The sequence below is a fragment of the Oryx dammah genome, unplaced genomic scaffold (assembly GCF_014754425.2).
Source record: "Oryx dammah isolate SB20612 unplaced genomic scaffold, SCBI_Odam_1.1 HiC_scaffold_26, whole genome shotgun sequence".
Taxonomy (NCBI): Eukaryota; Metazoa; Chordata; class Mammalia; order Artiodactyla; family Bovidae; genus Oryx; species Oryx dammah.
The window spans coordinates 96295332-96367420 of NW_024070210.1; the positions used below are offsets into that span (position 1 = coordinate 96295332).

At 40.4% G+C, this 72089-nt stretch overlaps 1 protein-coding gene, 1 non-coding gene and 2 pseudogenes across 2 annotated transcripts; 3 read left to right on the plus strand and 1 right to left on the minus strand.

Moving 5' to 3' along the window:
* Positions 1-1410: 1410 nt before the first annotated feature.
* Positions 1411-2370, minus strand: LOC120853754 (annotated as a pseudogene).
* A 10315-nt stretch (positions 2371-12685) lies between these two features.
* On the plus strand, positions 12686-13954 carry LOC120852636 (annotated as a pseudogene).
* A 13979-nt stretch (positions 13955-27933) lies between these two features.
* Positions 27934-55932, plus strand: LOC120852637 (protein fem-1 homolog C). The gene is made up of 3 exons (XM_040225975.1): positions 27934-28049; positions 28909-29641; positions 52892-55932. Exons 2-3 carry the CDS (start codon positions 29098-29100, stop codon positions 54199-54201), a joined length of 1854 nt encoding a protein of 617 aa, XP_040081909.1. The 5' UTR covers positions 27934-28049; positions 28909-29097; the 3' UTR covers positions 54202-55932.
* On the plus strand, positions 37413-37484 carry TRNAC-ACA. Its single transcript has one exon. It is a non-coding gene; the product is annotated as a tRNA-Cys (tRNA).
* Positions 55933-72089: the final 16157 nt, after the last annotated feature.

Here is a 72089-nt window from a genome sequence, read left to right on the forward strand (position 1 = left end):
CTAGCTCAGCTTCTGGGGAGAATGCTGGGGTTCCATGGGAAACAAGTACTGGCAGTTCAATAACCCTGTGACCAAGCTGGGGAGGGCAGCAACACCTCTTGCCCCTAAGCCCCATTCAACAGCTCAAAGTGCTTAAGAGAAGTCAGACTGGTTTGTTCATGTGTTTCTACTTTGTGGCAGCACTAAATAGCATAGGGGTGGGAGGAGGGAGAATGGAAGTGTCATGCGAGTGTACGCGCCTCGGTTTTTGTCTCGTCACAACAAAGATTTGGAATGATGGACATTAAAGCCCCCTCGGCATGTCACAGCTCTCAGGTCTTGGATAGACCATGTTATAGCTCTCAGGTCTCGAATGGACCGTGTTATAGCTCTTAGACAAATCAGTGTTGCAGCTCAGTGTTACAGCTCTATTTTATTTAGAAGATAGCAGGAAAATCCATCTTCGAGGCGTGAGGGCACGTCTCTCCAAAGATGTGAAGAGACGAGCGCCCCAGCACACAGGAGAGAGAGAGAGAGAGAGAGAGCTAGCTTTGGCTCTTCTTTTTATATGTTTTTCTCTCCCTGGGCCTGTCCTATGTAAATTGGGCCAGCCAGGAGTGTTGTTTGTTTTACCTGAGATCCTCACTCCGGTCCTTGGACCTTCCTTTGTTCTATTTTCACAGGTTTTTCCCTTCCTTGTCTTTTAGCCACTGCCACTTTGGACTCCTTTTCCCTATTCTACCTACCTAACAGAAGGAAGAGAGTGGTGATGTTCTTCCCTACCACTGGGAGGTACCTAGAAAATGATCCACTCCCACACTTCAAGGAGTTAATCTGGCAGTGGTGAGTTTCTCCCAGCCTTTAAGCCACCAAACGTGCAAAGCTAACCCGTAAAAGTAGCAAGGGCTTGGGGAGTGAGAGCTGCTGGCACAGCCCATACTGACTCACCTGCTGGTGAGCAAGACACAGGCAGCCAGAGTGGGGAGCCACAAAGGAGAGGCTAGCCAACAGGATCTCCTCGACTTCCCTGTGGCTTTCTTCTGATTCTGAAGCAGCCATGATGATGGGCTCAAAAAACCCACACACCTTGCTGCATACAACAGACTGCTTAGACTCTAGAATTACTGCTATGAAAAGTAACAAGGGAGAGAGTATAGCAAAAGAATCTCTTGAGAAAACTGGGGAAAGGCCTAGAGAAAATGAGAGCTTCAGGGGTCTCTTCCACCTTCCCCAAAGGAAAAAGTTCATGCAGGTAGGAAAGGCAGGGTCTTTCCCTGCTCATCATTCCTGGTTAAACCTAAGAGTAAGAAAATGCCCCTGGACTTGCAGCATCAATATGTATCCAATGCCCCACCAGCACAAGACTCCCCCACCCCCCACCCTCAGGTTAGCCTTCTGGTATGGGTAAATGCCCAAGAAATTGCCTTCCAGTCCAATACCCCCATCCACTCCCCAACTCCAAGCAGAGGGCATCTGCCTGTGGTTTCCCACGTCTCCTCAGAGAAGAGGATCCTAGTAGAGTGCCCACGGTATAGTCAGGTACCAAGGGACACAACGCCAGACAGTCTATCAGGCCTGGGGATGGGCAGACAACTTCAGATCAGAGAGAGAGAGAGGCTTCGTGCAAAAACCAATGTCAGTTCAGCAGGAAAGTAGAGGGCAAGTGGTGAGAGGGGCTCCTACTGGCGCACCTTCCCGGGGACATAGTTCCTGTCAGTTGCCTCCTCCTGCAGGAACATGTGTAGGCAGCGTTCGTTCCGAGCCAGTGGGTGCCCAGCAGTTTTGTTAATAAACTATTGCAGGCCCTGCCTCCTTTCTTCAATAAGGGTCTCCTCAAAGATCCCTTCATCTCCTCGGATAGGGAGCTGCTGCTTCAGGGCTTTCCCAGGGAGTGGTGGCACTACAACCTTGCTGTCTCGCTGCAGCTCATTTTTTAGCCACTCAGAGTCACTGTAGCGTGGTTGTACACGATATTGCTTCAGTTGGAAGGAGGCCTGCAATTGGTGCGCATGCGAACCTCACAGGCGGTGAGGCGCACGCAGCCCAGGCCCTCCGTCCTGGACTAAATACGGCGGTCTCCAGGAAGTTACTCCGAGGCCCGTAAGCGTCGCTCAGGTCCTGTGGCTTCGAGTAAAGGCGCGGAGGGTCAGCTACTGCCATGTTGACATCTTTCCGAAGGACAGACCGGGACCGGGGAAGGGGGCGGGGGACAGAGGTCGAAGGCAGGAGCCTGCTCTGGATCTCTTGAAGAACCCGCTTGAGCTCTGCCCCCTTAGCCAGCTCCGCAGACGTCCCCTCCTGCTCCGCTCGGCTTTCACTCTCTCAGTCTCCTCTCTCGCTCCAGGGTTCAGAGGCTCCTCAGCCTCCGGCCGCCTGCAGGACGACCTTCATGCGGTTTTAATTATTGTCACCTTATAATATGCTTTAATATCTGAACAGGCTAGTCACCGTTTTCACTCTTCGTATTAAGAATTTTCTTTTCCTATACTGTCATATTTCATATGAATATGAAATACTAATTTTAACATATTGTTATTAAAATATGTGTATATTACTTCAAAAATCCTTTCATTACTTTTATTAGGACTGCCTTACAGTATGGCTTAGTTTACAAAGATTTGATATCTTTTTTTTGCAGTATTGCTGGTTTACAATGGTTGCTGCTGCTGCTGCTGCTGCTGCTGCTAAGTCGCGTCAGTCGTGTCCGACTCTGTGATCCCATAGACGACAGCCCACCAGGCTCCCCCGTCCCTGGGATTCTCCAGGCAAGAACACTGGAGTGGGGTGCCATTTTCTTCTCCAGTGCATGAAAGTGAAAAGTGAAAGTGAAGTCGCTCAGTCGTCCGACTCTTCGAGACCCCATGGACTGCAGCCTACCAGGCTTCTCCGTCCATGGGATTTTCCAGGCAAGAGTACTGGAGTGGGGTGCCACTGCCTTCTCCAATACATACTACTACTTTATATAAAATAGATAAGCAACAGGACTACTGTATAGCGTGGGATATTATATTTAATATCTTATAATACCCTACAAGATAGTATATTTAATATCTTAATATAGTATATAGTTATACAATAAACATAATTACTATAATTACTAATTAATTATAGTATAATTATGTTATAGTATATATAGTATAAATAGTAGTACATATAGTATATATACTATATATAGTATGTAAGAATTACATAATTACTATATAATTATAATTTAAAATATATTATTAAATTATATAATGACATATAAATGAATTGTAGTAAATAGAATTATATATGAGTATATATAATTAATGATTTTTAATAATTGCATGTAATAACAATTATCTAGTGCTTATATATTGATATTAAATATATTATCTTATAGGTTATTATAAGATATTAAATGTAATTTCCCATGCTATACAGTAGTCCTTGTGGCTTATCTATTTTATATATAGCAGTGTGTACCTATTAACCCCAAACTCTCAATTTGTGCTTCCATTCCCCCTCCTTTGGCAACAACCATAAGTTTGTTTTCTTTGTGCATCTGTTTCTATTTTGAAAATAAGTTTATTTATATCATTATTTTAGATCCCACATACAAGCGATAACACATGATACTTGTCTTTCTCTAATTTATTTCACTTACTATGATAAAAAGATATGGTATCTTGATGATAAAGATCTCTGACGTGTGTCTTCCTGTCTAGCACTATCTTATGCCAAGAAAAAGTTGGCTTAAAGCTCAACATTCAGAAAACGATCATGGCATCCGGTCCCATCATTTCATGGGAAATAGATGGGGAAACAGTGGAAACAGTGTCAGACTTTATATTTTTGGGCTCCAAAATCACTGCAGATGGTGACTGCAGCCATGAAATTAAAAGATGCTTACTCCTTGGAAGAAAAGTTATGATCAACCTAGATAGCATATTCAAAAGCAGAGACATTACTTTGCCGACTAAGGTCCATCTAGCCAAGGCTATGGTTTTTCCTGTGGTCATGTATGGATGTGAGAGTTGGACTGTGAAGAAAGCTGAGCGCCAAAGAATTGATGCTTTTGAAGTGTGGTGTTGGAGAAGACTCTTGAGAGTCCCTTGGACTGCAAGGAGATCCAACCAGTCCATTCTGAAGGAGATCAACCCTGGGATTTCTTTGGAGGGAATGATGCTAAAGCTGAAACTCCAGTACTTTGGCCACCTCATGCGAAGAGTTGACTCATTGGAAAAGACTCTGATGCTGGGAGGGATTGGGGGCAGGAGGAGAAGGGGAAACTGAGGATGAGATGCTGGATGGCATCACCGACTCCATGGACATGAGTCTGAGTGAACTCTGGGAGTTGGTGATGAACAGGGAGGCCTGGCGTGCTGTGATTCATGGGGTCGCAAAGAGTCGGACACAACTGAGTGACTGAACTGAACTGAACTGAACATGGGTACCATTCTGGAAGCTTTTAACAAAAAATACCAAGCTTTTGAATGCATTATGTGCCAAGGATTTAAAGTGGGCCTTGTATAAGTGCACCAAAAATTTCTATTTTAGGACTTGGACAGACATCTTGATTCGCTGTGTTATAGTTATGTCTCTAAAATTAATAGTAAGGATTTTAAATTTAGATATATATAAAGAACCTTAAAAATTCATATTCTAGTAATGTTTGAAAACAAGAATATAATTAGAGATATGTAGAAATATGTATAAGAATGCTTAGTATAGTATTTTTCATAACAAAAATTGGAAATAATATAAATGCATACCAGTAGAGGCTTGATTAACTTAGGGTAATATTTATCTTAAAATACCATTCAGTTAGTCAAATTTTTTCTTTTCATAAATATTTGTTACCATAAATATTCTAGTTGCAATTTTAAATGTAAAAGCAAAGGTTTAATTAGTATGTTTCTAATTTGTTTTTAAAAGTTGAATGTTTATGTATTATTTATGTATTCTTTGAAAAAAGACAAGAAGTCAGTAAACAAAAATGTTAGCATTAGCCATCTATAGAGGTGGATTGTGCTTAATTTTATTTTTGCTTTGTGTTTTGTTGTGTTTCCCCCTTTTCTATAAGGAGCAGGATTGTTTTATAATAATTAATTCTTAATGAAATCCTTGACAATGAGGTTTCATAACAAGATTGCAGTGAAGAGGAGGCATAGGAGGTGTATCAGTAGGTGAAAAATATTTACTGAAATCAGAACAGCGTATAAATACTAAGTGATCCTCCACTTTATTTATGTTATATTTGCCTTTCTGAAGGGCACTGCGAGTTTGCAAAGTCCTGGAATCATGTTCCATTATTCAATAGCTGATATATAAAAACATAGCTTCAAAAATGGTGGCTCATAGGAAAAAAACATGAAAGAAACACAATAGTAAAATTAGATGTGCAAAATTAGAAAAAAAGGAATCACTGGATAATTTTGTTATTTGCTTGACTGTACACATTTTGTAAAACATAACAACAGTGATAGAGAAATCAACCATTGTTACAGTTTTCCTGTCCAAAAAAAAAAAAAAAAGGTCTTAACCATCTGTAAATTAGCAAAAAGAAAAAGAGGCTAATTACATGATTGTGATATGGATCAAGAGCAGATGAGGATGCCAATGTGTCTGCTCTGTTTTTACTGCCGCTGAAATGCCTGCTTCCCATTGTGTGTTTATGTGCTCTCAGGATGAATGTTGTCAACTATCTGTTGCTATTCCTGTGCTGTGTTTACTGCTCTCAGACACAAGGGAACAACTGAAAACTTACTTGAACTCAATCTTAAGAAGTGAGCATTTCTCTTTTGTTAGGTTCTATTTGAAATATTTATGGAAATGCACTTTCCTTTTATCCCAAAATTCTTTTAGTGCTGAGTTTTGAAATGTTTTTTTTCCTGAATTTTTTAAGAAATTAAATTTATAAGACACATGGATTTTTTTCTGGAGACTTCAATAACTAACCACTGTGGGCTGAAATTTTGTTGACACATGAGTGCACCTTTTAATCAATGAAAGAGCATCAGGGTTTAAAATGAAAGATTTACAATGGCAGCCCTTTGTTTGCAGGGGTGGGGGGACAGATGGGGAGAATAAAATTTGAAAATGTGTGGGTTTTATTCACTGCTGACCCTTGACCTTCCAACATGAGTTATTTATAATCAAATGTTTTTCTAGGAAATGGTGATTTTTCTCAGGTTGAGAAATAGGACTCAGAGTTCTCAAACTGTTGCAGTATAGAATTAGTTCTACCCTCACCTACAGCTTCATTCAAAATCTGTTATTGAACACATACTATGTGCAAGAGCCTGAAGATGTAAAGATAAATAAGACATGGTTGATGCTCCCAAGAAGGGTTCAGTTCAGTTCAGCTCAGTTCAGTCGCTCAGTCGTGTCCAACTCTTTGCGACCCCATGAATTGCAGCACGCCAGGCCTCCCTATCCATCACCAATTCCCAGAGTTCACTCAGACTCACGTCCATCGAGTCAGTGATGCCATCCAGCCATCTCATCCTCTGTCGTCCCCTTCTCCTCCTGCCCCCAATCCCTCCCAGGATCAGAGTCTTTTCTGAGTCAACTCTTCACATGAGGTGCCCAAAGTACTGGAGTTTCAGCTTTAGCATCATTCCTTCCAAAGAAATCCCAAGGTTGATCTCCTTTGAATGGGCTGGTTGGCTCTCCTTGCAGTCCAAGGGACTCTCAAGAGTCTTCTCCAACACCACAGTTCAAAAGCATCAATTCTTTGGCGCTCAGCCTTCTTCACAGTCTAACTCTCACATCCATACATGACTACTGGAAAAACCATAGCCTTGACTAGATGGACCTTAGTCGGCAAAGTAATGTCTCTGCTTTTGAATATGCTATCTAGGTTGGTCACAACTTTTCTTCCAAGGAGTAAGCATCTTTTAATTTCATGGCTGCAATCAACATCTGCAGTGATTTTGGAGCCCAGAAAAATAAAGTCTGACACTGTTTCCACTGTTTCCCCATCTATTTCCCATGAAGTGATGGGACCAGATGCCGTGATCTTCGTTTTCTGAAAGTCGAGCTGTAAGCCAACTTTTTCACTCTCCTCTTTCACTTTAATCAAGAGGCTTTTTAGTTCCTCTTCACTTTCTGCCATAAGGGTGGTGTCATCTGCATATCTGAGGTTATTGATATTTCTCCTGGCAATCTTGATTCCAGCTTGTGTTTCTTCCAGTCCAGTGTTTCTCATGATGTACTCTGCATATAAGTTAAATAAGCAGGGTGAAGGTCCATCTAGTCAAGGCTATGGTTTTTCCTGTGGTTAGGTATGGATGTGAGAGTTGGACTGCGAAGAAGGCTGAGCGCTGAAGAATTGATGCTTTTGAACTGTGGTGTTAGAGAAGACTCTTGAGAGTCCCCTGGATTGCAAGGAGATCCAACCAGTCCATTCTGAAGGAGATCAACCCTGGGATTTCTTTGGAGGGAATGATGCTAAAGCTGAAACTCCAGTACTTTGGCCACCTCATGCGAAGAGTTGACTCATTGTAAAAGACTCTGATCCTGGGAGGGATTGGGGGCAGGAGGAGAAGGGGACGACTGAGGATGAGATGGCTGGATGGCATCACGGACTCGATGGACGTGAGTCTGAGTGAACTCCGGGAGATGGTGATGGACAGGGAGGCCTGGCGTGCTGCGATTCATGGGGTCGCAAAGAGTCGGACACGACTGAGCAACTGAACTGAACTGACAATATACACCTTGACGTACTCCTTTTCCTATTTGGAACCAGTCTGCTGTTCCATATCCAGTTCTAACTGTTGCTTCCTGACCTGCATACAGATTTCTCAAGAGGCAGGTCAGGTGGTCTGGTATTCCCATCTCTTTCAGAATTTTCCACAGTTTATTGTGATCCACACAGTCAAAGGCTTTGGCATAGTCAATAAAGCAGAAATAGATGTTTTTCTGGAACTCTCTTGTTTTTTCCAAGATCCAGCGGATGTTGGCAATCTGATCTCTGGTTCCTCTGCCTTTTCTAAAACCAGCTTGAACATCAGGAAGTTCACGGTTCACAAGAAGGGTTAAGATGAATGAAAGGCAGAAACCAGGTAAGAATATAGTCGTAGTATAAACTCCACTTACCTGGTATTGTGAAAAACGAAAGAGGAGCACGTGGACTCTGACCCTATATAGAAATTTCATCCAGTGGGTGGCATCCTCAGTGGAATGGAGTAATAATGCTAATAATGATTGACGGCGAAGACAACAGTGATAACAGGGCCAGACATTGTGGTCAATACTTTACACATATTAATACATTACCTGTTTAGGCTTTGCCATAGTTCAGTGAAGTAGGTGGTACAGTAATTTCTTTTTACAAATGATGAAACAAGAGGCACAGCTAAGATGCAAACCTGGGTCCATTTTATTTGGAGTCCAAACCCTTATAAAGTTCGTGCTTTGAAGTTCCACGTACTAAATCTTCTTGCTGAACACCTACTGGTAAGTTATTTCACCTCTTTAAGCTTTGATTTCCTGCTTTGTAAAATGGTGATAATAACACCCGAGAATGCGGTCCGCTTCCTACCTGATAGCTACCTCTCCTTCCTTCTTCCATGCCAACAGAACTCACCTCCAGTCACTAAAGCTGAACACTCCAGATGCTCATGTTCTCAGCTGCCCTTATAGCAAGGGCCTGGACGCATGACCAAGTCCTGGCCCATGGAACCTGAGAGGGGAATCAAGGGGAGGAACAGTTCATCTCTAATAAAAATTAATGCTAGGAATCTACTTTCACTTCCTGCGATGAAGCCCGATACTACTGTAGCCAACCTGCGATCCTAAAGAGCCGCCATGGACATGCTGAGGAGAGCTCCCAGAAGGTGGTGAGCAGAGGAGTCCGCGTTAACATCATGGAGCGATGTGGACAGTACATTTTCTTCCTTATTTAAACCACTTTTAATTGGATATTCTGTGACTCAAAGGTATTCCAAATTTGTTGAGTTTTAGATGAGCTAAAGAGTGTACAAAGCACTTCGTATAATACTTGCATACAGTAAGTGCTCAAGAATAGAGGGTCTTATCATCTGCTTGGTCAAAGTTATCTAAGTGTGATTTTTGTTTTGTAGCTTTTGATCATTAGTAAGATACAGAGTTTTCTTTTCTCTTTTTAAATAACCATTTCTAAATTGACCAAATCTAGACATAAATAATATGTAAACCAAATCAGTGATACTCTTTGACTTCTTAAGGGATTAAGCATAGTGCAAAGTAACAGCTGGGGCTTCACAGGTGGTGCAGTGGTAAAGAATCTGCCTACCAACACAGGAGACTCAGGAGACTTGTGTTCCACCCCTGGGTTGGGAAGGTCTTCTGGAGTAGGAAATGGCAACCGGTTCTAGTGTTCTTGCCTGGAAAATCCCATGGACAGAGGAACCTGGCGGGCTATAGTCCTTGGGGTCACAAAGAATCGGACACAACTGAGCACCCAGGCAGAAATTAACAACTGAGTTGGCCCAGAGCATGGAGCTATCAGATATGCTGCTGGATCAATCATTAAATCCAGATCCATTCCAGAACTTGTATGAAAGGATTATAGGTATCCTCGTGCATGCATGCTAAGTCACTTGAGTCATGTCTGACTCTGTGTGACTCTATGGACTGTAGTCTGCCAGGCTCCCCTATCCATGGGGGTTCTCCAGGCAAGAATACTGGAGTGGGCTGCCATGACCTCCTCCAGGGGATCTTCCCGACCCAGGGATCGAACCTGAGTCTCTAATGTCTCCTGCGCTGGCAAGTGTGTTCTTTACCACTAGTGCCACGTGGGAAGCCCAGGCTACTCATAAAGAGGCTTCTGTCTTTTTAAATTAACATACAACTGACCATCAAGAATGCACCTGGAACTCCACTTTCCACCAGGTGAGCACTGTGGAAGTCATCAGTCTGCAACCTGGAAGAGGGCCCTCATCTGAACTCGACCATGCTGGCACCGAGGTCTCAGACTTCCGGCCTCCAAAATGGTGAGAAATACATTTCTGTTGTTTGTGAACTGAAATAAGGATGCGCCTACAGTTAGAAAAGGTGGTTTTATTACTCGGTGCAGAGAGGGAGGACACACATCATGGGCAATGATGGAGCACCTCAGTGAATGGGTATTGGGATAGCGCTGTAGGATGGGGACTTGGGGTAAGTAATTTGGAGACTCTAAGGAGATGGGGGTTTGTTCCAGATCAGATGATGTAAGAAAGCAAGACCAATTCTATGACTGGGCATCAACCAATCTTATCTATAGAAAGGGGAGATTAGACTGAGGATAGAGTTATCACTGGCTGCTGCTGCTGCTGCTAAGTCACTTCAGTCGTGTCCAACTCTGTGCGACCCCATAGATGGCAGCCTACCAGGCTCCCCTGTCCCTGGGATTCTCCAAGCAAGAACACTGGAGTGGGTTGCCATTTCCTTCTCCAGTGCATGAAAGTGAAAAGTGAAAGTGAAGTCACTCAGTTGTGTCTGACCCTTGGCGACCCCATGGACTGCAGCCTACCAGGCTCCTCCATCCATGGGATTTTCCAGGCAAGAGTACTGGAGTGGGGTGCCATTGCTAATAAGTAGCAATCAATCATCTTGGCCAAGCAAGGAGATGTTTGGCATTTTCAGGTAAAACAGTGCCTTTATTTCTGCTTGTGCTTAGACAAAATTATGTAGGGACCTTATTTGGTCTCATTTTATTACGATCTTGGCGTAACCTTGCTTGAGGTTGATGTTCTGTGAGAGTGATTAACATCTAATAGAATGACATGGCCTCACTCTGAGTATAAGGCAAACTTTTGGATGTGAGGGACTGTCATTTTTGTTTTTATCTCAGTGCAAAATGCAGTAATATTAGATGCACATGTGCTTCTCTCTATGTAATGCTGTATTTTGAAATCCAGAATTAAAATCAGTATGGGGATGGTGTGTGTGTGTGCTCAGCGTGTCTGACTCTTTGCAGACATGGACTGTAGCCCTTCAGGCTCCTCTGCCTATGGAATTTTCCAGGCAAGAATACTGGAGTGGGTTACCATTTCCTTCTCCAGGGGATCTTCCCAACCCAGGGATCAAACCCAAGTCTCTTGCATCGCCTGCACTGGAGAATTCTTTACCACTGAGCCACCTGGGAAGATTCCACCTGGGATGGTACTTTAATGTAAAGGGAACAAGAGCAAAATCCTGCTGTTTCTATTAATGGTCCATGTTGGGAAGATTCTGTAATTCTTTTTGGATGATGTAAGGAAGTTAGAGTAGGAGTACTCCCCACAATAGCAGGAAAATCGTTCCTCAGAAAGGGTGTAATCTCCAGTTAGCCACATCTTCCTTCATCCTTGGACAAAAGATAAAGGAGGAATACTCTACTTTATGTTTTGTTCATTCACAATTATTTTTTGACAATCAAATCCCAGCTATCATTCTAAGTTGTTGTTTTTTTTTTTAATCAGGTGTTTATTTTTAAAAAGATCTTCAACTGTCCTTGGTGTCTCCCTTTCTATCTGTTCTTGTTCATATATTTAACAAGTGATTATGAAAGACCATGATAATGAGAATAACAAGCATTGTTCAGGAAATGATATTATAAGTTAAGATGAGCTGTAGTTGATGTGTTTCAGTTCTAGAAAAATGTTCATAACATGTGGCCAGTTGCAAAATAAAAATAAACCATGAAGATTTAGGGGTAGGGATAATGACAAAAGCTTCTGGATTATAAGTTGGAAAATACATTTTCCCAGGGAAGAGTCAAGGAGACACTTAATGAAAGCATATTAGTAACTGTCATTTCTGAAAGAAATAAAAATAAATAGTGCTTGGATGATAAAGGGAATAGATGTTCAGTTACTGCCCCTAAAGAAGCACAGAACTCTGTCACACTCCCTCTCACTCCTAATATGTGATTTTTAACTCAAGATTTTCTTACTTCATCTATGTTTCAAAAACAATTTTCCTCATTCAGAAGAACTATTGAAACACTTTTATTTTAAAATCTTTTTCATGTGAGATATCCCATCCTCAAGGGTGAGGATTACCCAAAGTCGTTCTCATTGCTTTCCATTTTTTGTGCCTGGCTACATTAAGTTACTGATTATTTCTCCCTTCTCTTCTGTGACATATTTAACTTAGATTTATTCCCACAATAATAATTTCTAATCTATTACAAACTTGAATTAATAGGTATATATGCAGCTCAACAATAATCTGCTTTATGATATATCCAAGTTGCAAAGTGAAATGAACAGCACTTGACTGTTGCTGCCTTTCCACATGTCCTGACAGAGAGGATCTAGTGTGAGGATAGAGGAAGCTAGGCTAGGGGCCTGGTTCTGTGGCTTTCAAGATGCTTGTTGGTAAGGGTGAGGGCACTACTGCTGGTTCTCACACTTCATTGTGCATCGAAATGGCCGGAGGCTGTGTTAAAACCTCAGATGCTGAGCCTTACCTCCAAGGGTTTCTGTTTCCTTAGGTCTCAGGCTGGAGAATTTGTAATCCCAATGAATTCGCAGGTGATGCTGTTACTACTAATCCAGGAACCACATTTTATTTTTAAAATTTGTTTTATCAACGTTTAGTTGATTTGCAATATTGTATGTTTCTCTTGCACAGCAAAGAAATTCAGATATACATATATCTATTTCTTTTCAAATTCTTGTCCCATAGAAGTTATTACAGAATACTGAATATAGTTCCCTATGCTATATAGTAGGACTTTATTGTTTAATCCATCCTATATATAATAGTTTGCATCTGCTAATATGGAGAGCGGCTGTGCGCCTGCGCGGCGCCGAGTGCGGGAGTACCAGCGAGCAGTTTGAGTTTCGCTCCCGGAGCCAGGTCTGGAGACCCTACGCTTCCGACCGAGATTGGGTGGGGGAGGGGGCGGTTCTCGGCGCCTCGCGACCCCGCTGAGTGGGCCCTTTGCTCCCGGACCCACACAAGAGGCTTAAAGGATGGCCTCAGATCTGGAACAGTTATGCTCTCATATTACTGAAAAGATTGGTAATATTAAAAAAACTCTGTCATTGAGAAATTGTGGGAAAGAACCTACCTCGAAGACCATTTTAAATAAAATAGGAGATGAGATCATTGTAGTAAATGAACTTCTAACTAAATTGGAATTGGAAATTCAGTATCAAGAACAAACCAACAGTTCCCTCAAGGAACTCTTTGAATCTCTTGAAGAAGATTATAAAGAAGTGGAGCATCTCAAAGAAAACATCCCTCCCCATTTGCCTCAAGTAACAGTTACCCAGAACTTTGTTAACAGATCAGATCTTGACCCTGAAGAACCAGTCAAAGCTGAGGAACCTGCACCCACAAAGAAGCCTCCCAAAGAACAAAGAAGTATTAAAGAAATGCCATTTATAACTTCTGATGAGTTTAATGGCATTCCTGCCTACATGAAATCCCGCTTAACCTATTGTCACATTAATGATGTTATTAAAGAAATCAACAAGGCAGTTGTTAGTAAATATAAGATCCTACATCCACCAAAAAAGTCTGTGAGTTCTGTGGCCAGAAATCTCTATCACAGATTTATTGACGGAAGAAACGAACGAAACCAAAGGTCATTATTTTGTAGTGGAAGCTGACATAAAGGAGTTCACAGCTTTGAAAGTCGACAAGCGGTTTCATGCGATACTGAATATTTTACGACACTGCCGGGGGCTATCAGAGGTCCGAGGGAAAGGGCTTACCTGATATGTTATAATATAACGTCCTTGTGAGCTTTTGAACCAGCTAACAGGGTTTAGAGGCTGTTCCTATAGTTTCCTTACATGTAATTTTTTAATACATAATTTTTTTAGCTTTTTCATTCTTTTTTTGTTTCTTCTAAAAAGAAAGCATGTATATTTAAAAATCTGCTACCTTACAGTAAGTCCTTAATCACCTACCATGTGAGCCTCTGTTCTAGGCATACAGTGGAACTAAGAAATGTTCCTATTTAGTTTTCGTGTTCAGTGACAGTGCTGCCAGTCCCAGTAAGAGGGATGCAGATAAAAGCCAAAGTTCAAGAAGACAAGATCAAGGAAGGCCAGGCTCTTTGGAATGAAAGGTTATTAGTGTCTATATTCCATCCTATAGATTGATGATATTTCAGACTATAGTCAGAAGTTGGATATGAGGGCAGCACATTGATCCCTGGGTCGGGAAGATCCCGTGGAGAAGGGAAAGGCTGCCCACTCCAGTATCCTGGCCTGGAGAATTCCATGGACTGTGTCGTTGATGGAGTCGCAAAGAGTCGGACACGACTGAGCGACTTTCACTTTCACTTCACTAATCCCAAACAAACTTCCAATTTATCACTCCCTTATCCTTTGGCAACCCCAAATTTATTCTCTATGTCTGTGAGTCTCTTTCTGTTTCATAGATAAGTTAATTTGTGTCATATTTTGAATTCCACGTGTGATATCATATAGTACTTGTCCTTCTCTTTCTGACTTAGTACAGTCATCTCCAGGTCCATCCCTGTTGCTGCGAATGGCATTATTTCATTCTTTTTTATGACTGAGTAGTATTCTATTGTGTGTATATATATATATATATATATATATATATATATATACCACATCTTCTTTTTTCATCTGTTGATGGATGTTTGTTTCCATGGCTTGGTTATTGTAAATAGTGCTTCTATGAACATGGGGTGCATGTATGTTTCTAAATTGCAGTTTTGTCTGGATATATGCCCAGGAGTGGGATTGCTGGATCATATGGCAATTCTATTTTTAGTTGTTTGAGGAACCTCCATACTGTTTTCCGTAGTGGCTGCACCAATTTACTTTCCCACCAACAGTGTAGGAGGGAAGAACCACATTTTAAAAACCTTTACCCTTGTTGATAAATGTCTGTTGATCCCCCAGCTATGTGGGTTACAGGTTCCTCCTTTCCTGTATAACTTCTTACCATGCTGAGATAAGTTGGGGGTGGCCTAATCTCATGTCTTCTCTGCTAGTTTGTTATCTAGACCTCTGGTCTAGAGCCTGAAGCTTGGTGTCTTCTTAGGCTGGGTCCTAGTTTTTCAGGCTCTTTGCTCATGAACCTGAGCCTTCATTTCTCTAATATCTTAGACTGGATGCTGAATCACTGAAACATCTTCTCTTGTCCTAACCTCTAGGCTGTCTCCCATACCCATGTGACTTACAGTGCCTGTCAACCCTTCTGTCTGTCTCCATCAATCATTCTTGGCCTTCATGTAAATGGCAACACACTCCAATATTCTTGCCTGGAAATTTTCATGGATAGGGAAGCCTGGCTGGCTACAGTCCATGGGTGGCAAAGAGTCAGACACAACTGAGCATGTGCACACATGTTCTGTTATCATCTAAGTCTCTTGTGAAACTTACCACCTACAGAATTCTGATTTCATTCAGTTCCATTACCATGATAAATATAATGAATTAGAGTTCCTTGGGAACTCAAAGGACACAGAAACATGTGATCTGATTGAGTCTGAAAGAAGCAATATGTGGTTGTTAGTTGTCATCAGAGCTAATAAGACAATGAGAAATTCAGTTCAGTTCAGTCGCTCAGTCGTGTCCTACTCTTTGTGACCCCATGAATTGCAGCACGCCAGGCCTCCCTGTCCATCACCAACTCCCGGAGTCCACCCAAACCCATGTCCATCGAGTAGGTGATGCCATCCAACCATCTCATCCTCTGTCGTCCCCTTTTCCTCCTGCCCTCAATCTTTCCCAGCATCAGGGCCTTTTCCAATAGGTCAGCTCTTTGCATCAGGTGGCCAAAGTATTGGTCAACATCAGTCCTTCCAATGAACACCCAGGACTGATCCCCTTTAGGATGGACTGGTTGGATCTCCTTGCAGTCCAAGGGACTCTCAAGAGTCTTCTCCAACACCACAGTTCAAAAGCATCAATTCTTCGTTGCTCAGCTTTCTTCACAGTCCCACTCTCACATCCATACATGACTACTGGAAAAACCATAGCCTTGACTAGACGGACCTTTGTCGGCAAAGTAATGTCTCTGCTTTTGAATATGCTGTCTAGGTTGGTCGTATCTTTCCTTCCAAGGAGTAAGCGTCTTTTAATTTCATGGCTGCAATCACCATCTCCAGTGATTTTGGAGCCCAGAAAAATAAAGTCAGCCACTGTTTCCACTGTTTCCCCATCTATTTCCCATGAAGTGATGGGACTAGATGCCATGATTTTAGTTTTCTGAATGAGAAATTAATATGAATAATAATTGACTTCAGTTACAGAAAGGGATAGTTAACATTGTACATGGTCAACACATACTTAGAAACTGTATTAGTTTTCTCATGCTCTGTGATCAGTTCAGTTCAGTCACTCAGTCTGTCCGACTCTTTGTGACCCCATGGACTGCAGCAGCCAGGCTTCCCTGTCCATCACCAACTCCTGGAGCCTACTCAAACTCATGTCCATCGGGTCAGTGATGCCATCCAACCATCTCATCCTCTGTCGTCCCCTTCTCCTCCTGCCTTCAATCTTTCCCAGCATCAGGGTCTTTTCTAATGAGTCAGCTCTTCACGTTAGGTGGCCAAAGTACTGGAGCTTCAGCATCAGTTCTTCCAATGAATATTCAGGACTGATTTCCTTTAGGATGGACTGGTTGGATCTCCTTGCAATCCAAGGGACTCTCAAGAGTCTTCTCCAACTGCTCTGTGATAAATCACCATAAACTTTGTGTCTTCAAGTAACACCCACTTATTAGCTCACAGTTTTGTCTGGCAGAAGTCTGGAAAGCAGAGCTGGTCCACTCCTGGGAATCACACAGGGTGAAATCAAAATGTCGACTGGTGGCATGCTTTTATGGAGGCCCGACCAAGGAAGAACCTGCTTCCAAGCTCATTTGTGTTATTAGCAGAAAGCAGTTCCTTCTGGTTATAGGACAGAGGTCTTCCTTTTCATGCTGACTCTCAGCCAGGGACCACTCTCTGCTTGTACACAGCTCATGTAATTCCTTGATTAGGCCCAGCTGAACAATCTCCATTTTGACATTTAACATAATCATAGGGATATAATCACATTCTTAGTTTCCACCAGCACTTAAAGGGGCAGATGATTTGATTATACAGGATTGAAAGACACTGGGGTAGAATTCTGACTACTGCCTGTCTACCCTCTCCTCCACAACAATCCACATCTGTTTCACACGCAAAATACCTGTACCTGCTCCAAAGTTTCCCAGGGGAAACTATCCCTTTTCAGTATCAACTCAAAAGTCAAAAAAAAAAAAAAAATCATCTAAATCAGGTTCTGATGAAGCTCCTAGGGCACATTCCCTCTCTAATTCCACACTCCCTGTGGAACTATAGAGACAAGTAGTTTGCCCCCACACTCTCAAGATACAATGGTGGGATAGGCACAAGATAACAGTTCAGGCATTCCAGCTCAAATGGGGTGAAAATGGAAAACACAAGGAGTTATCAGTCCGAAGCAGTTTTGACATCCAGCTCGGCTAACTCATTGAGGCCTGAAAGCAGGAGAATAATTCTCCTTGACTTTTTGTTTTACTCTCTTGGCTCTTGGTTCCGCCCTCTGAGTAAGGGTTACTAGGGGTCATTCTTAGACTAATGTTACTGTAGTAATGATTTGATTTTTGGTGTAGACTGCATTTCAGATATCTTGAGGAATTCATGGCAGATACATGGGAATGCATGGTATTTATATTAGTAAGCATAATTCAAACATTTATAAAGCTGACAAAATGGCACCCCAATTTTTAAGCACAATGATATTAACCACCTATGTTAGTCATTCCCCAAGCCATGAGTTCATAAGATGACTTCTAGGAGTAAAGAGCATCCATTAGGAATAGTCATCTGATGGATGACTATCTCAGTGAAGAAACAGAAGGAAACCAAAGAACTGAGAAAACAAGTTTACAGTAAGGCTTTAAATAAAGCCTATAGCATGTCCTTAAGCCAGCTTTTCTCTAACATAGTCAAATGTCGTCAGGAAGAAAAAAACAACCAAAGGTCATGTATTTGGGTACTTGTTAACATCAAAAGAGACACCTAAGACCTAATCAAGGACCAGTGTCCAGTACATGGGCGACTCTTTGAAGTTATTTTGGCAGTGACTTCTAAAGCATACAACCTTGGAGACCTCTTCTACATGAGGCTGTCCTGAATGTGACCCTTAGACAAAGCCACAAGAAAGCTGCTACAGACAAAAGAGAGAGAAGATCTTTAGTCCAATGATTTGCAGCAGACAGGGGAAAGTCAAGGGCAAAGTTACAGCGATAATGTAGACATTTCACACTTCACATATTAAACAGTGGCCCAGGCCCACTGTGAGCACAAAATGTTCTTTGAGGTGTTTTTCAAGTTGCAATTGTGGATTCGTGCTAATATAGTCATCATTTCTTGTCCAGTCGTTCCTGTGAACAAGGGCAAGTATTACAGTGGGTTGTTGTTAAAATTACTACAGTGATAGGGTCGTGTGAAAATTCAGTTTGCAGTGGGAGAATGAGACACAGTCAGCCAAACACAGATAGAACGAGAACTCTGGGTTCTGGCCTTGTTCCATATCCTAATGGACACCATTTATGGCATGCCCTCTGTGTGTAAAACGCTGTTACGTGTTTTACAAATGTTATCACATTTAGTTCTCAGAGCAATCCTTAGGCAGTGGGAACTTTGATTCTGTTTCATATCTGTAGACATTGGGGCTCTGAGAGAGGTTGCCATTTGCCCAAGGACACACAGTTGGTAGGCGATGGCTGCCTCTAGAGCACTCTGCGTAGTTTCCTCATAGCTTGCCCATCAGGTTGAAATTATCTGTTCAAGTGTTGCCCACACCAGACTATAAGGTCACAACAAGAGGGATTCTGTCTTATTTGGAACCTAGTGCAGGCAACATATGTGTGTTGAACTGAACTGTTAGCCCTTAAAGCCCATGCTCTTATCATCTGTCAGGATGTGCTAACTTCCTAACATGATAAAAATGTGGCAGAGAGATAACCAGGGCTTGGAGACAAGGAGACTGCAGAGTTCTGGGGTTAGAAGACCTTCTAGAAGACCTACATCTGTCTCTTCAGAAAAATTCATTCTTGGAAGTCTTCATTCATGCAAATTCCTGTTGATGAAAAACTATCTCCATGAACAAAACATAGAGAACGTTTGTAGAAGTTCTATCTTCCTCTAATTTCCTCCCTAACCCAGAGCACACGGAAAACAATAGAAACTGGACAAGCTATTTTTTACATTTTTCCTACATTCCTGTCAATGCTGCTCAAGAGAGTTTTGCTAAATGGGTAACAAGGCACAGAATAGGTCAGGTATCTCTACCACGTGTCTGCCATCTGGACCCTGGGGCTATAGCCACGCCTAGGCCTTTTTACCTTGAGAGTGAAGTGACTTGGGCACAAAAATGTTCTGGATATACACTGACCACTGTCTGAGGCTTGACGTCCAGGCCGTAAGCTAGTATGGATGCCCGTGGAAGCTTATAACAGGGGGTGTGTTTCAGAGAGTGGAATTTCCTGGGTGTGGTGGTATTTACTCAAAGAAGCCAGAAACAGCAAAATGAAAGGGGTCAGCGCAAACCATAATTCATATGAGCCATCCACTTGTGTTGCAGTGAGACACGGTCACATGTCAGGTCTGAAGGCAAATCTATCTGCAAGTGGATAGTAAGTCCAGTTCTGGGGCCAGGCCTGAAAAGGCAGGTGGGAAGCAATTAAGGGACACAAACCATGAGCAGGATCCAGGTGGAGGCCTGTTCTCACGGGTGTTTCTGCAGTGGTAGAGGGACAGGCCTGCTAGCTAAAGGCTGTGGGGCAGGTCCAGAGAGGCAGAGTCCTTGAAGGAACCAACTCTGTGTAGAAACAGCCCCAGGACCCAGAGATCAGGGGGCTGCGCAAGTGGCAACTTGAAAAGGAGACATGCATTGCTGAGAACGTACCTGGGGGAGGCATGTATTGAGCTGGCCAAAAGTTCACTGGAGTTTTTCCATAAGATTGATTTTTTTTAAAGTCTTTATTGAATTTGTTACAACATTGCTTCTATTTTTTTTAAATTGGAGGATAATTGCTTTACAACGTTGTGTTGGTTTCTGCCGTACAACATGAATCAGCCATAGGTCTGTCTATGTCCCCTCCCTCTGGAACCCCCTTGCCACCCTCCTTCCCATCACACCCCTCTCAGTGGTCACAGAGCGTGGGTTGAGCTCCCTGTTATGCAGCAGCTCCCCACTAGCTGGCTTGCTCACGGTAACATATGCATTTCAGCATACTCTCTGCATTCTTCTGCACCCTCTCCTCCCCTGGTTGTGTCCACAAAGAGGTTGTGTCCTCTTTGTCTGCGTCTCTGTTCTTACCCTGCAAATAGGTTCATCAGTACCATTTTTCTAGATTCTCTGTATATGTGTTAATGTTCAATAGTAATGTATAATATGTTTTTCTCTTTCTGACTTACTTAACTCTGTACAACAAGCTCTAGTTTCATCCACCTCACTGGAAGTGACTGCTTCTATTTTTTACGTTTTGTTTTTTTTGGCCCCGAGACATGTGGGATCTTATTTCCTTGACCAGGGATGGAACACACACTCCCTGCATTGGAAGCCAAAGTCTTAACCACTGGACCACCAGGGAAGTTCTGGGTGTTTCCATAATATCTTAACAAATGAACATTTTGGCTAACCCAGTAGTATCATGATTCAGAACTTGAGTTCTGGAGTCAGATTATCTGGATACCAAATCCACCTGCCACAACTGATCATGTGATTTTTCTTGAGTTATTCAATCTCCCAATCCCTCTGTTTCTCCACCTGTATAATAGTACTCACAGTGTTCATTATATAAAAAAATAAAGCAGCAATCCTCAAGCCTTTTTGCCCAACCCCTTGCATACTAAAGTACTAAATACATGCTTAGTATATTGTCTACACTACATGTACAGCTATCAGGGAAGTTTTTATAGTGTATTTTCAGTAGCAGCAAATTTCAGTACTAATTAGCAACAAAAAATATCCCATGGACAGAGGATCTTAGTGGGCTACAGCCCATAGGGTTGCAGAGTTGGACACAAATGAGCAACTGAGCACACAGCACACACGCACACACACACACACACACACACACGCACGCACGCACAATTAGCAACAAAGGAAACTTACAAACAAATTAGAAGAAATTTAGGAACAAATTAGAAACCCATGGTCAGCCCTGGAGCCCTCAGTGCTCTCTCAATGGCCACGCTTCGCATTCAATGCTCTGGGTGCCTTCCCCAGGTCAGAGGCTCCTGAGTCGTGAAGGTGGGCTTGAGAGAAGGCAGCTTTGAAGTAATAGTCTGGAACTGATGCAGGATGTGAAAACACCAAAGGAGTGGAGGCTGTGAAAGTAAACTTCATCTCCTGGGCCCTGTGAGAGCGTATGGGTGTTCAGGGGGTGGCAGGCAGGAGCGGAGTGGATCCTAGGAGTGGATCCGGGGCTCTGTCCCCAGGGCTGGGACAGAGGGCAGGAGCCCCGACCCAGGCTGTGAGGCGGTAGGGGACCTAGATGGACTGCTGCTTAGAAGCCATCCGATTCCCCCCTCTTCAGTAAAGTGTGGCTCCTAAGACTTGAGTGGGGTGTCGTATGCTTGTACCTGATAAGAACCTGGCCTGTCTGATATCAGAATGGGTGGTGACAGGGTTCTTCGCTTAGGGTGGGACTCATCAGGTTAATTCTTCAGTAAGCCATTCTTGAGACATTGCTGGGGAGACATCAGCCATAAAGATGTATGCTCGGGCCTAAGCTAAAGAATTCTATAGTGGTTTTAGGTTTTCTGCCCAGTGAGTCCTACTGAGAAGACACCGATGTGATTAGAGGAAGCATGGTTGGGACCCACACTTGTGATGTCATCTCTTTAGAAAGCTGGAACACAAGGACTTATAAGACCGTGGTTCTCAATCTTTGTGAGCATAAGAATGGTTTCTAAGAGGTGTTTACAATGCAGACTCTTGTGCTTCACTTTAACTCTTACTGAATCTGAATTTCTGAGAGTGTGGCCCAGGAAGCCTCATTTTAAACAACTTTCCTTGGTGATTCTTATTCCTGAGGTTTGTGGGTCTAGGAAACAATGATGTAGAGGCTCATTCTACTACAGCAAGTGGAGACGGATTTTCCATTTTATGAAGACTGGATGAAATCTGGCCCGATTCTGTTCCTCTGAAGTGAAGCGAAGTCGCTCAGTCGTGTCCGACTCTGCGACCCCATGGACTGTAGCCTACCAGGCTCCTCTGTCCATGGGATTCTCCAGGCAATAGTACTGGAGTGGACTGCTGCCATAACTGATAAAGATGAGATAAAATGGATAGATGTTGATGTTAAAATTTCTGGACTCATCAGGCCAACTTGGAATGAGGTCAAGGAATTACTGGCGAGGTGGAGCTACTTCTGGTTAAATGAACAGACATCCACACAGGCATGGGCAGCCAGTCAGGGGAATGGACTCAGGAAGGACTCAGACTGAAGCTGCAGCCAAGGCCATCAACACATGGGGCTCTTTCCCAGCTGCTCTTAATGTGCTGACAGGAGTGTACAGCTGACATGGGCCTCGTATCTGGGATGACTCTGGCTTCCTTCATCTGTCCGACACCTGGGAGTCTCTTTTAAGCTATTAAAAAAAAAAACAAAAAACCCAAATCCTCAGAACAGATTCCCAGCTCTGAGTTATCAACTGCATCTCATCTTTTCAAGAAACTTGAGCTTCTATGCCAGAACTACTAAACAATACTCAAGTGGGATGGGTTGGGATGTGAGTGGGGAGGCTACCAGGGGCTGGAAGCTGAATCTTAAGAATCTTTGGAATCTTTCTCATCCATTGCTCCTGGAAAGTTAGAGCCCTGACAACTTCAGGAAGCGAAATGACAAAGAAACAGACACTTTTACAACAACACAAGATTTCTAGCTTGTGATAATGCGACCCAGAGAAAACTGTCAGACTATGGTGACCTGGTTGCTGCCTTCTCTTCTCACATTGTTCAAGGAAGTAAAGAGAGGCTCGACTGAAACACACTATGGGGTGGGGGGTGGGGTCTGGAAATTTCTCAGCTAAAAGAATTCTGCCCTGCACACTTCTACAATTTTAAGATTCATTTGAGCTTACAAGTTTTCTTTTTAAAATGCTAGTACCCCAAAGATGTCTTCTTGCTTGGAGTAGGTTACTTTCACCAGGCTGCACATCTCCTAAAACCTCTAGGACAACTGCAGTGAGAGAAAGTAAATTCTAGTTGAGCTGCAGAAACAGGAAATTGTGGATTATAATGCACTTCAAGGTGGGGAGTGGAGACTTTGTACATTCAGAAGGTCGCTTAGTTTTCCACTCTCTACCTGGGCAGGAAGTGGGAAGAAAGAAAGAAAGAAAGGGCCATCTCTTGTGTTTTTTCAGCTCCTTGTTTCTCAGTGGGGTTTCTGGTCTTCCCCATTGCCTTTCGACTGGGCTTCCTCCCACTAATCCTTGAAGATCCTGTTTAACCATCACCTCCTTTCAGATTTGCCCAAGGAGAATTAGTGGCTCTGTCCTTTGTGCTCTCACAGTTGTATACATATCTTTCACTCTGGTCTGTTTATTGCCACATTTCTCCCACCATGAATTCCTTGAAAGCAGGGATCATACTCATTAGCATCTAACACACTAAACAATAAGATTCAGTAACAAATGACACGATGAACTTACCACAAAATACTCTGGTAAAACAAATTATCAGTGTTAATAGATTTCTTTTATAAGACAGGCATTTCTAAATAGTTTGGGGAGCTTATACATTACTATACTATTCTTGTGTAACTTTTATATTTGCTTAAGTAGGTTCCTTTCATACTTTTCTGAATTAAACTGATGTTCAGTTAGTTACTAAAAATAAGAAGTATTTTGTCATTCATTCTATCTTTCCCTAAATTAGACCAAATTAACAAAGTTTACCAAAACTGTGCAAGCTGACTCTTTCGTTGAGGCTTCTGGTTTAGGCAGAGAGCAGCAAGATTTAAATATCTGAAAAATCTTCAAAGGAAAACTTTGGAAGGAATACTTCACTAAAATCACAAGGTGTCTAGGCAAATTTGGGAAATTTTGATGTACTATTTTACACATACCAAGCTAGCAAGAACTTTAAGAATTTAGCACACTCTCCTGCCACTAATATAGCATATTGGCCCCATTCTTTGGGAAAATGATACAATATGTATGAGAAGCCAGAAAGATGTTCCATAATCCAACTCCTGGAAATTTATCCCAAAGCGATATATGAAAAGAAGAACACAGCTTAGACAACTTGAGCATGTTGTTCTAGTAGTAAGAACACCCCTTCTCTTTTAGTCCAGTTCCTTTCCATCACCCTTTCAGGATGGGGTGGTGTCCCCTCTGGGCTTACAGTGTCTTGGGGGCTTTGCAAGGAGTTGCCTTCAGAGGCACTTGTAATGTCTTGGGTCTCAGGCAAGACTAGTGAGTCAGAGCTGTGGATGCAAGGACACAAGGCTTCCCCTCAGAGACAAACTGGGTGTTTGACTCTGCTTCTCCAAGCGCTTCCTCTTTTGTCTGTCATCTCCTGGGTACTTATCAGAATGGGTTTACTCAGATGCTTCATCTGGTCCTTTCCCTCCTTCTACCTCTCTAGTTCTCACGTGTACCAGCTGCAGGCTCCTTGATCACGAGTCCATGGTTCTCCTTGTTAAATCCCTAAAAGCATTCTGCAGTATTCAGGAAGACAGTAATTGCTGATTAAACTAGAGTCCAAAACCTTAGTGACCAAAGCAGTCCAAATCAAACCAAACAAACCAAACAAAGCAGTTTTTCTTTCCAGTCATAAAAGTCGCCCTAGGAAATAGGTGTTTAGGAAACAACGTAAGATCTTTCCACAAAAAAGAAAAAGGAATTTTAGTTATCTCTATTTAAGGAAACAAAAAACTGAAAACAAAATTTGGAAGAACAAATACAGCCAAAATCTTTAGAGAGGGAGACAACCTCCAATAGGAGGTTGGTAAGTAAATCAGATGTTTTTATTCACACATATGAAATATTATTTAGGTGCTTCCCTGGTGGCTCAGAGGTTAAAGCGTCTGCCTCCAATGCGGGAGACCTGGGTTCGATCCCTGGGTCAGGAAGATCCCCTGGAGAAGGAAATGGTAACCTACTCCAGTATTCTTGCCTGGAGAATCCCATGGACGGAGGAGCCTGGTGGGCTACAGTCCACAGGGTCACAAAGAGTCGGACACGACTGAGCAACTTCACCACCACCATATATTTCTAGGTTAACATTTAAATTTTTTTGTCTTATGTTTAAGCAGTTCCAAAGGATGAAATTTCCTGCATATTATAAAAATGACATTCTAAAGTTGTACTTTAAAATGTCATTCATTTTTCCTATATGGAGGAAATTGCGGGCTTCCCTGGTGGCTCACTGGTAAAGAATCCGCCCACTGATGCAGGCCTCATGGTTCGATCTCTGTGTCAGGAAGATCCCTTGGATTTTGGCAACCCACTCCTGTATTCTTCCCTGGAAAGTCCCATGGACAGAGGACCCTGGCAGGCTACAGTCCACAGAGTTGAAAACAAGTAGACACAACTTAGTGACTAAACAACACAGCAAGTAACTCTTTCAAATGAATTCAATGAAATCTAGTATCATAGCAATTATGCCTGTTATCAGCCATTTACAAAATATATGAACAAACTCTTCTTTATCTTCAGTACATTTTATTTTTCACACTTATAACTCCATTCCACATCCCCATCCCTCAAGAGTTTATCCTGATTTAATGTATTTTTGTTTGTATTTTATTGATCATCTTATTATATTTCTCTGCATTGAAAATATATTTTAATTTTAAATGTCCATTTTCTTCTACATTGAGAATTATTATATTTACTAGTAATGATGAGGTATTCCAATAATACAAAATATAAATGTTTATGATTACTAAACATGTAACTTTTTACAATTAGTACACACAAATGTTGTTAAATACTGCATCTTACAAGAATGAGATAGAATTTAGCATCAAATGTTTTTCTCAATTTTTAATTTTTACAAATCCTAAGAAAATGTTTTTACATTAATATATACAGTTGTGAGAAGTGTTGATATGTTGTCATATCAATGTCACTTAATCCTTTGAACTACTTCTAATTTATAAACTCGCTTAGTGATCTTAAAGTCATACTTTGCTGTAAGCAATTACTTGCTGTGCAAATCAATCACCTGGCTTGCAGAAGAATTTGTTATTCAGTCATTAGAAGTATACTCTTAGTACAGTCCAATATTTTAAACTGATTAAGAACTGACAGAGGTTGCCTGAGATTTTTATATTTTGGAACAATGCACCATTTTAAGATTCTAAGTGAGTGAAAGTTATGTCCTTTCTTTTTGACATTTGGGAAATAAAGGGCTATTGTGAAAGAGTTGGGAAATGAAACAGGGAGACACCTTACTACATTTCTTTACCAGCAGATCCGTTTTAGGAAATCCTATAGATGCAAGTTGAAGATTTCAGAATCCGGTGGCCTTAAAACTGAGTGTACACCTATGTCTTGAACATCTCCTGGGGGATGCACATGTGAGATTGAAGACCACTGATGTCAATTTTTACATCACCTTATTGAATTTGATAAGAGAGATAGGTCAGCTCAGGTTAGGCCTTGACTGGGAAACTGTACTCTGGTGTTTACTCTTTGGGAGTATAGAACTGTGGCCTGTAACTCTAGGGATAAAACAACCAATCCCTCTTGGTTGTTTGAATTTTTTATTGATAGCTGCTCTCATCCTTTCTACTCTGTCCTTCTGTATTTTTTTCTCAGTGGTAATAACTTTTAACTGCAATTGTTGGGTAGTGATGTTGAGTTTACATACTGACTGCCTGAGGCAAATGTAATGCCCCACTTAAAAATGATTATTAAGATCATAAAAACTATTAATCTTTAGAGTGTATTAAAAGGGAAAAAGCAAAGTTTGTAGTTGTATGAAAATTACTATTTCAGTTCTACAAAGCTAAACTTCTGAATAATAAGTAAATGTGCAAAAATGAAGTTGTGATTTTTTAAAATAAAATGTCTATAATATTGCATTACTTTTAAAGTGATAATGCTGATAACATTTATGATACTGAGGGGTCAGATAATCTAATACTCTCTTTTTCTCAGTGGTACCAAGAAACTGTGAGTTTAAGTTAACAGGAGATTGAAGACTATTGTTTTTCAAAACTATTTTCTCATCATGATTCATTATGGATGTTATTCTCCAAACATATTTAAACTCAACCGAGTTTAATACATCCCACGTGTTAACGTCACGAATTCCACAAGCTTACTTCCTGCTGTACGAAGTAGTAATTCTTTTCTTTCACATTAACTTTTTAGCCTCCTCTCATTTCCTGGTTTTATTGCTTAGTCAAGAACTCGACCATGTTGACTTACACTGGTCTCAAGTTTTATCACTCTTTGAATCTTCATAGTTAAGAGTTTGTATTTTTAAAAAATAAAGTTTGACACCCGCTAAAAGGAATCTTTTTCTCAAGTTTGTATCCTGCGTTGTTTGGCTTTTTCGAACCCTCCCAACGAGCTCGGTATATTCCAGGGCCCACCAAAGGAATAAGCCGTAGAAGAGGCTAGTTTGAGACAGTTTATGTCTGTGAAAAGACAGTATAACGGCTACGACCACTCCGGAGGTTGTGGCCGTGGGATCGAGGCCCCCGAAACTACCACCCAGAAAGGCGAGGCGCGGAGAAGCCCGCGAGATCTCAGCGGCTGGTCCGCCAACCCCCGCCCGCCGCCGCCGTGGCCACGCCCCCTCCCGCCCCGCCCCGCCCCGCCCCTAGGCAGTTGCTCGCGGCGGCCGCCGCCGTCCCTCGGCCCAATGGCTAGGCTGCCGCGTCAGTGATGTGAAGCCGTGCTCTGGCTTGTCCGGCCCCCGGCCCTCAGCCCATTACACCATCCGCGCCGCGGCAGCCGCTGCAGCCGCTGCCACCCGCGCAGCCTGGGAGGGCGGGAGGCGGCTCGGCGTGGGGGGGCGGGGCGAGCGGCGCGGCCGGATTCATTCCTGTGGGGCGCGGGGCATGGCGGAGCGGGGCGGCCGCAGGCGGAGCGGGGCGGCCCGGACGGCGGCGCGGACAACGGTTTCACTTTGAAGGGACGGCCGGCGGCGGCGGGGAGGACTGGCCCCCGGCAGGTAGTGGCGGCGGCGGCGGCGGCCCGGCGGAGCCCAGGCTGCGGCCTGAGGGGCCTGAGGGGAGGCCTGGGCGGGAAGGGGAAGGAGGGCGCCCCCAGGCGCGGAATGCGGGAAGCGGGCTGGAGGCCACGGGCTGCGCGGGCCGCCGGGAGCGGGTCGCGGCCGGTCGAGGAGCTTGAGGGGTGGGGGGAGACTGCCTGTATCTGGAAATGGTACAGGTGAAGGTTGTGTAGGGGCGATCGTGGTTTGGGGAACTTACGGATCCCTTGGCGGGGAGGATCAAAACGGGGCGGATGAAGTTAGCTAAAAGGCAGCCGGATTTCCTGAGTCTCGAGTAGTTTTAAAGGGAAGAGAACCTTTCGGGTGAGGGTTTTGGCGTTAGCTGGCCGCAGTTTGTTGAGTCCGACTTTTTTTTTTTTTTTTTGTTCCTTCTGGAAAGCCATCCAGGCGACAACAGGGCCTTCCAGCCTCGCGCCCTGGGCCGGCTCTCCTCTGCAGATGTGAGAAAGGGAAACATTTCTGCACCCGCGCCTCCTGCCTCTGTCGGTTGTACTCTCCCTGGGCGTGTGCAGAGCAAAAACTAGAACAAAGCTCGGCTGCTTAGGAGGCGAGAAAACCGGTTGCCTGTCGTGTTCAAATTTACCGTATATAGAGAAGAGACTGCCTCCCACGAAAACATTTGGTCTCTGTGTATATCTTTTTGTATTCTCCTTTCCCACATTTTCGGGGCCGGGGGCGGGGGGTGCGGAGTAGTCCCTAAAGTATGGCTCCCTTCCCCAGAAGTAGAAATTAAAAGCTAGTGTTTCCTCCTTTACCTGTGGAAAATTCAAAACTGCTACTTTTTTTTTTTTTTTTCTAGTTTGGTGCTCTGGTTGTCAGATGTTGGAAGTCAGTAGACAGAACATACTCTCCATGGTTTTATATCCGTTCTGGGGTGCAGTGATTAACACTGAACTTTGGTTCCTCTAACTCTTGCCTGGGTCGATAGAGTTAAGCTGGAGCTTTGCTTCGAAGGATAAATAAGGCACAGCCTCTCGACTGGACATAAATGGATCTGAAGACAGCAGTATTTAACGCAGCTCGAGATGGCAAGCTCCGGCTTCTCACCAAACTGTTGGCAAGCAAATCCAAAGAGGAGGTTTCCTCCTTGATCTCTGAAAAAACAAATGGGGCCACGCCACTCTTGATGGCCGCCAGGTATGGGCATCTTGACATGGTGGAATTCCTCCTAGAGCAGTGCAGTGCCTCCATAGAAGTAGGGGGCTCTGTCAATTTTGATGGGGAAACCATTGAGGGGGCTCCACCTTTGTGGGCCGCTTCTGCAGCAGGACATCTGAAGGTGGTTCAGTCTTTGTTAAATCACGGAGCGTCTGTCAACAACACGACTTTAACCAATTCCACGCCCCTTCGAGCTGCCTGTTTCGATGGCCATTTGGAAATAGTCAAGTACCTGGTAGAACACAAAGCTGATTTGGAAGTGTCAAACCGCCATGGGCATACGTGCTTGATGATCTCATGTTACAAAGGACACAAAGAGATTGCTCAGTATTTACTTGAAAAGGGGGCAGATGTCAATAGGAAAAGTGTTAAAGGTGAGTTCATCTTCTTCATTTTAATTTTTTTAAGTGTTTGCCATTTATTTTCAGGAAGTGTGATGCATAATTTTAAGCAGTGGTGTTAAGTAAGCCAGCATTGACAGGCCTCTTTTGATTAGGTGTCCCTTCCTAAAAAAGAGCTCTATCACTGTGTTAAGCAGCATTTTCTCTTTTTATTTGGAGTGACTTCCAATTCTTAGAAAGTGGGTTCCCCAAAGTTTAGAGCATGTTAGTGGCAGTTGATCTGAATGATTAGACTTGTGTTTACTTAATATACTTTGATGTGATACATTATTCTAGGTTTTATTTTTTTAGAACACCCTTGTAGTAGAAACTACTATATTTAGTGAGTCATCATTTTGTTTATTTTAGGTAGGCATTTCATTTGTTATTCCATCAGGGAAGACCAGGCCATACTGACTTGGAAGGATTAATATCACTGAAAAGAAGAAAATCTGTTTCCTTATTCCCTACTTATTGTGTGGCCAGTAGAAAATCCTTTTATTAAATATAGCAAGAGGGAAGGCAGATTTTTTTAAACTGCTGCAGTGCCGAGAGCAAAACAAGGACTAGGTTGAGCAGATGTGGATTTGTTGACTAGCAACAGTGTAAATATCTTTGTCCAAAAGAGGAGCTCAGGTTTATGGTTGTATATACTTTTTTAGGATATTTTTTTAACTGTTAAAAACAACTGCTATGATAGTATAATATTGATGCTTAATGTTATTTTCCTTACATATGTTTGTTTATACAAAGGAAAGTTTCACTGTCTGATATTAAAAAGCTATAAAATTTAAAGGAGCATACATACATGATAAAAAAGAATCATACAATACAAATTGATTTATAGTGTTTGCTATGAAAAATCAGTCTTACTACCTTTCATTTCTAGATCTCCAACCACTATTTACAGTGTTTTGTGTGTCCTCAAGATAGTCTGTGCAAATGAAAGTATATTTGTCTGTATATCTCTCCCTCTTCCTTCTTTGTTACTTGATATATACTGTTCTTTTCTTTTTTTAATTTATCTTGGATATCATTCAACTCCAACACACATAACTGCCTCATTCTGTTTCGTGGCTACACAGTATTTCATTGTATGCGTGTGCATAATTTATCTAGTCCCTGTTGATAGGCAGTTAGGTCACATCCAGAATAAATAGTGCTGCTGTGAATGTTCTTGAACAAATGTATGTGTCTTTGCACACTTCTGTGAAAACAGCTCTATTGTAAATACCTATAAGTGGATTTGCCGAATTAAAATGAATGCTTATTTGTTATTATGTTAGGGACTGCCTCTCAGAGCAGCTAAACCTCAAAATTACGGGTCCCTACAAAGTTACTGGATATATTTACTGAAGTTAGTATAATCTTTTAAAAAAAGATTTGTCATAAAAATGATACAGTCTCATTGTGATTTTTTTAATAAATTTTTTTTCCCAACCAAGTATAAAAATCTCATAAAATTCCAGCACTTAGAGATAATCCTCCTAAAGATACTGAATTTTGCATTTAGATATATGTATGCAATTTTATTTTATATGCTCTTCTGTACCTATTTTTTAGCTTAATAAATGTTATCCTTAATGGCATTAATTATAGCTGTTTAATTTCAATAGCTGCTTACTCTTCTGCTAAAGAAGTTTTACATTGCTTTGCTTCTGGCTTCTCACTATAAGAAATGTTTCTTTAAACATTCTTGTAGATTCATTGTTTCTGATTATCTTTGAGGTAGGTATTGAGTCAAAGGACAGCATGACTTTTTTTTCCCTGAAACAGTCACCATTCTTTTAAAGAATGATTGTTTTGAAAGAACAAATTACTGCTTAATTGGCCATGTTAGTATTGGGAATGCTTTGAAATCATACCTAGAAGAGAAAGGGTTAAAAGAAATGGCTGCATGTTAGGCTTGTTGAATTTTTAGTTTGTTTCAGCTTTTTATTCATCAACCTAATGATGTACAGATTGTTGGTAAACTCATGTATTTAAATCAATTTGGAGCATGTTTTAAACTCATGTCATTGGAGGGATGAGTACTGGTACTATTTCCCTTCTGTTTTTCGAAATTTTTTATGCTTCTAAAGGTATAATATTTGGGAGAACTGTACCATAAATAGCCCATATTTTAGTGAGCATTTTTCCTTAGTAAACTGAACAATATTTAACTTGATTACCTTGGTATTTAAGAAGACTGTTCCTTTAAACACAATCATCATACAGTTTTGTACTTGAGGAGGTATATGCTCTCTCTTGGCTAATTCTAGAGTTTGTTATTTTTTTAAATATACTTTTTTTTTAAGGTACATGTAATTTTTTAATACCAAAAATTGTTTTATGTAGCTTCAATTTTATATACATATATATACAAACAAACATATGTATTATTACACGTACATATAATATATCACTTTGTGAGCAGTATTTGAATTTTTGTATGGTGCCTTTATTTGACAGTGAGTCTTATTTAATGAATGTTGGGAGCAGATTAAAGTACATTTGTACCTCCCCCACTCTGATCCTGAAGCTTCCATTCTTTGATAATTACTCTCTCATCTACTATTCAGATTTTTTCATTTTTTAATTTTATGGGTTTGGGGTAATAAAAAAACAGGAACCAATTGAAACTGAGGCAGGAGCACTGTAGAAGGATCTGGTAGAGCATCAAGAAAGGATTTTTTCCCCCCACATTTTTTATCCTCATCCAAAACATGGGAAAAACTCATAAGACTAGGGGTAAAATGGAATGATTTCTTAGGAAATTTTATTTTATATGTCAGCTGTTGGAAATGGTTCTGAAGAAAGAAAATGCCAGTAGATTATGCTTGATCTGCTAAAATGTAAAATTCATGTGACTTCTACCTTCCATTACTTTTTAACAGGCAGTTAGCATTTGAATATATTAGTTAACCTCTTTCCATTACTTTTTAACAGGCTGTTGGCATTTTGAACATGTTTTAACCTAAAGGTGGAATTCATTCATTAATTGAGAGTATTTATTGAATTCCTTGAGTGTGCCAGGCTGTTAGGAAGGAAATGACAACACACTCCAGTATTCTTACCTGAAAAATCCCATGGACAGAGGAGCCTGATGGGCTACAGTCTGTGGGGTCACAAGAGTCGGACATGACTTAGCGAAACCACCAGCTTACAAGATGAGTAAGACAAGATTCAGTCCTTGATTCCCTGCTCTTGAGGAGCTCATGGTTTGATTGGAGAGACAGTTCATAAGCAGATACTTAAACCACAATATGGTAAGTGCAGCAGTAGTGTTTTCTTGTCTTAGATTTTTGGAAATACTTTATCCCCAACTAACTCATTATCTGAGGGGGCAGTGGGTTCCCATGGCATTTAGAAAGAGGAGAAAAACAGATATTTTATGTGCTTTTCCATTTAACATAGCAGTTGATTTTTGAGACAGGAAAGTTGGTTGCTATTTAAACAGAGTCCCTAAATGAGAAGTGATTAGACAAGCCCATCTTAGAGCCATCCACATTTATCTCAGTATTTCATAGTTATAGTCATTTTTGACTTTTTGACTTTAATTGGTCCTTTTTAATTTGAGTTTTTTGTTTTTGTTTTTTTGTTCTGTTCTTATTTGAGGTTTTTTTTTTGTTTGTTTTCAAATGCCAAAAATAAACAAAAGGCTTAGAGTAGGACTTTGCAGATCTATGAAAAACTTAAGTCCTTAATTCAGCTGGAAATTGAGCAGCTGAAAGTGATTGAGTGCTAGAGATCCATAGAATGGCTCTGAGTTGGAATTGGGGAGACTGGCCCCAGAGGACACACTATCCTTAGGCATGGGTCGATCACTTTTAATTATCCAGGATAATTAAACAAATTGGTAATCAGATAATTCCTGTACATTTTCTGTCGGCAAGGTATTGTGTCAAGATGTTGTGGAAGCTTTGAAAAGATAGAGCACATCACATGTGTTCGCTGTTAAAGGAATAGTATAAATTCATTCTATAGAATTTTGGAAGAGTAACTGGAAAGGCTTCATGGAGAAGTTAAACTGGGCTGGAGGATTGCTGGAGTTCAGATCTGCAGCAGGGATCTGATACAGTTTTTAAGCCTTAAGGAATGATGTAAGGAAAGGCACATTGAGAAATATGCTTGGCGGGTACAGAAACTGGAAAGTAGGCATATTTGGACCAGTGGGCACTCAGGGCTAAATTTTATAGGACATTGATTTCCAGGTAAAGGACTTTGATTTTATTCTTTATGCAGTGGTAAGCCGGTGAATGTGTTCAGTAAGGAATGACTGAGTTTTTTTTTTTTTTTTTTAAGAGAACCCTATCTTACAACATTCTAATTCTATTACATTGTGAGCTCTTTGAGGTTAGAGACCTGGTGTTTGTATGCATGTGTTAGAGAAATCCCGACCACAATGGACGTTTGATCAATAAGCTTGTTGAATGAATGTGTTGCATTTAAGAGAGGAAAGAGTATGAGCTCTTTGATGGCAAGGACTGTTTTCTAGTCATTTTAGTACAGAAATACATACATGAAGACATTGGGACGGTGATTGTGAAAAATAAGTGGTACAGGTGGAGCTCTAGAGCAGTTCAGAAAACAAACTCATGTAGGCTCGTAAGTATAGACACTAGGTTGGTGAAAAAGTAACTTTGGCTTCAGACCATGAATTTTAAATCATTATAACTAGGCTCAAACACATCATTATTAATGAAAATAGGAACCATTACAGTCAACACATTTTTGCCAACGAGTTTGTTTATTCCTGTAGCATAAAAATTTGTGCTTCAGGATTCAGTGAACTCTTGGAAAGCACTTTCTGCCTCCTGTTTGTTGTGGAAGTATTTTTCATGCAAAAAGTTGTGGAGATGCTTGAAGACATGGTAGTCAGTTGGTGAGAGGTCAGGTGAATATGGCAGATGAGGCAAAACTTCGTAGCCCAGTTTGTTCAACTTTTGAAGCATGGTTGTGTGACGTGCTGTTGGGTGTTGCTGTGGAGAGGGATTGGGCCCATTCTGTTGACCAATGCCAGCTGCAGGCATCACAGTTTTCTGTGCATCTCCTCGATTTGCTGAACATACTTCTCAGATGTAACGGTGTCGCTAGGATTCAAAAAGCTGTACGGATCAGACAGGCAGCAAGCCAGCAAACAGTGACCGTGACTCTTTTGGGTGCAAGTTTGGATTTGGGAAGTGCTTTGGAGCTTCTTGGTCCAGCCACGAGTCTGGCCGTCACTAGTTTCTTACAATATCCACTTTTCACTGCATGTCACAGTCCAGTCGAGAAATGGTTCATTGTTGTTGCATAGATTAAGAGAAGACGACACTTGAAAATACAGCGTTTGTGATTTTTGGTCAGCTCATAAGGTATCTACTTATCGAGCTTTTTCTTCTTTCCAATTTGCTTCTAATGCCAAATAGACCATAGAAGGGCCAGCGTTGACTTCAGTAATTTCTCGTGTAGTTTTAAGAGGATCAGCTTTGATGAGCCTCTCAGTTAGTCATTGTCAACTTCCAGTGGCCAGCCACTGTGCTCCTCATCCTCAGGGCTCTAATCTCCTTTGCAGAATTTCTTGAACCACCACTGCACTGTACGTTCAGTAGCAGTTCCTGGGCCAAATGCGTTGTTGGATGTTGCGAGTTGTCTCCATGGCTTTATGACCCATATTGAACTCAAATCAGAAGATTTCTTGAAATTGCTTTTTCTCTAACGTCACTTCCCTAACTCTAAAATACTTCCCTGGTGGCTCAGATGGTAAAAGCGTCTGCCTACAAAGCTAGATACCCAGGTTCGATCCCTGGGTGGGGAAGATCCTCTGGAGAAGGATATGGCAACCCACTCCAGTATTCTTGCCTGGAAAATCCCATGGATGGAGGAGCCTGGCAGGCTACAGTCCATGGGGTTGCAAAGAATCAGACATGACTGAGCAACTTTACAATAAGTCATTAGCAAAAAACATAAAGTGAGAAATGCACATGAAAATGATGTGTAACAGAACCGCATTTATTTAAGAATGTATTCCAGTATCAAATGGCAAAGTTCAACTGCAGTTATTTTTGCACCAACCTTAATAGCTTTAAAAGGATTTGAGAGAGCTAGTTCAGGCAGTTTATTTGCCTGTTGATTATGGACATTTTCTAACTTAGGTGCAAGTGGAGAAAGTAGAGAGAAGAATACTTTAAACTGCTATGTACTTACCATCTTGCTTCAACATTTATCCACATTTGCCAGTGTACGTTAAAAAATACATTTCCTTCATCCACTTATTTTGTTATCTACAGTAGTTTAAAGCAAACTCCAGGCATTCTTTCTCTCCCACAGTATAGGCAGTTTTATGTATAGATGTATTTCAATCAAGATGATTTTTTTTTTTAAAGATCCTTTTTTTTTTTTTTTGTTACCCACTGTAAATCCAAAAAGAATACATAAAATCTCCACTGTAATTAAGAATGGTTTGAAATAAGGTAATGGACAAAGATAATGACTTGCCATGTAAATAGGTTATTTGTATACTTCAGGACTTAAACCCTGATGGATCAGTTGGTAAAGATGCCAGAGACCCCAGTTCGATTCCTGGGTTGGGAAGATCCCCTGGAGAAGCGATAGGCTACCCAGTCCACTATTCTGGCCTGGAGAATTCCATAGACTGTATAGTCCATGGGGTCCCAAAGAGTTGGACATGACTAAGTGACTTTCACTCTACTCCACTTAGGACTTAAAGAGTGTTGGAAACTGCAATTCTCTTTCTCTTTGAGAACTCTAGCTTAGCTCTTGGTTACCTCAAAAAACACCTACTAGCAGAGAAGAGTAAAAGAGAGGGATTTAAAAATTTCTACTTGTAACATTCTGCATTTATTTTGATTTAATAATAATATTTAATAGTTGAGTTCGTTAATTTTTTTTTTTTGGCCACACCACACGGCACGTGAGATCTTAGTTCCCGACCAAGGATTGTACCCAAGGAGTCTTAACCGCTGGACCACCAGGGAAATCCCAAATTCAGTAACATTTCAATCACAGACCAGGTTGCTCCGCAAGCTGTTTCTTGTTCATTCCTTCCCGGATCCCCTGGCACACTTCCTCTGTGTCCTCAGGGAGATGTGGCATCCCACTGGGGAAGCTAAGCTGTAGATGGTGTCAGTTGAGTGCAGTAGGAGGCTTTCCATTGTGTTCCTCTATCCCTGGAGATGAGGCTGGGAGCTGTGCTCCTTTAATATCCTAAAGGGTTCCGCTCTACCCCTTCCCACCTCTCCCTTAACACACGTTGCTGTTGTTGATTAGTTGCTAAGTCATATCTGACTGTTTCGTGACCCCATGAAATGCAGCCCGCCAGGCTCCTCTGTCCACGGAATTTCCCAGGCAAGAGTACTGAAGTGGGTTGCCATTTTCTCCTCCAGGGTATTTTCCCAAACCAGGGATCAAATTCATATCTCCTTACCAATAAGCTATTGGTTTAAGTAGCTAATACCAGGAATAAATACAGGAATAAAATGCTTGAAATCAGTGTTTTTATGCAGTTGAACTGCACACCTCCCTCCCAGTCTTCATCGGTAGACCTCTCTTAAAGACTCAGCTTAGCCCCAGCTGCAGGGTTGAAAAATGGATGCCAAGCACAGCAGGCTAAAGAGGAGGGATGAGAACTGTTTTTGTGCATTTCCAGAGGAATCTATTACAATAAAAGAGCTTTTAATTGCTGCTTTTATCAGTCGAAACTTACACTTTACTAAAAACACACTTTGGTTTTAAAAGAGCTTTGACACATAACTCACATACCGTTCACCCATTTAAAGGGTTTTCCCTGGTGGCTCAATGGGTAAAGCATCTGCCTACAATGCGGGAGACCCAGGTTCGATCCCTGGGTTGGGAAGATCCCCTGGAGAAGGAAATGGCACCCCACTCCAGTACTCTTGCCTGGAAAATCCCATGGACTGAAAAGCCTGGTAGGCTACAGTCCGTGGGGTCGCAAAGTCGGACACGACTGAGTGACTTTCCCTTCCCTTCCATCACTGATTTTTAGGATGGTCATAGATTTGTGTAACCATCACCACAATTAGTTTCTCATCCCCCCTCCCCCCCAAGACCCCTTACCCGTTAATAATCACTGCCATTCTCCGCTTCAGTCCATCTTCACCCCCAGGTGCACTCGTCTTCGGAATTCACTCAGACTCAAGTCCATCGAGTCAGTGATGCCATCCAGCCATCTCCTCCTCTGTCTTAGGCAACCACTGATATTTCTGTCTTGGTAAATTTGTCTGCTCTGCACATTTCTGGTAAATGGAATCATACTATGTAGTCTTTTGCAACTTTGACTTAGCATAGTGTTTTCAAGACATCCATTTTGCAGCATCAGTGCTTTTTATCGCTGAATAACCCATTCTGTACGTACACTGCATTTATCCTTTCATCACTTAATGGGCATTTGGGTTGTTTCTACTTGTTTGCTATTACCAATAATGCTGCTATGAATATTTGTGCCCGAATTCTTCTGTGGATATATATTTTTCATTTCCCTCAGGCATATATGTAGGAATAGAATTTTGGGGTCATATGGTAACTATATTTTTAAGGAACTGCCAAACTGGGTCTTTCAAAGTCACTGCGTTCCTATCAGCATTAAGAAGGGTTCTAATTTTTCCACACCTTTACAAACATGTTATTACTCTTTTTTAAAAAAAATGATGAGCTTTTATTTATTTTTGGTTGCACTGGGTCTTTGTTGTTGCTTCTGAGCTTGCTTTCGTCTCGGCGAGGAGGAGCTGCTCTGTAGCTGCAGTGTGAGGCCTCTTCATCGCAGCAGCTTCTCATTGCGGAGCTCAGGCTCTAGGCTGCGCAGGCTTCAGTGGGTGCAGCGCGTGAGATCAGTTGCTCTGCTGCATGTGCAGTCTTCCTGAAGCAGGGCTTGCGCCCATGTCCCCTGCACTGGCAGGCAGAGTCTTAACCACTGCACCACCAGGGAAGTCCCCCTCCTTTTTTAACATAGTTTTCTTAGTGGCTGGGAAATGGTGTCTCATTGCGGTTCTGATTTCTTGTTCTCCAGTGGTTAATGATGTTGAGCATCTTCTCATGTGCTTACTGGTCATTTGTATATCTTCTTTAGAGAAATGTCTTCTTATCCTTTGCATGTTTTAAAATTGGGTAATTTATCTTTTTATTACTGAGTTGTAAGAGTAATTTACAACTCTTGTTGGAGTTGTAACATCACTGACTCGATGGACGTGAGTTGGCATCATTGATTGGAGTTGGCATCACCAACTTGATGGACATGAATTTGAGTAAGCTCAGGAAGTTGGTGATGGACAGGGAAGCCTGGCGTGCTGCAGTCCATGGGGTTGCAAAGAGTGGAACACGACTGAGCAACTGAAGAGTAATTTATATATTCTGAGTACAAGTCTTTACCAGATATATGATTTACAAATACTTTCTCCTATCCTGTGGATTTTCACTCTTTTGATGGTATTGTCTAGAGCAATTTGGATTTTCTTTTACAAATTAATTTTTTTTTTAAATCTGACTTTGGATCACTTCGATTTGACTTAAGAAAATTGTTAAAAATAGTCTAAAATAGTCTGAAGGTTTACTGATACCTTTTACTACATGGATAAAAACTTTCTGTGGATCAAACTATAATCTAGTAGACTCACTCTATTCTTGCTGTGGCATATAATGTTTAAATTTAGAATAAAGAGGAATGGAGGATTTTCATTTCTATATGATATAAAACAGGTCTGTTTTAAACTTCTATGCTTAACACTTGATATAGTTACTGGACATGTTAGCTATATGGCAAATATCTACATAGCAAACAAGAAAATAAGTATTCTTTTTCTATTTCCTTTCTGCTCGAAGTAGCGAAGACCAGGAGTATAGTCATCACTTGGCCCCATCTTGGCTCACCTGAATCAGAATCTGTATTTTGCTGTGATCTCTGGTGTTTTTTACTTTAAAGTTTGAGAAGCACAACATTATTTGACTTACACGAAAAACATACACAAAGTTTGAACTCTGTGAAAACTTTTAAGAAAAGCGGAATCTGTTAAATTGATATTGTTAGAAAAAGCAGTTTAAATTATAATAGACATTTTGCATTTGTTAAATATTTTACAGCTTTTATGAAGACTTTTTCATTTCATTAAAAAGATAAATTCTGTTTCCTACTTGGGAGTACTTTGAAAACTTGATCCTAGTGAATCTTAAGTAGTTTTACCCAAATTGAGATATTTATAATGCTGTATTGAAGTTCTTGTATAATTTAAGTGGTTGGTGACAGTCACTTATTTATTGTTTAGTCAATCCCTTAACATCTGGTTTGGAGCAAGGGAACTCTTCGGACTCAGACTAATCCTTACTCAGAATACTAGTATGTTTTTGGATTATTAATTTTAGAAAAATCTTGACTCCACCGTTAGGTACTTTTCACAACTGAGCATAAATTCCTATCTCTTTTGAGCCTGCTATCAAAAATTACGAGTCTCTTTAAAGTTATCAGCATTTAGGACTGGCACTTAACACGAGTCTTCTTGACGAATACCATCATACTTTAATGTGTGAGCACTTCCCATAGTCAGTTCAGTTCAGTCGCTCAGTCATGTCTGACTCTTTGCAACCCCATGAATCTCAGCACGCCAGGCCTCCCTGTCCATCACTAACTCCCGGAGTTCACTCAGACTCATGTCCATCGAGTCAGTGATGCCATCCAGCCATCTCATCCTCTGTCGTCCCCTTCTCCTCCTGCCCCCAATCTCTCCCAGCATCAGAGTCTTTTCCAATGAGTCAACTCTTCTCATGAGGTGGCCAAAGTACTGGAGTTTCAGCTTTAGCATCATTCGTTCCAAAGAATACCCAGGGCTGATCTCCTTCAGAATGGACTGGTTGGATCTCCTTGCAGTCCAAGGGAGTCTCAAGAGTCTTCTCCAACACCACAGTTCAAAAGCATCAATTCTTCAGCGCTCAGCCTTCTTCACAATCCAACTCTCACATCCATACGTGACTACTGGAAAAACCATAGCCTTGACTAAATGGACCTTAGTTGGCAAAGTAATGTCTCTGCTTTTGAATATGCTATCTAGGTTGGTTATAACTTCTCCTCCAAGGAGTAAGCATCTTTTAATTTCATGGCTGCAGTCACCATCTGCAGTGATTTTGGAGCCCCAAAATATAAAGTCTGACACTGTTTCCACTGTTTCCCCATCTATTTCCCATGAAGTGACGGGACCGGATGCCATGATCTTCGTTTTCTGAATGTTGAGTTTTAAGCCAACTTTTTCACTCTCCTCTTTCACTTTCATCAAGAAGCTTTTTAGTTCCTCTTCACTTTCTGCCATTAGGGTGGTGTCTTCTGCATATCTGAGGTTATTGATATTTCTCCCAGCAATCTTGACTCCAGCTTGTGCTTCTTCCAGCCCAGTGTTTCTCATGATGTCCTCTGCATATAAGTTAAATAAGCAGGGTGACAATATACAGCCTTGATGTACTCCTTTTCCTATTTGGAACCAGTCTGTTGTTTCTTGTCCAGTTCTAACTGTTGCTTCCTGACCTGCATACAGGTTTCTCAAGAGGCAGGTCAGGTGGTCTGGTATTCCCATCTCTTTCAGAATTTTCCACAGTTTCTTGTGATCCACACAGTCAAAGGCTTTGGCATAGTCAATAAAGCAGAAATAGATGTTCTTCTGGAACTCTCTTGCTTTTTCCATGATCCAGCAGATGTTGGCAATTTGATCTCTGGTTCCTCTGCCTTTTCTAAAACCAGCTTGACCATCAGGAAGTTGATGGTTCACATATTGCTGAAGCCTGGCTTGGAGAATTTTGAGCATTATTTTACTAGCATGTGAGATGAGTACAATTGTGCGGTAGTTTGAACATTCTTTGGTATTGCCTTTCTTTGGGATTGGAAGGAAAACTGACCTTTTCCAGTCCTGTGGCCACTGCTGAGTTTTACCAATTTGCTGGCATATTGAGTGCAGCACTTTCACAGCATCATCTTCCAGGATTTGAAACAGCTCCACTGGAATTCCATCACCTCCACTAGCTTTGTTTGTAGTGATGCTTCTTAAGGCCCACTTGACTTCACATTCCAGGATGTCTGGCTCTAGATGAGTGATCACACCATCGTGATTATCCGGGTCGTGAAGATCTTTTTTGTTCAGTTTTTCTGTGTATTCTTGCCACCTCTTCTTAATATCTTCTGCTTCTGTTAGGTCCATACCATTTCTGTAGTAGCCCAGTGAACATGGCTGTGTTTTCTTCCTTCATGGTTTTAAAGCACTGTTTCTGTGTTATTATATAGTTGAAAGCTAGTGTATTTGGATGATTACTATTTTAACTTTCTTTGGAAATAACTTTTAACACTTAATGTATCATCAGTTTGATTTTATAGAAATGTCCATATAATAGACACATCTTTTGAGAAATCATAAAAAATTTGCCATTTTGAATTCAGTACCAGAAATTTTATATTTTTTCAGAAATTTGTTTTTTCTTAATCAGGCATTGAGAATTGTATAATAAGGTACTGGTGACCCTTGAACAACATGGGTTCGAGCTGCAGGGGCCCATCTATATATGAATTATTTTCAATAATAACTATAATACACACTGTCTGAGGATAAGGAACCATGGATACCAAGGGCTGACTGTAAGTTGTCTACACTTGAATTTTCCACGGCATGGAGTTTCAGTGTCCCTAATCTCCGAGTTATTCAAGGGTCGCCTACTCTTAATCTTTTTTCTTTAGCTGAAGGTAAATTCATTAAATTTTAACGCTAAATACCCTTTATTTCACTTTTTAGAGAAGATAGGTATTTTTAACTAATTAACTTTTGGCTGTGCTGGGTCTCATTGCTGCCCACGAACTTTCTCCGGCTGTGGCAGGTGGAGGCTCCTCCCTAGTTGTGGCGCACGGGCTTGGTAGTTGTGGCTCATGGGCTTAGTTGCCCTGCGGCGTGTCATGAGGGATCTTAGTTTGCAGACCAGGGATCCAACCCATGTCCCCTGCATTGATAGGTGGATTCTAAGAGGCACGTAACCCAGGGAAAATGCCTGAGTTGAATCTTCAGTAGTACCTGGCAAATAATATTATGCATTAAAAGTTTAAATCATTGAAGTTACCTAGCAAGAGTTAGATGTGATCTTACTAATCTTTGGCATATATAGTTTAGCACAGACTACTCAAAAGGCCACGGTAACTTGATTTTTAAATTCAGCTTGTTATATTTTTTCCAAGGACCTTGCATTCATAGTGTATCTAATTCTTGAATGAAAGAACAAAGGGAAATATATGTAGTAAATATAATAGACTATTATATACATATATCATTTTATAAAGTACTTATATGTTGAGACTCAGACTTACCCCAGAAATGGGAACATAAATATATGTGTCCTGAAAGAAAACAAAGTTTGTGAACAGACATGGGAAAATGTTCTGGATACCCAGGTATTAGTTCAGTTCAGTCACTCAGTGTCTGACTCTTTGCGACCCCATGAATTGGAGCATACCAGGCCTCCCTGTCCATCACCAACTCCAGGAGTTCACTCAAACTCACGTCCGTCAAGTCGGTGATGCCATCCAGCCATCTCATCCTCTGTTGTCCCCTTCTCCTCCTGCCCCCAATCCCTCCCAGCATCAGGGTCTTTTCCAATGAGTCACCTCTTTGCATGAGGTGGCCAAAATATTGGAGTTTCATCTTCAGCATCAGTTCTTCGAATCAACACCCAGGACTGATCTCCTTTAGGATGAACTGGTTGGATCTCCTTGGCAGTCCAAGGGACTTGCAAGAGTCTTCTCCAACACCACAGTTCAAAAGCATCAATTCTTCGGCGCTCAGCTTTCTTCACAGTCCAACTCTCACATCCATACATGACCACTTGAAAAACCATATCCTTGACTAGATGGACCTTTGTTGGCAAAGTAATGTCTCTGCTTTTGAATATGCTATCTAGGTTGGTCATAACTTTCCTTCCAAGGAGTAAGCATCTTTTAATTTCATGGCTGCAGTCACCATCTGCAGTGATTTTGGAGCCCTCGAAAATAACGTCTGACACTGTTTCCACTGTTTGCCCATCTATTTCCCATGAAGTGATGGGACCAGATGCCATGATACCCAAGTATAGAGGTAATATAATTACAGTTAATTCCAGTGCTAGAAGGAATACCGTAGAAGCATTCTTTTGAAGGAATTTATAATTCTTTTGAATTATAAAGATTCAAAAAAATCTTTTGAAAGATTTTATGACTCCTTTGGAAATGAATTAAAGATGTCTCTTAAGCTGTCACACGTTTCTGGCTCTAAGGTAGGGATTAATTTTTATGTTATTTGTTTATTGAAGTACACTTCATGTACAATAAATCCATCCTTTTTAGTATATAGTTCTCTAAGTTTTGATGAACATAAGCAGTAATATAATCACCACTACAATATGGATGGAATGGAAAACTCCTGTATTGCCCCTTTGCATTCTCTCAGTGCCCACCCTCTCGCAATCACTGGTCCCTTATCTGTCCTTACAGTTTTTTAGGCATTAGTCTTATAGTGAAAATTCTAAAGCAGTGCAAATGTCCATCAGCAAAGTGTTTATGTAAATTGATAGTATCTGTGTAGTTCATGTAGACCATATGTACATGGAACATGACAGAATGACTCAGATGTAGGTGAAAAGCAGGAAACAGTTGTATATTTTCTGATTACAACTTTATAAAAATATACTATTTATAAAGACTTGGGAGACATGACATAGTTGCTTTAAAATTATGCTTTTCGGACTTCCCTGGTGGCACACTGGATAAGAATCTGCGTGCGAGTGCAGGGGACATGGGTTCAGTCCCTGGTCCAGGAAGGTTTCACAGGCAGAGCAGTTAACCCTGTGGACCACTCTTCTGAATCTGCTCCAGAGCCCGCATGCTGCAGCTGCCCTGCCCGCGTACCCTAGAGCCGGTCCTCCGCAATGAGGGAAGCAGCAGCTGGGGGAAGCCCGCACGCTGCAGCGAAGAGCGGCCCCTGTTTATGGCAACTAGAGAAAACCCATGCAAAGCAACGAAGGCCCAGTGAAGCCAGAAATGAATAAATAAAACTAGGCTTTTGTTTTGGATTTGGGTGGGATTTTTTTTACCTGTTGTCTAAACTTTTAAGTAATGAACTGGGCTATAAGTTGAAGATTTTTTTAGGGCTTCTAGGGCAGGGGCATGAAAGTATGCTGGTTGTATACTTGTTAGAATAAAGACTATATCCACCTGCTAAGATTTTACTTTTTAAAGTTATTTTGTCCTTATTTGAAATCATGTTTTGTGATATCTAGTGTTAAAAATTTAAGAATCTACCTTAGCTTTGATACTGTGCTAACTGCTATCTGGGATGTAAAGGAAATACAGGCTCTGTGTGCTTTAGGCCATTTAGGTCCGAAAACTTATTTGTGAGGTCAGAACATATTATATTACTTCCCTTGTGGCCCAGAAAATAAACAGTTTGCTTTCAATATGGGAGACTTGGGTTCGATCCCCGGGTCAGGAAGATCCCCTGGAGAAGGGAATGCCTACCCATTCCAGTATTCTTGCCTGGAGAATTCGATAGACAGAGGAGCCTGGCAGGCTACAAACCTACACTGTTGCAAAGTCGAACACAACTGAACAACTAATACAACACCAACAACATATTGTGTGGGCTTCTCCAGTGGCTCAGTGGTCAGGAATCCGCCTGCCAGTGCAGGAGATGTGGGTTTGATCCTTGGATTGGGAAGGTCCTCTGGAGAAGGAAATGTCAACCCACACCAGTATTCTTGGCCTGGAAGATCCCATGGACAGAGGAGCCTGGGGGGCTACAGTCCATGGGGTCACAAAGAGTTGAACACGACTTAGTGTCTAAACAATAGCAGCAGCATGTTATGTAATGTCTTACACGAGGTATTATATGAGTACTTATCAGGATGAGTGAAACATTCATTCGCCAGACATTCTCAAAATGATAATATAACCAAGAAAGCTTCTTTGAACAGCTAAAATCTGTTGAAACATGGCAGAAAAGTTAAAAAGTAAAGAAGGAAGAGTATATTGCAGGAAAATTAAGAGGCACGAAGGTGGAAGTAAGCAGGACTGTTTGTGGGGCTGGAAGAGGTAACGTAGGATAGAGTGATGGGAAGGCTAAGCAGCTTCTCTGCCTTGTGTATAGCAGATATTGGTAATGTCTTTTGAGTCAGAATAGGTGTTGGCCAACTGCCCCAGAGATCAAATTCTGCCCACCCCCTGCGTTTGTATTGCCTGAGAGCTAAGATACAGTTTTTGTATTTTTTAGTGGTTGAAAAAAATGAATAATATTTCAGGACACAAAAGCCGTATTAGTGTCCATAAATAAAGTTTTGTTGGGTAACAGCCATTCTGTTAATTTAACCAATTGCCTGTGGATACTTTTTGTTATATGGTAGAGCTGAGTGATTACAACAAAGACTGTATGTCCTGCAAAACCTTGAATACTATGTAGTCCTTTATAGATCAAGTTTGTGGCTCCTGGGCTAGATACACAGAGCAGCGTTCATACTGGAGGTGACGAGAAGTGAAGCTGGAGAAGTAGGGTAGGGAAATATTTCTCTTTTCAAAAATCTGTTTCCTGTAGTGTTTCTTCTTATGTGTGTTTCCACTACCAAGATTAAGCTTTGCTTCACATAACATGCCTTCTGAAACTGTAGATTTCTGCTTTGTTGCTTTCTCACCCTCTCACAGATAATGGTTTGAGAATCAACGCTGTAGAGTTTTAAAATCCTAAAGATTTTCGGCTGTTTCCTTAGAGGAAGCATAAAAGCTTTTGAGTTGTAAAGTAATGTGATTGGTAGAAGTTTTGTTATGAGGTTTATTTTTATTAGAAATAACTTATTCACAGGAGTATAGTATGACTAGCATTTAAAATACCGCCTTAGATATGTGCAGTACATTGAAATGGCAAATGGGAGGCATGGATTTTTATTTTAATACTGATTCCTCTGGTTTCTATTTGTAGAACAAGTTTATCTTTTCTACTTTGCACAGTTACTAATATAAGATTACAAGAGGGCAATGGTTAATAAAATCACTGGTACCTTTTTTCTTCATTTATATCTGCTTTTTATTATTCACTTCTAGTTTCTCTAGGCTTACTTTACTTTTTTCCGTATAACTTCTTGAGATGGAAACTTAGCTGTTTTTTCAAACAGCCTTTCTTTTCTAATGTACATTTAAGCATACTTTTAGTCATATCCCATAAGATTTTTTATTTAATGTTTTTATATCATCCAGCTAAAAATATTTTCTACTATCCTTTGGGATTCCTCCTTTGACCCATGTGCTATTTAGAAGTATATTTTTAAATTTCAAGTATGCTGAGATTTTTCTAGGGTTTTTTTTTTTTTTTTTGGCTGTGCTGGGTCTTTGTTGCTGCACACAGGCTTTCTCTAGTTGAGGCAGTTAGGGGCTACTCTAGTGCCCCTGGGGCTACTCTAGGGTAGGGGCTTCTCACTGCATCAGCTAGCTTCTTTGGTTGCGGCTCCCAGGCTCTAAAGCAAAGGCTCAGTAGCTGCGGTGCAAAGGCTTAGTTGCCTTGTGGCATGTGGGATCTTCCTGGACCAGGGGTTGAACCTGTGTCCCCCTGCATTGGCAGGTGGATTCTTAACCACTGGACCACCAGGCAAGTCCCATTTGTTTTTAATATAACTTGTATTGTGAACTTAGAACATATTCAGTGGTTTCAGTCACTAGACATTTATGTGAGTCTCATTTTATGGCCTAGACTGCGGTCAATATTTATATGTGCTCCAAGTATCCTTTCCAAAAAGAAATGAAACTCTCTAGAGTTCATTATGTGAAGTCAAGTGTGCCTTAGGAAGCATCACCACGAACAAAGCTAGTGGAGGTGATGGAATTCCAGTTGAGCTTTCAAATCCTAAAAGATGATGCTGTGAAAGTGCTGCCCTCAATATGCCAGCAAATTTGGAAAACTCAGCAGTGGCCACAAGACTGGAAAGGGTTGGTTTTCATTCCAGTCCCAAAGAAAGGAAATGCCAAAGAATGCTCAAACTATCGCACAATTGCACTCATCTCACACAGTAGCAAAGTAATGCTGAAAATTCTCCAAGCCAGGCTTCAACAGTATGTGAACTATGAATTACCAGATGTTCAAGCTGGATTTAGAAAAGGCAGAGGAACCAGAGATCAAATTGCCAACATCTGCTGAATCATCGAAAAAGCAAGAGAGTTCCAAAAAAAACATCTACTTCTGCTTTATTGACTATGCCAAAGCCTTTGACTGTGTGAATCACAACAAATTGTAGAAAATTCTTAAAGAGATGGGAATACCAGGCCATCTTTCCTGTCTCCTGAGAAATCTGTATGTATGCAGGTCAGGAAACAACAGTTAGAACTGGACATGGAACAACAGACTGGTTCCAAATCAGGAAAGGAGTACATAACAGCTGTATATTGTCACCCTGCTTATTTAACTTATATGCAGAGTACATCATGAGAAATGCCAGACTGGATGAAGCACAGGCTGGAATCAAGATTGCTGGGAGAAATATCAATAACCTCAAATATACAGATGACACCACCCTTATGGCAGAAAGTGAAGAACTAAAGAATCTCTTGATGAAAGTGAAAGAGGAGAGTGAAAAAATTGGCTTAAAGCTCAACATTCAGAAAACTTAAGATCATGGCATGTGGTCCCATCACTTGATGGCATAATAGATGGAAAACAGTGGAAACAGTGTCAGACTATTTTTTGGGCTCCGAAATCACTGCAGATGGTGACTGCAGCCATGAAATTAAAAGATGCTTGCTCCTTGGAAGAAAAGTTATGACCGACCTAGACAGCATATTAAAAAGCAGAGACATTACTTGGCCAACAAAGGCCCACCTAGGCAAAGCTATGGTTTTTCCAGTAGTCATGTATGGATGTGAGAGTTGGACTATAAAGAAAGCTGAATGCCAAAGAATTGATGCTTTTGAACTGTGGTGTTGGAGAAGACTTTTGAGAGTCCCTTGGACTGCAAGGAGATCCAAGTCCATCCTAAAGGAAATCGGTCCTAAAAATACTTTGGCTACCTGATGCAAAGAACTGACTCATTTGAAAAGACCCTGATGCTGGGAAAGATTGAAGGCGGGAGGAGAAGGGGATGACAGATGGCATCACCAACTCAATGGATATGAGTTTGAGTAAACTCCGGGAGTTGGTGATTGATAGGGAGGCCTGGCGTGCTGCAGTTCATGGGGTCTTAACGAGTCAGATACGACTGAGCGACTGAACTGAACTGATTGTGTTCAATTTTCTGTATCGTTACTGATTTTGGTCTTCTATACTGAGAAAGGTGTGTTGAAATGTATTATTAGTGGATTTATCTGATTTTCTTTGTAGTTCTGTTGATTTTTGCTTTATTTTGCTGTGTTTTTAGATGAAAACAAACAGAATTATATCTTTATGTTGTTTTGAATTTCATATTATAAAATATTTCTTTATCTCTAAACATGCATTTTGTTTTAAAGTCTACTTAATCTCATATTTTACTATCAGATAGCTTTCTTATGGTTAGTTTTTGCCTAAGATATATATATATATTTTTCATCATTTTACATCAGCCTTTTTCTGTTCTTACATTTAAGGTATTTCTCATGTAAGCAGCATGTAGTTGAGTTTTAGGTGTTTGTATTTTTAATCTGATAGTTTTTATATTTTAATGGCACATTTAGTTTGTTGTATTTAATATAACTACTTAGGTATTTGGGTTTTAATCTCCTTGCTGATTTTTATTTTTCCAGCTATTTTGTAGTCTTTGTTTCTGTTGTCATTTGGATTAGTTTTCATTTTTTCAATTTTTTTCTGTATTGTAGGATATGTAGTAATTATCTGCATGTATACCCTCTATTATTTTAGTGGTTCTTCTAGATAGTACTACTTTGACTTATTAACCTCTAACATAAATTACTAATTTTACCTTTTTCTAAGCAATGCAGAAATCTTAGAATACTTTAACTCATTACCATCATTACTTGTATGCGATTACTATCAAGCATTTTTCTTTTATACACGTCTCAAACCCTGTTTTAATGTTTAAAGTCAATATTTATTTAGATATCTCCCAAATAAGTTGGCATTTATTTTCCTTTAGTGCTTTAAGGCTTCTTTTGTTTCTGATTAGAACTTTGCTATCAATCTAATTGTTCTTTTGCTGGTCATTTCTACCTGTTCTTTTGTTCTAAGATTTTTCTCTTTGTCCTTAGTATTCAGCAGTTTTGTTGTAGTGTGCCTCGGTGTAAGTTTCTTTTTTATCTAGCCTTCTTGTTTGTAAAACTTTTTAAAATTGTGGCTTAATCGTTGATCAGCTTCAGAAAATTCTCAGACTTTATCTCTGTAAATATTGCCTTGCCTTGGCCCTTTTTCTTCCTCTAGAATTCTGGTTTTAAGTGTATTAATCCTTCTGACATCAATTCCTCTGTCTCTTATAGTCTCCTGCTTTTTCATCCTTTCACTTTCATGCGTCTTTCTGTGTATTTTCATCTGACTTATTTTCTAGTTCACTGATTGCTTATTCAACTGTGTGTAGTCTGCTTTTAAAGCCACCCATTGAGTTTTTCAGTTCTAGAGTGTTCATTTTGTTCTTTTTTTTAGTTTCCAGTTTTCTAATTCTCAAAACTTTAAGTCCTTCTGAATATTCTAAGCATAATTGTTCCTTCAAAGCCTTGTGTTGATAGCTGTATTATCTAGGTCCTCTGTTGGGCCTTTCTCTTCGCTCTTACTTCTCTTGGTTTTTGTGTTATGGCTCCTGATTTTCTCTTCCGTCCATTATGTTCGATTAGATACCAAACATTGTAGATGAAGAATATGTATATAAATAATTTGAACCCGAGTGTGATAATTGCTTCATCTAAATAGTATTTGTATTTGCTTCTGGCTTTTGATTACATATGCCAGCAGTCCTGGATTACTTTAATTCCATATCAAGATGATTTTAATTTCCATTTCAGTTCCTGTGATGATGGGTTTATTTGCGCTTCATCTTAACTCCTAGAGAGCAGCCCCACAGAGCTGTACCCTGAAGTGTAGCGGGATTTCTTAATGGGCTCCGGACTTTAGTTTTGTCCTCTAGCCCTACAAGATCAAAAGCTCTGCTCAGTTTTTCAGCTGTCTCTTCCACAGTCAGTAGCGGTCGATGGGGGAAATATCCCCAAATTCTGGACTTAACTAATTTTTTTTATTCTCCTGGATGTTGTCTCCATATGAGCTCTTACCTAGTGTCATACAGATTTTTCAAAATGCACTTCTCAGCTTTTCTAGTTCTTAGTGAGAAGGGATCCTATTACCGCTGCCGTTACTAGATGTGAGTCTCTTAGTCCTTTAAAACAAAAACCATTTTTTTCAGCATATGGTGTATTCAAAATATATGTATTTGCTGCATTTTTATTCTTGATTTTATTACTATGAATGGAGAAGAATGCCATCTAAGCCTTCTTTATTACACTGTCTATTTCTTAGGAAAAAAGGAAGTATTATGGATCCTTAATTCAAGAGCATTTTCAAAAATATACTTAGTAGTAGTCATGTTTAATTGAAACTATTTTGAGCAAATAACAGGAGTAGTCAGAAGTTCTGGGCTCTTGAGTGCTTGGTTACTATACACATTGCAGAAACCTTCTATCAGACACTGAAATGCTGAGTCAGAATAAATACACAGATGTTGTCAATGTAATCCCTGTAGATACAGAAGACAAATAAGCAGGATACATTTGTGAAGAGATTAAAGTCCTATTATAACTTGCGCTTTTTTGAGTTTTAGTTGTAGGTTTGTAATGTGAAGGATTCAGATTTAAACCACTTTCTAGAACATATCCTGCACCTGGGGTTCCCATGGCCACCCCCACGTTTGGAGTTAACATGCAGTCGTACTCATGGCTAAGATTTATTCCAGTGATGTAGTAAGGACATGAATCTGGATCATAAGAGGAAAGGTCCAGGTGGGGTCCAGGGGACTCTTGTGCAGGCTTGTTTATGCTCTGTCCTTCTTGTGAAAGGTCATTCAGAGCACAGTCTTCTCCTAGCAACGTAAATGTAAGCGTGTAATGTTCCTGCCCAGGGAATCCCATTTGATTGATTAGAGGCTCAATGCCCGAGTTTTGATTGGGTGCTGGTTACGTAGGCATCCTCTGCTGAGCCTCCCGGAAGGAAAGCAGGTAGTCCGCATGAATTCACCCTTATCATTTAGGGAAACTTAGGTCTTAGAACTGTTTACCAAGCAGCATTCCAGATGCCAGCCAAGGACCATCCTTGCAAGCAGGTCTTTCTAAGAATAGCTGTCTCAGCCAGCTAGGTTAGCTCTTTTCCACACACATGCCTAAAGTGACTCACTGTTGAAGTTTTCTGTAAACACTATGTGAATACCAAAGGTCTGCATGATAATTTCTGTTTTGATCGTAAGGAGAATGTTTATCATTAAGCTTAGGTAGCTAAAATAACTTGAGTGGTTATTATGTCTTCGTATGTTCCATCCATACAGGGCTTTTTATTAGTGTGCCAGTGCCTGTTGTCAGTTTTAATCCATGTGTGGGAAGAAGCGGACAGTATTAGAACATTTAGTACATCTAAAAAGAATGTTTAAGAAAGTTAAATTACAGTGGGAAGTAATGCATTATGAAAGGACACTTCAGATGTCTCCTTTTAAAGTTCATATTCAACCACCCACGTGTTTTTTAGATTTCAGTGGATTTGTTTTTCTTATGGGAGTTTTTTGAAGAAAGTACTTTGTTACCAATATTTTTGACTAAAGCTGAAGTTCACTTGGCAATCTGGAAATACTGAAAAAATAACTTCTCACTCTTAGAATCAAATTGAAGAATCTTAGATACTTACAGAATAGATTTCTTGTTTATAAATGTGGAATCTGACTCAGAAAGTTATGTGACAGCAAAACTGCACAGCTGGTTAATTTCATCAGTTTTTAGTTGTAGAATATATACTTGAAAACATCAAAAAATACCAAAAGGGCCATGGACTAATTTTGAATTTCATTTAGTGACTTTGAATATCTTTTCATGCCTAATTTGGTCATTTCATTTATTCAGAGAATTTAACCAATATTATTTTTCCCTTGCTGTGTGTCAGACATTAATTTTAGGTGCTGGGGATCTTTTCTTCTTATTTGGAATCAAATTAAAGTATGTCTCATTGAGGGTGGCTTGGAGCTGCCTACTTTTCTTTAGGTTTTAAAGTACACTTATGTATTACATTGTATCCTGGTTCCTCAAAATATGTTATTTCTTTTTCCTTCTCTAAGGTAATACTGCATTGCATGATTGTGCAGAGTCTGGAAGTTTGGACATTATGAAGATGCTTCTTATGTATTGTGCCAAGATGGAAAAGGATGGTTATGGAATGACTCCCCTTCTCTCTGCAAGTGTGACTGGTCACACAAACATTGTGGATTTTCTGACTCACCATGCACAGACCAGCAAGACAGAACGGATCAATGCTCTAGAGCTCCTGGGAGCTACATTTGTAGACAAAAAAAGAGACCTCCTTGGGGCTTTGAAATACTGGAAAAAGGCAATGAACATGAGGTACAGTGATAGGACTAATATCATTAGCAAACCAGTACCGCAGACACTAATAATGGCTTATGATTATGCCAAGGAGGTAAACAGTGCAGAAGAGCTAGAAGGTCTTATTGCTGATCCTGATGAGATGAGAATGCAGGCACTGTTAATTAGAGAACGCATTCTCGGTCCTTCTCATCCTGACACCTCTTACTATATTAGATATAGAGGTGCTGTCTATGCAGACTCCGGAAATTTCAAACGATGCATCAACCTATGGAAGTATGCTTTGGATATGCAGCAGAACAATTTGGACCCTCTCAGCCCAATGACCGCCAGCAGCCTATTATCTTTTGCAGAACTGTTCTCTTTCATGCTGCAGGATAGGGCTAAAGGCCTGCTGGGCACCACTGTTACCTTTGATGATCTTATGGGCATACTGTGCAAAAGTGTCCTTGAAATAGAGCGAGCTATCAAACAAACTCAGTGTCCAGCTGACCCATTACAGTTAAATAAGGCTCTTTCCATCATTTTGCACTTGATTTGCTTATTAGAAAAAGTTCCTTGTACCCTAGAGCAGGACCATTTCAAAAAGCAGACTATATACAGGTTTCTTAAGCTGCATCCAAGGGGAAAGAATAACTTCAGCCCTCTTCATCTGGCTGTGGACAAGAATACTACCTGTGTAGGGCGGTACCCTGTCTGTAAATTTCCATCTCTGCAAGTTACTGCAATACTGATAGAATGTGGTGCTGATGTGAACGTCAGAGACTCTGATGACAACAGTCCCCTCCATATCGCTGCTCTGAACAACCATCCAGACATCATGAATCTCCTTATTAAATCAGGTGCACATTTTGATGCCACAAACTTGCACAAACAAACTGCTAGTGATTTGCTGGACGAGAAGGAAATAGCTAAGAATTTGATCCAGCCTATAAACCATACCACGTTGCAGTGTCTTGCTGCCCGTGTCATAGTGAATCATAGAATATACTATAAAGGGCACATCCCAGAAAAGCTAGAGACCTTCGTTTCACTTCACAGATGATATTTTGACTGTTAAAGCACGAATTGGTAACAGTTGTTTCATAAATGAGCACTGTTGTGATAACACCAGCATTCATTTAGCTTGATCCCATTGTGCTCTCATTGGCTAAAGCATTGTAAGCATCAAATTTACAGGATTGGTTTCCCAGTATTTAATATAAATAGACCATATAATATATTGTTTGTGAATTACTGAGAAATGAAATGTCATATTCAGTTTCTAAAATTGTCTGCCAAAGGCTTATCCATTCTGATTTTGTTTGCGTTGGGTGTTTGGGACGGAGTTAACCATTTTTCAGTGGTGTCTTTATACTTTTCTGATTTGTGAATTTTATACAATTGAAGGTCTTTTTTTCTGCTTCTTCCCTCTTTTCTCCAAACTTCTCTCCTGTTTCCACTTTATTTTTAACTTAACCATTTCTACTTAGCAGTTTTTCTCCCCTCATGGGCCCATGTTAAGTTGTATGAACTTTATGGACTTGTTACCATTTGCAGTTTACCATAAGTGCTTTATCTTCTCTATGCACGGGCTTCAACTTGACTGTTGTATGTTAGCATATTTCTATGCAGCAGTTGGTCAGCTTCAACTCTGAAACACTGTTAACTATGTTACAAAGTTCATTTTATGAAAGTACTCTTGTAGCATGACAATTTGTAGAGCTACAGGTTAGCTACCAGAGCTTGAGCTTTTTTGTTGTTTTTTTCTTTACATCTGAGATTTCTTTTTCTAATCCACTGAAATTATTGTGTGCTAAATTTGGGAAGCAAATCTATTCTAACTCGTTAACCCAGTTGAGATTTAGGTCTGTCATCTTAATATATCATGCAGTAAAAGGAAGACTCTTCACAAAGTAACCCACCTTTCATGCTACGCCAGCATTGTCCTGCTTGTGCCGATGATGTGATTAAATGTAGAGAATTTGCTTAAATTTAACCTCAGAGTTTATCACACAGCTTTATGGGTCACATTGAAATATTCAATAATTGAACAGCAAATCACTTTTAGTTACTAAAAGAGCTGAAGCATGTCAGTGGCATGATGCTTGCCAAGCCAGACCTAGGCATCTAGGATAATTAAGGTATTTTAGTATGCCATTTACTGCCATAGTATCAAAGGTCAGTAACAGTGTTCTTTCTTTCTTCAAGCTTAAGTATACCTTTGAGGATAACTTGCATGGATTACTTTGGTCTCAATTATTTGTCACCATAATTAAACACAAAAGATTGCAGTGCTTCCTGTTCCTTTACTGAAAATTAACTTTTTTCTCTTTCTTTTTTTTTTTCTTCCTTTCTTCCCCTTGCTTCCTCCCTTCTTTCTTTCTTTCTTTTTTTGGTTGCTGTTTTGTTTTTTTAACAGCTTTGCTAATGCCACAGAAAGGGCTCTTTTAAACTTAAGAAAAAATAAGTGAAAAGTACTAAAAAAGTTCAGGTAATTATCATTCAGCACTTTATTGTTACTCAGAATAAAATTTATGATGGCGTATTTGCCTTGCCAATGTCTTAATAAAGTTGTTCTGAATAAAAAGCTCCTTATTGGTTTCAGAAAAACTCAGTTTACCTGTGAGTTTAATGAGCTGGATCACTTGGATTTTTGTGTTGACATTTTATTCTGAGGGTGGATGTAGTGGTATTAAGAGTTGTCATTGCAAACAGTCATGTTAGGTTTATTTCATCTTTACTCGATAAAAAACTTGTAATGAATTATAAATAAATAAAAAAGCTTTAGACTCACTTTCTGGTTAAAAAATTGAAGTTTAATTTTTTAAAAGATACCCTTACTCATTTTACTAGGTTGTACATTTAATTTCACCATTGAAAAAAGTGGTTTGGATATAAATGGTTACTCTCCAAACTTTTGATGAAGAGATTTGCATATCTTGTTTACTGTGGGCAAATTTGATGAAATATTTGAACTGCCACCATACGTTATGACTAATTTGTGATTTAGAGAAATATTCCAGAAATATCAGACATCAATTTTTGAAGTCATTTGCCTCTAACCCTGTGGTATAAGAATAATTTATGCATAAACTACTTTTTTTTAAAAAAATGAAAACTTTGTAAGTATAGTAAATTTGCATTAGTTAATCTCAATAATTTACAGATGAAAGGTGAGCAATTGGATTTTAAGTGACTTCATAGTCCTTTTTTGGGGATAGGGTAGGAGGACTTTATATGCTCTTATAGTAAGGCACATTTCACACTACTTTATAGGTGAATTTGAATTGTGCAACTTGAGTATAAAACAAGGATTTCTTTACATAGCATTTTCCCACTGCTGACTATAGATAACTTAGAACTATTCTTCAGTCTTGATAACTGAAATGCATTATTTCAATTAGGATACAGTTCTGTTTGCCATCTCCCCAAATGCTCTTAGGAGCTCTTGAAAAATCAGTTAGTTTAAAAGCTCAAAATTATCCATTTTATTTTCAAGGAAGTTGTTTCATAAATGTGACCTTAGACACTGTTTAAGGCCTTTGTCAGTAAGTATTCTCAAAATTATGAGGCTGAATTTTTAAAAAACTTACATTTGTGTTATTTTTTAAACCAACAGATGAGTAATTTAATACTTAATGAGCTAATTGTGCTCTCTACTATACCCTGTAGCATGGGAATGTTGATTGGCACTAATGCATATGATTATGTTTCCATAAAAGTTCTCAGTTAAGGCCTGATGAATTTTAGATGCTCCACTCTTGATTGTTTCTGTAAAAGAAATGGTAATTTTACTCAGATTATATACCAATCTACTTTATAAAGACAAGTGGATTATAGATTTTACAAATAGTTCTTTTCTTTCCGTTAATTGGACAGGGACATAAGCCTACATCAGCAAAGGTAATTTGGTGCCCAGGATGATTTTGCAGTTAAGTGAGTGCTCATTTGTAAAGTGATAACCTTAAATTTTCAAGACCCCTATCTACTGTAACTTGGGAAAACTGTTTAGGTTATATTTGAAAAAGTAGCTTTTTAAAATCATATAAGCCCAGCAGAAACCCTAGGTTGAATTTTACAGGTATAATAATCCTTGTAATTTTCCCAGAATTGTAGGTGCTGGATGAAATAATAACCATATTCTTGTGCATTGTAACAGCAGTTTTACTGCTTGGACCTTTAACCATTTTAGAGTTAGATACTAAGGAAAGTAAAATTAATTGGTTGTCATGGTTACCCCCCCATATCACTAAACAACTACTTCCCTTGCTCTTTTGTCAATTCCCATTGTGTGTTTTTCCAAAAAGTACTGTATTCTGGTGCCAGCCAATAAATTGTCACACAATGGAAAATGAATTCAGTGTAAGGTTTAATAAAATTAAATTTGCACCAAATATTAGTGTATTATTATTAACTCAATACTTGATTGATATTATCTTAGTGAACTCCTGTCTCAAAAACACCCACTGGTAATGTATAGTTAGAACTCATGAGATAGCATTTATTATTATACTTCTGTGTGAAAAACAAGGATGATTTATGTAGTTCATTCTAAATTTTTTTTCCAGTTGTAACCACAGAAACTAAAGATACAGTAAGATTTTTTTTGTGAGATGAATGGGAGAGGGACTGCTTTTACCTCCTGTTTTTTTAGCTAAACTTGGTTTTTTAACTGAGTTTAAGATTAAGTATCAGAAGTATGTCATAAATATATTACTATGAAGTTAAGTTTTATAAACTTATTTGTATCACTTCTATAAAAATCTTAAGTAGTCATTATCTTTTCCTTATGTGTAGGTTTCCTCATATAAGAAGTTTTCATAGATCCAGAAAATGCATACTTTCTAAACTCCAGGCATAAATTATAATCGAGTTATATGGGCTTTCCTCTTTTGAAATTTTGAATTTGTTATATTTTTAATATTGAAAATTTGAATTATTATCCATAACAGATATGGATATGTCTTTGTCATCATTTTGACGGGACTCTTGTCAGTGTTAGTATTCTTTACCCTTGATCCTATGGTCGTTCTCAACAACAACCAGAGATACTTAAAAGGAAATCTTACCGAACTTACAAGGATAAGCATATTTTTAAGAATTTGAACCAAAAGAAGTTATTATATCCTTTTTTCCCTCCATCTCTGCACTTTGTCAGAAAATTCTTTGTTGAGTAATATTGGGATTGTGGAAGAACTGTGAAGTTACTGGTTTCTGTGTGCCGTGTTATCTTACATTCTATTATAAGGCTCTTAATATTTTTTCCTAAAATTAATTCAGTTTTAAAATAATTATCCCAATTTAGTCTGATTTAAAAAATAAAAATACGGTTCCATGCCTTTAAAAAATTGAAATTTTAAACTTTAAAAAGAAATAAACTTCAGACATGTTCACATTAAAGGATTTAATTTAGTCCCACTAAAACAATTTGGGTGCTTATCAATCATATTTTGGTGTAAGTCAAGGAGTGGAGTGGTATAAAGTACTTGACATTGACAAAAATATGAATAAAAGATAATTTTCCTGGTGGCTCAGATGGTAAAGAATCTGCTTGCAATGCAGACCTGGGTTCATTCCCTGGGTCAGGAAGATCCCCTGGAGAATGGGATGACTACTCACTCCAGTTTTCTTGCCTGGAGAATCCTATGGTTAGAGTAGCCTGGTGGGCTACAGTCCACAGGGTTGCAAAGAGTCAGACATGACTGAGGGACTTAAAAACAAAGCCCCAGTGAAACAATTAGAATGTGTTTTGTTGTAAGTCAAGGAATGGAATGGTTTGAGATATTTGACATTGCCAAAAATATGAATAAAAGGTGTTATGGTCTATCACTGAAAAATTACTTAACAAAACTTCCCAGTAATGTCTTTTCTAAAGTGAGGTCTACTTGATTTATTTTAGACATCTGAGCCTTATTTATTTTTTTCCTTTTCCAGATTTTGTTAACAGTCTCCCTTTTTGTTTACATAATAGCCATATCAATTGATCCTAGGATTGATACTTCTAAAATACTTTCATCCATATAAATGAATGGTTTGTAGATTATAAAGGTTTATAAGGATACTTGTGATAATACTTGGTTCTAAAAGTTAGAAGGTACCTGTTTGTTTTATACATTTCTTTTAAAAAACAAAATACTTAACATGTTCATTATAAGGACTCAGCTGAACACAACTGAAAAACTAAAATGACACAGCTTAACAGAAATCAAAGAAAGGACAGACCATCTAAGCAGTAACCAAGGCAACACAGTGAAAGAGGCTGGACAGCTGCAACCCGGGTTCTTGGGTGGAGGAAGACCTGCTCTAACCGCAATTTCTCGGCAGGTACTTAAAGGTTGTGGGTATTTCTAGAATTTAGCAGCGTGTGTGTTCTGAGGCCTGTCAATGTTGGGTTCTACCAGGCTCTACGTGGAGAGCAGGTGGTCCTAACGTCACGCAGGCAGACCCACTTGCCCTCCAAGCAGTCCCGCCCGACGTGAACCTGGCGAACACGTGGTGCGGGTGCAGGGCTGAGGAGCTTCACTGCGTATGCGCTGCGATGGAAGCTGCCCGGGAACCCCAGGGACAGACCTGGGGTCTTCACAGACCGTTCCCGCTGCGCTGTGGATGGTCCCCCACTCCTTTGGAAAGCTCTGATGCAGGGTAGGCAAGAATTTCCTTGCCTCCAGACTTCCTGGGGGTCACCAGCTCCTGCTGGAGTGTCTTGTCCATGGGCCGTCGGCGCCTCCGCTGGGGGACGTCCCATTCCTTTAAAGGAGCGGCTGCGGGGTCTTGGATCCAGTCAGTCACCTTGATTCTTTAATAGCAGAAGTAATACCAGTTCAGTGTTCAGTCAATAATATTGAATTCCTGCAGTAACAGACATTGTCAAACGATTGTTTTACTCACTGGAAGATTTTCAAAGATGATCAAAAAGAAACCAATTATCCCATACCTCCCAGTTATACACGGTTAATGCTTAAGTATTTTTTATTCTTCTGTTTTCAATCTTAACTTCTTTCAAGACAAATTCTTAAAATAATGGGTTGTAGCTAAAACGTGGACAATTCTGAAAATAGAGTTAGGTCACAATGAATTTAGATGAGTGTGACCTGTTTATACTGGAGTGTTAAGGGAAAAGTAGGCATATTCTCCATGCCCTTTCAGGGTAATCTTCACAAAAAAATCAATTAGCAAAATGAGTCCACGTTCTTTGTCAGTTGGTAACAATTCATTCCTGTTTATCTCTGAAATAGCTGGTGTTAGGACAGCTCCTAGTCACCTAAATATAACTTTTAAGGAAAATATGGAAACTTCAGTTACATAAACAGCTTATAAAATACATTTAATTCTTTCTGATTTTTTACAGATGAAGTATACTAATTAGTAAGAGTTGTAAAATATTTTTATTTCTATGAATACACCAAAACTTTAAAAAGTTTTGGAGTAATTTTAGATTTACAGAAAAGTTGCAAAGATAGTACAGAGAGTTCCTATATACCCTTCATCTAGCTTTGCCTAATGTTAACACATTACATACATAGTACCTATTTATCAAAATTTTGTTTGTGAAAACCAAGAAATTAACATTGCTATAGTGGTATACTAAATTAATGTTATACCAAACTATAGACTTACTTGGAATGCACAGTTTTCCAGTAATATCCTTTTTCTGTTCCTGGATGAAATTTAAGCCACCACAGTTGGATTTAGTCATTGTGTTTCCTTAGCCTGTTAACAATTTAGACCTTGAAGTTTTTGAGGACTGCTGGTCAGATATTTTGTAGAATGTCCCTCGAATTGGGTCTGTCTGATGTTTTCTCATGATGTTAGTGGGACTGTGATTCTCTGGGGAGGAATACGACCAGGGATGAGGTGCCCTTATCCTTAATCTCATCAAGAGTGCGTGGTACCAACAGGACAACACTGATGATACTGACCTTGATCACTTGGTTAAGATAGTACCTGGTGGGTTCCTTTCTTTATCTGAGTTATATTTTTCTATTCCATAGGCTATTCTTTAAAAGTGAGTTGCTAAATCCATCCCTTGTTTGAGGAGGAGAGGAACTAAGCTCCTCTTTCTTGACAGAGGTGTCTATGTATATTATTTCTAACTCTAATGGAAAGGAGGTTTGTCTCTTTTCCCTCATTCAGTCATTTTTCAGTTATAGGCTCATGGGTATATATTTTATTTTTTTGTGTTATAATTAAATGCTGTGATTGTTTTGTTGCTCAGATTGTTTCAGCTTTGGCCATTCGGAGCCATGCCATTTTGACATGACCCCCCTTTTCCTCCTTACCCTTCCTTCCTTTCTGTAAGCACACGTCAGATTCATGTTGTATTTTTTCTGCCCCAGCCCTAGAATCATCCATTTCTCTAGAGCCCTGTTGTCTTAATTGGAGAATGGTATTTACAATCCAAGATTTGATTGCTGGGTGTACTTGTTGAATGTATATTAACACATGTAAACACACATATCTGTAATTATTTCTGTATCTGTATGTGTTTAAAATAAACCTGAATTCAGACTGACATCTCCTACACCCAGTCTGACAGCATGGAATTTGTTACAGCTTCCTCCCTTTGCTTCTTTGAACTTCTTTCTCTGTCAGTGACAAACCTAACTCCCATTATCTACAGTTTGTTTATTTATTTTTTCAGCTCCAGTGTGCACATGAAGTACTTTTAAAATGGCTAACCCAGTGTCCTTGTGAGAAATTTACCTGTTAGAGTACACTGTCACGAACATTTTGTTTTCTACTTTTGTTGTTAGCTTTATAGTATTTAGTCAAAACTCGATATCCCAAGATACCTTAAGGCAGCACCTTTTATCCCCACAACTTTTTTAATGCCTATTTAGTAACAGACATCAAAGAGAGTAACTTTAATGTTCTAACTAGAAGTTCAGTTCAGTTCAGTCGCTCAGTCGTGTCCGACTCTTTGCGACCCCATGAATCGCAGCACGCCAGGCCTCCCTGTCCATCACCAACTCCCGGAGTTCACTCAGACTCGCGTCCATCGAGTCAGTGATGCCATCCAGCCATTTCATCCTCTGTCGTCCCCTTTTCCTCCTGCCCCCAATCCCTCCCAGCATCAGAGTCTTTTCCAATGAGTCAACTCTTTGCATGAGGCGGCCAAAGTACTGGACTTTCAGCTTTAGCATCATTCCTTCCAAAGAACACCCAGGGCTGATCTCCTTCAGAATGGACTGGTTGGATCTCCTTGCAGTCCAAGGGACTCTCAAGAGTCTTCTCCAACACCACAGTTCAAAAGCATCAATTCTTTGGCGCTCAGCTTTCTTCACAGTCCAACCCTCACATCCATACATGACCACTGGAAAAACCATAGCCTTGACTCATCGGACCTTTGTTGGCAAAGTAATGTCTCTGCTTTTGAATATGCTATCTAGGTTGGTCATAACTTTCCTTCCAAGGAGTAAGCATCTTTTAATTTCATGGCTGCAGTCACCATCTGCAGTGATTTTGGAGCCCAAGAAAATAAAGTCTGACACCGTTTCCACTGTTTCTCCATCTATTTCCCATGAAGTGATGGGACCAGATGCCATGATCTTCGTTTTCTGAATGTTGAACTTTAAGCCAACTTTTTCACTTTCATCAAGAGGCTTAAGGGTGGTGTCATCTGCATATCTGAGGTTATTGATATTTCTCCCGGCAATCTTGATCCCAGCTTGTGCTTCTTCCAGCCCAGCGTTTCTCATGATGTCCTCTGCATAGAAGTTAAATAAGCAGGGTGAAAATATACAGCCTTGACATACTCCTTTTCCTATTTGGAACCAATCTGTTGTTCCATGTCCAGTTCTAACTGTTGCTTCCTGACCTGCATACAGGTTTCTCAAGAGGCAGGTCAGGTGGTCTGGTATTCCCATCTCTTTCAGAATTTTCCACAGTTTCTTGTGATCCACACAGTCAAAGGCTTTGGCATAGTCAATAAAGCAGAAATAGATGTTTTTCTGGAACTCTCTTGCTTTTTCCATGATCCAGCGGACGTTGGCAATTTGATCTCTGGTTCCTCTGCCTTTTCTAAAACCAGCTTGAACGTCTGGAAGTTCACAGTTCATGTATTGCTGAAGCCTGGCTTGGAGAATTTTGAGCATTACTTTACTAGCTTGTGAGAAGAGTGCAATTGTGCGGTAGTTTGAGCATTCTTTGGCATTGCCTCTCTTTGGGATTAGAATGAAAACTGAGCTTTTCCAGTCCTGTGGCCACTGCTGAGTTTTCCCAATTTGCTGGCATATTGAGTGCAGTACTTTCACAGCATCATCTTCCGGGATTTGAAAGAGCTCCACTGGAATTCCATCACCTCCACTAGCTTTGTTCGTAGTGATGCTTTCTAAGGCCCACTTGACTTCACATTCCAGGATGTCTGGCTCTAGGTGAGTGATCACACCATCATGATTATCTGGGTCGTGAAGATCTTTTTTGTACAGTTCTTCTGTGTATTCTTGCCACCTCTTCTTAGTATCTTCTGCTTCTGTTAGGTCCATACCATTTCTGTCCTTTATCGAGCCCATCTTTGCATGAAATGTTCCCTTGGTATCTCTAATTTTCTTGAAGAGATAGGTCTCTAAAACAAAGAACTGTATAAAAGACATAATGTATAAAATGTTAAAGTAAAAATATATACATTCAACCTCTAACTAAAATTGTCCCCTTTTTCCTGTCTCAGCTGATTGTTCAACCAAGCTCACTTCAGTATCTTTTCACTACTTTTGCTGATTTGCTAGTTTTTTTTGTTGTTAAATTTAGAAATTGTGATTACTGAGATAGAATCAAAATGTCAGTTGGTGAAATTCATTGATATTTTGAGTAGGCCTTAAAAAATGCGGTGATGTTTGAGTATTGTTAGAATTAGATGGGAGCAACGTTGGAGAAAAGTCGTGTATCTTTTTAAGAAAGATTAAAGGAAATTATTCTCTGTGTTTAAATACTGAAACACTTTATTTGTGCTAAAAGCCAAATTAAGGGAGTTGCTGGTAACCACCATAACGGTTTATGGGATCTGTAGTGAAGGCACTGCTTTTCTTTAGACCCCATCTACTTCATCTGCATGCAGCTACATGACATCAAGTTTAAACTTCTCTAGCCTACCAATGAACTGAAAGTTTAGCGAAACAGTCCTCATGACTGAAGGGAAATAAATTTGGGAGGACTTTATCATGTAAATTCACACATTCAGTAAATGTGTTGGCCATGCAGTGAGTGAAGGTATAAAGACTAATGATACAAGTCTGCCATTGAAAAGAGCAATATTTTTAAGGAAGCAAATGAAGCTCTTTCAGCTGTATTCTGAAGGGCGGAGGGTTTTTCTGACTTTAGGTGAAAAAGGATTTGAGAAAGATCTTGAATTAAAATTGCTTATACGTTACATTGTACACTTAAAAAAAAACTCGTTCATATTTTTAAGACTGGCTATTTCATCTTTTTATCAAAATGAGTTTTAGAGGAAAAGTGCATAGTCCACTGACTGAATTTTCCTCATCATTTTGACATCATTGTGTTAAAATTTGTACTTTGTATTTTATTTTGCAGTTTGTCCTTTTCCTTACATAACATTGTAGGAGCTGTCCTTTGAGTGAGTGAGAGAATGTGTGTGTGTGTGTTTCCAAGTAACGTCTTTTGTTTCTGAACTTAAGTCTGGCCCGTGCTGTGCACTCAGAATTTGTTCTCACCAGGACTGAAAATCAGTCAGAGCCTACCAGGTTCATTAACAGGATCTGTTCTCGGAAGTCTGGAATTTCAAAGAAATTTTATTTTATTAAGACATAGAATTGGCAGAAGAAAAAAGTTGAGTGAGGGGTCAAAAATAAATCTCACAGTTTTAACCTTTTGCTAATCTTTTAAGCCATCTAAAACTGTGTTTTAATTTTAAAACTGATCCAGAAAATGTAACTCGTTAACTACCACTAGAATGGGGAAACTTTGGTTTGAAAACATTTTTTTTCCTTTTTTCTATTTTGTAACCTTTGTTTATCACCGGTGAATATGATTTCAGGATATTAATCAAATGAGAATGTCTGCCTTGATAAACTAAGTTGCTGAGGAAGACATTAAAGAGAATGGGACCCAAGTGTGAATATTCTGATCAACAATGGTACATATGGGTTTTATTTCATTTTTAATTTAATCTGAAGTTGTTTTTTAACAATTGCAGTTTAACTTGTTTACACTTACTTTCTGATTCCTTTCGACTTAATTTCTAGCATCTTATTTTACCATGCTTTTTTAGCTTTTATTTCTCATTTCCTACTTCAGGGAGATTGTTTTCTATATTTCTTTTTCCCTCTATCTGTTTGGAAGTTTTGCATTCCATTAGAAAAACCACATTTTTAATGGCTACCTTTTTGTTTTTAACATGTGCACTGGGTTAAATTGTGGTCTCTAAAGATATGTCCGCCCAGTACCTGAGAATGTGACCTTATTTGGCTTAAGGGTTGCAGATACAACTAAGGATCCTGAGATGAGATCATCCTGGATTAGACTGGGCTCTAAATCCAGGGAAGAGTGGAGAAGGCAGCATCAGAGGGGCACAGAATGGAAGGCTGTGTGAGGCTGGGGCAGGGAAGGGCGTGGTGCAGCCCCAGGTTACGGAACGCCAAGGGTTGTTGGCAGCCCTCGAAAGCTGGGGCCAGGTTCTCAGAGGCCCCAGAAGGAGCTGACCCTCTCGGCACTTTGGTTTAGCCCTTTGGCTTCCACAGCTGTGAGAGCAGGTGTTACTGTTGTTTTCATTACATTTGTGGTGAGTTGTTATGGCAGTCCTAGAAAACTAGTCCAGCATGAGTCCTGGCCTCACAGAGCCATGCATACTGCAAGGACCTTGGAGTGTTTTAACTCGTCACCTTTTTCATCATGTTGTTTAGTTTCTTAAGTTGTATCTGACTCTCTGTGACCCCATGGATTGTAGCCCACCCGGCTGCTCCGTCCATGGGGTTTTCCAGGCAAGAATACTGGAGTGGATTGCCATTGCCTTCTCCAGGGGATCTTACTGACCTGGGATCGAACCCATGCCTCCTGCATAGGCAGGCTGATTCTTCAGTGCTGAACCACCTGAAAAGCTGCTCTTGTCTTCTTTTTGTTTGTTCAGTTGCTAAGTTGTGTCTGACTCTTTGTGAACCCATGGACTTCTTCACATCAGCCTGCCCTGTCCTTCACCATCTCCTGAAGTTTGCTCCGACTCCTGCCCATTGAGTTGGTGATGCCATCCAGCCATCTCATATCTTCTAGGTTGTTACAAATCTAAGATAATGGTCCACCTTGGTTTAACCTCCCTCCCATCCAAATGAATCATTGTGTTGTTTTAGTTTGTACTCATATATACTTATTTACCAGTTTTATTAATAGTACTATTCATTACTTGGGGCCCATTTCTTTCTGGAAAAATTTGTCTTCTTTGGAGGCAGATGCTTTAACCTCTAAGCCACCAGGGAAGCCCCTTTGTAAAGCACTTCAGATGTTTTAAAAATGTATATTAAAATACCTTTAATATTCTTTTGTTAGTGGGGGTGGGTATTGTGTGTTATGCCTCACTCTGACAGCTTGTCCCTCAGCATTTTGAAGATACTATTACATTATCTTTTGGCCTCTAATGTTGCTGTGAAGTTCTGTCATTCTCTGTTCCATCGTGGTAATTATTTTTTAGAATCTCATTTACGTTGAGATTTTCTGTCTTCAGCATGTTGCTGTTTCCTTCTTAAGTGACTAAGCTGGGATTTATGTACTTAGCTTGCTTGTGGCTCAGCATGAGTCTTCAGTCAGGCTAGTGTCTTACTTCAGTTATGGAAAATTATCCACGAGTGGGCTTCCCTGGTGGCTCAGCTGGTAAAGAATCCACGTGCAATGCCGGAGACCTGGGTTTGATCCTGGGTCAGGAAGATCCCCTGGAGAAGGGAAAGGCACCCCACTCCAGTACTCTTGCCTGGAGAATCCCGTGGACGGAGGAGCCTGGTGAGCTCCAGTCCATGGGGTCGCAAAGGGTCTAATACACACATGTTTCCACGTGCACTGGCTCTTCCTCAGACTGTTTTTCCTTTCCTTCTGGATCTCCTATCAGCCATATTTTTAGACTTATCTGACCGCCTGTCTTTTACTTTTTCTCAAATCTTCAGTCTCTCTGTACTAGACTCTGGGTTTCTTAAGCCTTTCTCCCACTCACTAATCCTGTCATGTCTATCTAATCTGCTAACACAATGAAGTTGTAAACGTTCGATGCCTGTATTTTTATTTTTAGAAGTCCTGTTTCGTTCATGATTTCCTATTCTGTTTTCAGTTTCTACCTACTCATCACTTTGCACGTTTGTGCCCTGTCATCTGCTGTAGTCATGCCGTCTGGAGTTCCTGGCGTGCCCGCTCCCCTGTGTCCAGCGCTGCGCTCTTCGGGCGGTTCCTCTCCTCCTGGAGGTTGTAACGGGGTTTTTGTGGCTCTCCTCAGCATGCAGTGTTTCTGCAGGTGGAAGACCTGTGTGTCCAGGGTTTTGCGAGTCGCCGCATAGAGCAAACAGGGCTCCAGGGGTTCCAGAACAAGTTTTTATAGTAAATCTTCAACTTGGGCACCCTATAGGCAGGGCCCCTTTAGGCAAGGGGAGTGTCTCCTGGGTTCCTTACATTCTGTGTGGAGCTCAGTTCCAGCTTCCTGTCTGACTGGGACTCAAGCCAATGCCTCTGTGGGTGCAAAGCCCTCCCCGCTAGTCGTTAGACATCCCTGCCCCCATCAGTGTCACAGCAGCTCACGCACTTACACTGGGGCTGTGCATTCCCCTCTTCACTTCTGAAATTGAAGCGCTCTCCTTTCTTCTCAGCTCAGTTCTGTATTAGAGAAGTAGTGGGGGGTGGGGGTGGGGGTGGGGCAGTGGTGTGTTTGGAGTGAGAGCGGCCTGCCCTGAGCACACCAGCCTGTCCTGCCTCATGGTCTCCAGTCCTGTGCTGGGTCACCAGTACCAGAGTCAACTAAGGGGTTTTCAGTTTTAGAAATTACAGTTGAATCAAGGTTATTTTTATGTTGACATTCTCCTTAGAAGTCAGTTGCACTTTGTTAATGGACCAGGAAAGAATAGGATTAGAATTGAGACCCTGGGTATGCCCACGGAGTTCTGTTCTGGATGTGACCGGTGTTCTTCCTCTGCCATAATAGAAACCGAAGTTGCTTAGAGCAACCTGTGCTGAGGCCAAGACTTGGGGCTGAAAACCTTTGAGCCACAGAGCAGTCTTCATTTCATAGTCACAGACTGTAGGCTTAGCTCAAGTAAACCCTGCTATAATTTCCAGGGCCAAAAGGAAGATGAGAGTTTGTATAATGTGTTTTTTCTGATTTACTAGAAAAATTCACTCATGGGTTAAGGGTACAAAATACTTCTTCCTTTTTCTTTACATGTATCCGAAGCACTTAGTGTTTCATGATTATATGCCTCTAGCAGTGAACTAGTATCTCCAGATATCTAAAAGAAGAAATGTGTATTTAATGTATCCTTTCATCATAAACATTCCATTAAATGTGTGTTATATATTGACCCATAAGATACGCCATTTAATATGCACATATAAAAATATAAATATGTATATATATATACACATACATACATACATGTCTATATGTGTTTGTGTGTATATGTATATATATAGAGAAGAGAGAAAGATCCTTCCCAAAGCATGATTAAATATATGACTAAGAAGTAGTTGGACTGTACCAACAGCATCACAGATAGGATATTTGTTAGAGTGCTTTTCAAGTCAAGGAGTAACTTATTTAGTTATAATGGCAACACTGTCTTTAGCCCTAGAAAATGAGAGCCGTTCAAAGGTCAGGTGTCTAAGACCAAGTTGGGTCCATCAGATGGGAACATACTTTAAATGTGACCACATTTGTTTTGCTTGCTTGTTTCCTGGTTACACACAAGCCCGGGACAGCATTGCAGCCTCAGGGAAGAGGTGGTAAATTACCCTGGTTATCAAACAGCTGAGAAAATAGTTTGGCTCTGGGAGTGAGAAACTTATGTTTAGAAAATAAATCAAAGCTTATTGGAGATCTTTTACTGCAGTGAATTCGTTCAACATACCTTCTTTGTGACATATCATTACAGTGTTAAAGGATTAAGTGTTAATAATGGATGTTCAGTTTTCTTAGATAGCTACTAAATACTGCCTTTTCAAGAAATGTAAAATTCCATGTGATTTTATTTATTCATTCAGTTAGATTCAACAAGTCAGGTCAATGGCAGTGATAAGCAGAACACAAAATTTAAAACAAATAATTTATTGGAGTGTAAAGATTAATATATTACTTGACTCATGGGTCTCTGTTACTAGCTCTGTGACCTTGAGCTTCAGTTCCATGGTTCATGAGAGTTAAAAATGTCAGCCTCAAGGTTTTTCTGAGGAGTAAATAAAGCATTTCAAATGCTAAGTAGAACACCTGGTACATAATAATTTTTTAATAAATGCAAATAGCTGTTAGTATTTTTTGGTGGAATAGTAGATAACAAATGCTGGATTTATTTGTATTTTAATCCTCAAACAAACTTAATAGGTACAGTGAGATTATTTTATACTTGATCAAAAATGTGAATTTTTTATTTTCTGAAATCCAGAATATAAAACTGAAGAGTGCAGCTGGTTTTCAAGACTAGTAAGTTGTACTTTCTTGAGAGATGAACTTGGAAGTTATAGTAGGAGGAGAGAGCTTAGAATTAGAGAAGCTTCATTCTTAATTTTGAATCATGAAGAGCCAGGCTGTGAGACCTAATACATCAAAATTCTGTAATATCTGTGAGATCAAGCCCTGCAGCAGCTGATCCTGGAATGAGAAATGTGCCTAAATTTTCAAAGCTTTGCTTTGAAGGATCCCAATTGTATTGTCTTTCCAACAGGGAGACCTGATTTCTAATTCTGCGTAGAAGAGGAAATTGGCCATATTTTCAGTATTATGAGCAGATTCCTAATGTCCAAAGGGAATTATATTCTGTCTTTTATTGCCTGTGGGAGGGGTGTTGCTAAGAAACAGAATTCCTGATACATTCTGAGGAAGACAGTTTGTCATTTTAGTGATGCACTGAGAATAAAACACACTGAAGGCAAATTCAAAATCTAAAGCTGTTACTATCCAAAGAAGACCATATCTCTAGACAACTAGATGTAACTCATCTGGTTAGGTAAGGCTCAGAAAACAAACCTTAAACGCTTATATGTTGACACTCTAAAAGCATGTGTGGCCTGTCAAATCATTCTTTTATGACTGTTTGAAGGACAAAAGAAAATGACCTACAGTTTGAAGGCTGAAGGGGGCAGGCATGCACCGAGGACTTCCGTACAAGCACCGGGCTGGACTCGGTCACAGGCATACCTTGCTGATGCTCCGTGATAACCTGTCAAGTTGGGGCCATAATTTCCACTTTACATAGAAGGGGATAAGTTCATCTGAAATGACCAGTCACAAGGCCATTGAGTGTCATTACTTACAACTTCAGACTTACATTTTCTCACTCCAAGTGCAGAGTTCTTGCCACTGCACTTACCATCTATTGGCTTCCGTTTTTAGAGACTAAAGTAGGGTCAGAGTAAGGCTACAACCTGCAGGGGAGATCAGACGGAGTCTGTGATGTCAGGACACAGGCCTAAATATCCTGGAAGGCCTCGATTGCTGGTTCCCTTGGCTGCTAAAGAACAGGTGCTGCCTCATATTTCATCCTCTGAATTACCGTACCCTCAAGTGAATAGGAATTTTTGGCAGAGATCTCTAAGGTACAGAAGTCAGGGAAGTACTGACGGCCTACCAGTGGCCGTGTGGTCTGGTGCCGTGGGAGGCTCTCTGAAATGACAGGCCTCTCAGGGCCCACCCAGTTCTGTGTCTCACATACCACCATGTTTTCAGACACCTGTTCTCGCCTTTTTTGGTACTCAGGTAAGCTTTCTCTGTTACGATAACTGGGGTCATAAGTAGTTCATGGAAATAAACACAGTAGGAGAATTCATTCATCCAGCAGGTATTGATGGAGAGCAGGCCATGTGAAAGGCAGTGTCATACAGACTGGGAATCAGCAGGAAAGACAAAGTTCCTGTTCTCAGGGGGCTTATCTTCCAACTGAAGAGAGACATATATATATAATTTCAGATATTCTTATGTGCTCTGCAGGAAAAAATTAAGGGCAATGTGGAGGGATGGAGTAGGGATGAGAATGTGGAGGGGTTTAGAAGATTGGTCTGCAGCTTGGTCTGCTGTTTGTGCTGAGACCTGAGGGGTAGGAGGGAGGGAGTCGTACCAGCCTCAGGAGACAGAGTGTTCGAGACACAGATAATAGCAGGGTGAGGTCCTGAGACGGGGCTCCAGCCTGCTTATTCCAGGGGTGGCAAGGACAGCACCCGGGGGCGGAGGGGCTGGCAGGTGTGTGGTATCGGCCTGCACGGCTGTGTGGAGGAATCTGGGTCTTCTGTGGGGTGTGATGGATGGGAAGTCACCAGAGGGTTCTGACTTGTTACTGGATGATACGTCTGGCCGCTGTTGGGAGAATCAGTTGTTTGAGTGGAAGCTGGGAAACCTGTAGAAGGCTCTTACTATCGTCTGGATGAAAGGTGGTGGTGCCGGTAATAGGCCTGGAAATGGAAGGATGCAGGCTAACGCTTAGAGGTAGTTCTTAAAGGACTGATGATGGACTGAGTGACGAGGATGAGGGCAAGGAGTCAGGGACTCTATAAACAAATGCTTGGCAACTTGTCACTTTCTTAACGGTTGTAAAACAGAATACCCAGTCTTTTCTGCCACTCTCTGAAACCCAGCAGCAGTGACTGGCTCTACACTCTACTTGTGAGTGATGATGAGATTTTTTAAATTGAAGCTTTCAGTGCTTTCTCCTTTCATTCCTGCCCTCATGCAGTCTGTACGCCCAGATCAGGCCCAGAACGTACCTTCTATGTGCACTTCTGGAGACCTTTGTCCCTTTGTCCTTGCTGTTGGGATTTAACTGGTTG

Coding starts and splice junctions, on each gene's coding strand:
- LOC120852637 (XM_040225975.1), top strand. CDS start 29,098: ATGGATCTGAAGACAGCAGTATTTAACGCAGCTCGAGATGGCAAGCTC. Junction 29,642..52,891: donor CAATAGGAAAAGTGTTAAAG/GTGAGTTCATCT, acceptor TCCTTCTCTAAG/GTAATACTGCATTGCATGAT.